The sequence below is a fragment of the Cavia porcellus genome, unplaced genomic scaffold (genome assembly GCF_034190915.1).
Source record: "Cavia porcellus strain 051 isolate PalLab524CR breed Dunkin Hartley unplaced genomic scaffold, mCavPor4.1 scaffold_21, whole genome shotgun sequence".
NCBI classification, from domain to species: Eukaryota; Metazoa; Chordata; class Mammalia; order Rodentia; family Caviidae; genus Cavia; species Cavia porcellus.
The window spans coordinates 27,380,887-27,452,335 of NW_026947504.1; the positions used below are offsets into that span (position 1 = coordinate 27,380,887).

General features: G+C 36.5%; 1 protein-coding gene and 1 pseudogene across 1 annotated transcript; one reads left to right on the top strand and one right to left on the bottom strand.

Annotated features, from left to right (window-relative positions):
• The first annotated feature begins 3,740 nt into the window (after positions 1-3,740).
• On the top strand, positions 3,741-59,473 carry LOC100722106 (vomeronasal type-2 receptor 116-like). Its single transcript, XM_023560411.2, has 7 exons — positions 3,741-3,817; positions 47,520-47,808; positions 48,197-49,003; positions 49,686-49,913; positions 50,256-50,379; positions 55,849-56,719; positions 59,359-59,473. Exons 1-7 carry the CDS (start codon positions 3,741-3,743, stop codon positions 59,471-59,473), a joined length of 2,511 nt encoding a protein of 836 aa, XP_023416179.1.
• Positions 59,474-71,272: 11,799 nt separating this feature from the next.
• LOC106025110 (vomeronasal type-2 receptor 116-like) overlaps positions 71,273-71,449 on the bottom strand; it is an 883-nt pseudogene continuing 706 nt past the window's right edge.

Genomic DNA, 71,449 nt, shown 5'->3' on the forward strand with positions numbered 1-71,449 from the left:
ATCTATTATAAAGTCCATCAGTTGGCTCCCTACTTTCATTGTGAGCATATACATTCTTTGGGAGACTTAAGGACTTGGATCTCAGTCTTGCCTACTCCTCATAGCCTGAAGTTCCTGAAAGTCTAATAATGTGAGGTCTGACTCCTCTTGAGGGTGGTAAACTTTAGCAGGTGGCTTCCTAGATTCATAATCTGCATCATTTCTGTCACCATTTTCTTGAGATTCATTTTTCAAGTTCCCATTGTTTTTACATCACACACACTGATCCCAGTATAACTGTGCTGGGTTGTGGGTCCCGGCCCTGTTTGAGCTCTGCCTTGTCCATGCCTAAACACTTGCCTTGTGATTTTTGCCATCTTTTTGTGAGTACTGCTGCCAGTAGGTGTGCTTTTCTCTTGAGCTTCCTATTGAGCTTGCCAGTGGATCTCCTAGTCACAATTTACATAGCTTTTTTGGCCACCTTCAAAATCTAGGCCACCTTCATGAAAGAAAAATCCTCTATGTGTTGCAGCTTTTGCCTACTGTCAGAATTTCTGAGCGTGTTCTAGAAATGCAGCATTTATCATCTGCTTGTTCTCAACAGTTTAAGTATTAAATGCACTATAGAGTCAAAGCACTGCAGATAGCCTCTCCTAAAACTGATTAGGACATTACTCAGTTCCCTGGAGCACCCCTGGAATCTTTCCCATATTACTGTTTTCCTTTCACCTTCTTTTATGCTTCGTAAGAGAACCACTTGGTACTTTAAGCATTGTAACTGTTCTCTATTTTGGGGTCCCTTTTGGGGTCTTCGAGTATTGTTTCTGATCAGATGTTCAACATTAAACATACCCATTTGTCATTAGTTTCTAACCAACAGAGGGCTTTTTGTGCCACCCTCTGGCCGTTAATGTTCAACAGCATCAAGAATAGTATAGTCTCACCAAACTGAGCTTTGAATATGAAAGATGAATTCCATTAAATCTATAAGAACACAGGGCTTCTTTGAGTAGGATGACAATAGTGTTTCTCATTCAGGAAAGCAGTGGTTGAGGATTGGCTGACAAAGCTATGCTGTCATTCTTGGATTTGGCTCTCCGAATCACAAGTGGGTTCATCTAGTGTCTCACAGGGATGTCTGAAAAGCCCACTTATGGCCCAAGCAAAGGTGGCTCATTTGATCATTTGGCTTATCTCATCTTCCCTCTGAGACAGAATCTCTGATTCTTTCTTCATAGGTGCTGTCAGATCCAGAAGCTATAGGGAGAAGGAATTTGAGCAGGGAGCTATTCAAAGAGGATAAAATTAAATTCTGTTTTAATATGTGCTAGAAACAAATCTCAGTCATCCCGTTCTCATTGTTTGAGAAACCAGTAATTTTGGGATTGCAGAAAACCCAAAATTAGTAGATAAAAATCAATGCAGAAATAATTTGTATTTCTGAACACTAAACTTTGGCCAACTTTCAACTAACTATTCAGATTTTTACTAACATGCTAATTCTATGGCTGATTATATTGCAATGCTGAAAGCTGGAGCTCTCCATTTTTATACTTTCGAGAGACTATGGCAATATCTCAGAAATTGTGAAATTCTCACCGTAAAGCAAAGGGGCAGTACTAGAACATACTTCTATATTTTGCACCATCAAAATTATTGAGAACAAGAGTACATGGGTAGACTTCAGTAACACTTGGATTCAGAGGTCTTTTTAAAACAGTAGAATTATTTCTGATTTTGTTATGGTCAAGTATATTTCATTTTGAGTTTACCAACTAAAGATCATGTTGCACATGAATACTAACCTGGAATGTAAACTATTTAAAATTTACCTGTCAACATCAACTTATGAATTGTGAAATATAACTATAGAAAACAGATGACGAGAATGAGAGAAGTGTCAAAATGGAAATATTTTCAACTTACATTTAATTTAAAACTTGAAAAATAATGTCACTAAATTTTAAGGAAATATTTGTCAATTTGAGAAATGGTAACTCATGTCAAGACTGTGTACACAAACTATGTATATAAATTAAAGATGTGATTTATATTTAAAGTAAATGAGTTTCAAAATTCAAAACATAAAAAAGAGTGAATTAAATTTCAATTTTAGTATTAAGTACATATTAAGATAGCATTGATTTTCTAGATTGAAAACAGTATGTGATTAAGATTTTCATTAAAGGCAAGTCTTTGAGTAACTATTTATTTGAACTGCATGATTTTCACTGAATTTCTGGGTGCATGCATGCACCCATGCACACACACACCCAGACACTCAGACATACACACACACACACACACACACACACACACACACACACACACACTCACGATATAAGCACAGCTGACATCACCAAGTAAGTTTTGACTTGTCTTACTGATGCCATGTTCACAATTTTGGGACCACACTATTGTTAGTAATTGAATTGTATCCTCTTATGTATAATGTTAATCTCCATAATTCTGAACAGCACTATAATTTAATGCTTCAGAATATTTGGGCAGCCTTAGGAAATGGATGATTTAACACTTTTAACAGCCAGATTAAAATTCATTTGAAGAGCCAGAGCACTGAAAGTGATTTGTGAACACACAATAAAATTATATGAAAAATTTTACTTCACAAACCAGTCATATGAGGATAATTCTAGTAAATGATGATACTAACAAAAGGTAACATATGTGACATCTATAAAAGTTAAAAGAGACATAAGAAGCAGAAAACAAAACATAAATAATTCAAATAACTACAAGGTATAGATATTGAGAATTTGTGTAGGTTGAAAAAATATGGATGTTAAATCAGGTTTAACAACTTGAAAAGCATATACTCATCTGTAATACCATTGCTGTTTGTAGTTTTAGGCAATAGCATTTGGCTGATTTGATGCAATTTTTATATTAAAAATGAAGATGTATTTTAAGGTTAAAAGACTTCATTTTCATTCAGATTTTGGAATGAATAGTGATGACTAAGTCTGAAATTTTAAGTATGCGGTAGAAACTAAATGTGGTTGGTATATTTACAATGTCTATTTCCCCTAATCTTTCTTCTGCTCTTTAAACCTGTCAAGGTGTTGCTCTCAGATCTTATGAGAAAAATTTAGCACTTAGGAAGAAATATGTAGCTCAGCAGCCCTGCACTGGAAGCAAGATGGAGAAGACCTCCATGGCCATCATAGCCTTCTCCCTGCTGTTGTGGTATGCAGGGAGGAAGGTGATCTACACACTGCAGAACACCAGCATGCTGAATGTGAGACTTGGCTTCATTTAATGTGGCCAGGAAAACCACCATGAAGCTGAGCAGGGCCATGGAGCCCAGGTATCCCAAGACACAGTAGAAAGCAGTGAGGGAGCCCTTATTACACATGATAATGTGGCCATGCTGAGATTGTGCATCTGTGTCAATGTAGGGTGGATATATCTCAGCCACACTCCACAGAAAGTGAGTTGGATCAGGGAGCAGATGGGGATGATGTAGTTTGGTGCCCCCAATAACCAGAAACTGCCTCATCCTTCTGCCTGGAGTAGTGAACTGAAAGACTAATACCACAGTAATGGTTTTGACCAAGACAGCAGAAACAGCCACAGTGAACACAAGTCTAAATTTGATTTTTCAAGGTTTCAGGTGGCTGTGTTCAGATGGCTAATGAAGAGAAAGGAGCAGAGGAAGCACAGGATGATGGAGATGTGCAGGGTATATATGAGAGCCATTGTTGGCCTTAACAATGGGACTGTCTTGGTGTTTCACAAAGATGGCCAAAATCACAGCTGTGAATAAAGAGAACCTGACAGCTATAAAGGTTAGAGCCATCCCTAGTGATGCTCAAAGGTTAGGAAATCCACAATCTTGGGGAGACAGCAATCTCTGTTTTCATTTGGGTACTCATGCTTTAGGCACTGTGTACACTGCTCTGTATCTGGGGAAAGAGCAAAAATTCAGTATTTCTTTTTCAGAAAGTGTTCATGTTTACCAAGTTGATGAAATTCACTACTTTTGCAATATCACTATGAATATATATTAATATATAGAATTGTGATATACCAGATTGTATTTCTACATGTATAACTCAGAAAAAATTCATCTAACTAAATGTCATATTAAATGCATTCAAGTGGCGTGTCCACCTGATTCATCAGAATGGGACAGGAGGCCAGGTCATCCTGGGACTCAGTGATGTCACTATGATTGTGAGCTCTTCTCCATCCTTCTCTTGACTCTCCTCCATCTTCTTCTGGGTAAGATTTGTATTGTTACAAAGTTTACTCAATATGATGTATTTCAAAATTTTCCCTCATTCCTCCTCAAATGGAGAAATGTGTAATCCTGATACAACTTGAGTTTTATGATTTCTCTATTGCTATCCAACTATCATCTCTAACCTGTCATCCTGTTTGATTGGACAAGTGTTTCCTATCTTATATTTTAACTTTTGTGTGGTGATTCTTGGGAATAATATTTTTACAGAGTTCAAACTTAAATGTTGTCACATGCATAATTTAAAACATAAGTTTATAATTATCTATAGAAGTTTCTATTTTTATTTTCTCTTTTATTTTCTCACTTTTCTTCTTACATTTGTAATTCCCTGTTATTTTTCATCAATTTTTCTATATGAATATTTAAAAAATGAAAGTATTTTCATTGTGAATGCAATTATATTACTGTTTTATAACTCTTTGGGGAAAAATTTGTATTTTAATACTATTATTTAAGAACAGTTTATTTTTAAAAGTCTGCAATATTAAAAGTTTAAAATCTCCAAAATTTAAAACTGAATGTAAGCTTTGTACTCCTTTGCATTGTATATGACATTTGATGTGACAGTCTCCACTCTAATTGATGAAAACATAACATTGTGTGCAGAATTCATGACATGGCACACGAAATAATGCAATGATTCTAAAATAGGTTTTCCACTATATCCATTCAAGTGAGTAACAAGTCCCAAAACTGAATGTTATTAGACAATGCAAACATATACTTTAAAAAAGAAAATTTTTATATACTTGAAATTTGTAATGAGAGTTTTGGATTTGAGACTTAACAGTATCAACAAGAAGCTTTGAGAATTACACATGCATTCTTGCATAGATCAACTTTTCCTGATTCACTGTATGATTTCAGGTCAACTCTCTCTCTCTCTCTCTCTCTCTCTCTCTCTCTCTCTGTCTGTCTCTCTCAGAGAATTGGATATAAAAACAGATGACAGTAGAAGTCAGTTCTTTAGTTGAGAATAATATATCAGCACTGCCAGACAAGAGTATGTATGTACCTGGTGACTGTGACTATAAAATGATTATATTGAAAGAACGAATCAGTAGATGAGTGGGAAGCAGTTCTTCACTCTGATCCCACTGACAATATGCTCAGCTTCCCATTGCTGAGCAGTTGTCAGAAGGAACAGTTATTATGGTGTCATTCTCTATTTTCTACCTGTCTGATTTGAAATGTGTGTCTCAGGGCAAAAAAACACTGGCAAAGCAGCAGACAGGTCTTGAGGAATTTTTCTGAACTCTGGCCCACAGCTCTTGCTACACACTGAATGAGGAATCTAAGAGGAAGAGAGAATCACTGGTTATGATTATGCACATTATGAGCAGATGAAATGTGATTATATATATTTTGAGATTAATAAGAGTGATATTTGACTTTTATTAAGAAATGATCAGGATGTGTATTCCCACCCAGTGCTATGTTCATATTACCTAGTTATCACATTTGGGATCATAATAATTATAGTTCTATTGTTTTTGAAACTATTTGTCAAGCATTTCCAGAGTCCATGATCACTTTATTTTGTTACAAGTGACATACTTGTGCCATTTTGCCTTCTGATTTACCCACTTCCCCCATGCCTTCAGAGGCACATTTTTATTCAGTAACAGTTAAAAGACCTTGTACTCCTGAGGGGAGTTTTACCAGGCCATTATACTTGGTTGGACATAAGCTTATGTTTTAGAAAATAGTGCAATGAGATGATATTTTGGCTAAACTCTGAGAGCAAGTAGTGAGAAAAACAGTGAACAAACCAACAAAATGGTGCCAATGCAGAAATACTGAAAGAAGACTGTGAATCTCCACTGAGTTTATTGCACTTCTGACTTTCATAATCAAGAGGACACCATGCTCTAATAATGAACAACACGGTCAATGTGCAAAGCATGATTGTTATATTAATCTTAAAAATTGCATGGTTGTGTCCACATATGGGAAGGTGAAACGATACCATGTCAGTGCCTTTGATTGCTAAGAACAACGAAGTTTGGAGGCCAAAGTTTCTTAACACTGACAAAGGACAATGTACTAATGTGTAGAAAACCTAAATCTTATGTTAATCTCTGATTTATTTAGTGTGAGTCAAAGCATAAAAAGACTCTTGCCATGTATAATTGAAAGACTGACTTATACAGAGGGACATGATTGGTACACATCTACCTATATTTTTATTGCTATCTGTATTTATCGTTCCACGAATAAACCAATCTAAGAATAAACCAATATATAATGGATTTTACAGAAAAGTTGTTTCTCTAGATGTTAGCTCAGAAGATGCATTACTGAGACAAGATGTGAAAGGTGAATTTAGTGCTTCATAGAAGGCATCACAGTCTGATTCTGGAACTGCTTTTTGCAAGTATATAATATGGAAATGGTGTCATACCTCTGTGAACCAAACAGGCCATTCTATCCTCTCTTCATTGATGACCAAGCCTTGATCATATGGGCTCTTAGAGACAAACTCTCCTATTTTAACTAGCACCCTAAGGCCAGCTGGAAAATTTAGTGTGTTCTGGATGGCTTACTGTGCCACCTGTTGTCTTTTCTCATCAAAGGATATGGAGTATCCAGCACTATTTGTAAATTCCATTTTCTTCAGGTGGGGATGAAGCTCCAAGAGAGGCATCAGTTTGGAAATGAACAGTGCATACAAATTAAATGTACTCTAAACAATTTTGTCAACACTCCACACTCACGTGTCATTGTTGATAGTCTGTTCTGTTTGGGTGGTCATGGTTCCATAGATATAAGTGGGAACTCTGGTCCTCATGCATGAGTGTGAGAGTAAAGAAGCACAATCATGGCCCAGCTGAGTGGGGGCGATTCTGTTTTGGCCCAGCCTGCTGCCTCTCCCACCCGGAGACCACACTACCACCGCTTTGGGCTGGAAGGAGAGGCCCAGGCCAGCAGAGGGGACTCAGGTCCACTCGTTGCCTTGTCTGGCCAAGGAGCACACCACAGCTGCTGGCCGGAAGGAGGGAGCTGGGCCGAGCTGCTGAAACCTGCTCTGACTTCGCCTGTGACCTTTTTACGATCTGGACAGCACCAGCACTACTGCCACTGCCTGGAGTAAGGAGCAGTCCTGTTGAGGAGGGTTGAGGCATACTTAGGCCATAAGGGAACCTTCTATAAGCCTGGGGAGTTTTGCCATCCAAGGAGCTGGATTGTTACAAAACATCCAATCCCTGGGAGATTATGAGATCCTTGCTCTAGGGGTTGGGTGCCCACTGGGCTTGCAGCCACACTATACTGGGCTTAATAGGATTTGGGAATGCCTGGACCACACCAGGTGCTCTTCTATCCCTCAGGGGAGCTTTGCTACCAGAAGGGGAAACTGTGAAAATTGAGGAGGCTTTAGGTCTACCTGAGAGGAGGCTGGCAAGCCTCTTTACTCCAGGGGTTCTGCTGCCCAAGGAGGGAGCTACTTCCAGAGGAGTCCCAAGAGCCCAGGACATAAGAGTCAATTTACAACATGACCAGGGGAAACTCTGGAACAACACTTGAAACACAGTAATATAGGAAAACGACAAAACGAAAGACCAAAATGCAATATCAAACATCCAGCCCATCCCAAGAAGGCTTAGGAGCCATGTACATAGAAGAAAATACATGCCATATACCTGAAATACCTGAAACAATAGTAACAGAAATAAAGAAGCAGCCCTGGGAAGCTTTAAAGGAATTCAAACTAGAAATAATCTCTCAGGTAAAAGAAGAAATGATAAAAGAAATGAAGGAGATGTGAACATATCTAAAGAAGACACAGCTAAATCATTGGAGGAACTAAACAAAAAGATAGAATCTCTGGATGAACAATATAAGAAACAAACAGAATATATAAAACAGATGCAAAGAGATATACAAGAAATCAAAAACTCCATTGAAAGTTGTAAAAACTGCCTGAATGAATACGAAAATAGATTTTCAGACCTCGAAGACAAAATTCCAGCCAGTGAACAGAAAAGCAAAGATCTTTTAAAAATAACAAGAAACCAAGAAATAACAATTCAACACCTGCAAGATGACGCAAAGAAAAACAACATAAGGTTGATAGGGATATATGAAAAAGAAGGAGACAATACAAAGGATGTCAATAGGATATTTAGAGAAGTAATTGCTGAAAACTTCGCAAACTTGAAATTGGAAACTGATATCAGGGTCAGTGAGGCATATAGAATTCCAAATAGCCATAACCAAAATAAAACTACACCCAGACATATAATAATCATCATTCCAGAAATCGAACAAAAGAATAGAATATTAAAAGCTGTAAGAGAGAAAAGATAGATCACCTATAAAAGAAAACCTATCAGAATCACAGTAGACTTCTCAACGCAAACAATAAGTGCAAGAAGAGCATGGAGTAAAGTATTTCAGACCGTAAAGGAAAATGATTGCCAGCCTAGACTGATGTACCCTGAAAAACTATCCTTCAAAATCAATGGAGAAATAAGATACTTCCACTACAAAGAACAGCTGAAGAAATTCATGATCACCAAGCCAATCCTTCAAAGAATACTAAAGGACAGTGTAGATACACTTAAGAAAAAACTACTTAACAAAGCAGACAATTAAATAGAACAGAAAGATAAAGATACAACAGCAGAAATATAACGTCACCAATAAACCAATATATAACAGTTATAACCACTAATGTAAACAGTTTCAAAGAAATAGACTGGCAGAATGGAACAAGAAACAAAATCCAACCATATGCTGTCTACAAGAAACCCATCTAACCCAAAAAGATACTCACAGACTGAAAGTCAAAGAATGGAAAACCATACTTCATGCAACAGGAACCCAAAAAATAGCGGGGATAGCTATTCTGTTTGCAGACAATGTGAACTTCAAACCAATAATGATCAGAAGAGATAAAGCAGGTAACTACATACTGGTTATGGGAAAACTTCAAGTGGAAGAGATAACTATTTTAAATACATATGCACCAAATTACAAAGCACCCAGTTATATAAAACAAGTAATATCAGAAATGAAAAACCAAATTAGCAGTAATACAATTATAACAGGAGATTTTAACACACCATTGACACCAATGGACAGATCAACCAGACAGAAAATGAGCAAAGAAATAAAAGAACTGAATCACATCTGTGAACAAGTGTAATTGATAGACATACACAGAGTATTCCACCCAACAACAACAGAATACACATTTTTCTCCACAGTTCATGGGTCATTCTCTAAAATAGACCTTATATTAACTCACAAAACATATTTAAAGAAATGCAAGAGAGTTGAAATCATCCGCTGCATGTTATCAGATCATAGCACTATGAAATTAGTAATTAATGATAAAAGATACTGCAAAGATCCCAAAAAAACATGGAAACTGAATAACACACGCTTGAGTAATCAGTGGGTCACAGAGGAAATTAAAGAAGAAATTAAACAATATCTACAAACAAATTAAAACATAAATACAACTTACAGGAATCTGTGGGATGCAATGAAAGCTGTCCTCAGAGGGAAATTTATTGCACTGAGTTCCCATACCAGGAAAACAGAACAAATACAAATAAATAACTTGTTGCTACACCTCAAATATCTAGAAAAAGAAGAGAAAGTCAAGCCAAAAGCCAAAAGAATAGAGGAAATAATAAAAATCAGAGCAGAAATCAATGCAATAGAGACTAGGAAAACAATACAAAGAATCAATGAATCAAAGAGTTGGTTCTTTGAAAGAATGAATAAAATTGATAAGCCCCTGGCCAACCTTATTACAAAAAGGGAAGAAAAAGCTCAAATTCATGCAATAAGGAATGAAAAAGGTGAAATCACTACAGACCCAATAGAAATACAGAAGATCATCAACATCTATATCAAAAACCTCTACTCTCAAAGGTTTGATAACACAGAAGAAATAGACAGATTTCTAGAAGCATATGAAGAACCAAAGCTAGGTCAAGAAGATGTAAAACTGCTGAATAAACCAATTTCGATTAATGAAATCGAAAATGCAATTAAGTCATTACCTACAAAGAAGAGCCCAGGCCCAAATGGATTCACTGCAGAATTCTACAAGAAATATAAAGAGGACCTAATGCCAATACTCCTCAAACTCTTCAATGAAATTGAAAGGGAAGCAATCCTTTCCAAGTCATTCCTGGAAGCAAATATTACTCTAGTAGCAAAACCTGAGAAAGACCCAAATGAAAAAGAGAAATACAGACCCATCTCCCTAATGAACACAGATGCAAAGATCCTCAATAAAATATTGGTAAATAGGATGCAGCAAGTCATCAAGAAGTTATACACCATGACCAAGTGGTGAATATCCCAGGTATGCAGGGATGGTTCAATATACGTAAATCAATAAATGTAACCCACCATATCAAATAGAGTCAAAAGTAAGAATCACATGATCATTTCTATAGATGCAGAAAAAGCTTTTTATAAGGTACAACATTCATTTATGATAAGAAGCTTGCAGAAAATTGGAATAGATGGTCTTTACCTCAACATAATAAAGGCCATCTATGACAAACTAACAGCCAATATCATACTAAATGGCCAAAAATTGAAGGCTTTTACTTTAAAATCAGGCACAAGACATGGATGTCCCCTGTCACTGCTCCTATTTAATATAGTACTGGAAATACTAGCAAGAGCAATTAGACATGAAAGAGAAATAAAAGGCATAAAGATAGGAAAAGAAGTTAAATTATCACTATTTGCAGATGATATGATACTCTACATAGAAGACCCCCAAAACTCCATTGAAAGACTCCTAGATATAATAAAAAAATTTCAGCAATGTGGCTGGATACAAAATCAATACTCAAAAATCAATAGCATTCTTATACACTAAAACAAAATCAGAGTGAGAAATAAGAGAAGCCACACCCTTCACACTAGCAACCAAGAAAATGAAATATTTAGGAATTACTCTTATTAAAGAAGTGAAAGACTTATACGGTAAAATTGTAATACACTGAAAAATGAAATTGAAGATGATCTCAGAAAATGGAAACACATCCCTTGCTCATGGATAGGAAGAATAAATATTGTGAAAATGGCCATTCTCCCAAAACTGTTATAGAGATTCAATGCCACCCTGATAAAAATACCATCAACATGCCTCATAGATCTCTAGAAATCAATCCTAAAATTCATCTGGAGTGAGAAGAGACCTAGGATAGCAAGGACAGTTCTAAGCAGCAAAGGCAAGGCAGGACGCATTACAATCCCTGACTTGAAGTTATACTACAAAGCAACAGTAGTAAAATCAACATGGTACTGGAATAAAAACAGAGCCGAAGACCAATGGAATAGATTAGAATATACAGCCACAACTACAAACACAGTCAACCACCTTATTTTTGATAAAGGGGCCAAACAGGTTCACTGGAAGAATGACAGTCTCTTTAATAAATGGTGTTGGAAAAACTGGCTCTCCATATGCCGAAAACTAAAACTAGACCCTTGCCTGTCACCATATACTAAAATAAAATCTAATGGAGCAAAGATCTAAATATTAAAAGAGAAACACTAAATCTATTGGAAGACAAATTGGGTAAAAACCTTGAAGACATAGGGGTAGGTAGAGAATTCATGAACAAGACTCAAACTGCATGGGAAGTACTTCCCAGGGTCAATACCTGGGATCACATCTTATTAAAAAGTTTCTGCACATCGAAAGAAATCTCTAACATAGTGAAAGGAAAACCCACAAACTGGGAAAAAATCTTAGTGAACTGCCCCTCAGACAAAGGACTTCTGTCTAAAACATACAAAGAATTTTAAAAAATCAGACCCCCAAAATTCAAAGATCCCATCCAAAAATGGGCATCGGAGATAAATAAACAATTTTCAGATGAAGAAATACAAACGGCAAATAAATATATGAAAAAATGTTCAGCATCACTAGTCATTATGGAAATGAAAATTAAAACCACACTGAGATTTCATCTCACTCCTGAAAGAATGGCCAAGATCAAGAAAACCACCAACAACAAATGCTGGAGAGGCTGTGGGGGAAAAGGAACTGTCCTGCACTGTTGGTGGGAGTGTAAACTGGTTGCAACCATTGTGGAGATCAGTCTGGAGATTACTCAGAAAGCTGGGACTGGAAGCACCATTTGACCCAGCTATTCCACTTCTAGGCATATTCCCAGAAAAACTGAAAGCATCATACCACAGTGATATATGTGCACCCATGTTTATACAGCACAGTTTGTAACAGACAGATCTTGGAAACAACCTAAGTATCCATCTACTGAGGAATGGATAAAAAGTTGTGGTATTTTTATACAATGGAGTACTACTCAGCTATAAAGAATGATCACATTGAGACATTTATAAATAAATGGACGCAGCTTGAGACCATACTCATAAGTGAAATAAATCAAACTCACATGTATAAATACCGAATAGTTTCCCTAGTGTAAGAAACGATAAGAATACATGAAAGTGCATGGTAATTATGATTCCCAGTCACACCGATTTGAAGCCATATAATGTTTTCACTCATTAATTGGAATGGTTTTAATTTGGGTTGTTTTATTTTATTGTCTGTGATACTACAATAACTATTTTGAAGAAAATAAGAGTGTAATAGGTAGCGCTGATTTAATATCATCCTGTTTTGAAGCCCCATCAAGTTGTTGTTCATTTGTTTCCCTTGGTTCTAACATGTTTTATCTCATTATATCTTAATGTATGTGATAGTATAAGCAAAATTTTTATAGACAAAGAGATAATATAGAAATTGATGTTCGGCTTCTGCTAGCTGGTTCTAAATACCCTGCAATAATTTCATTCTCTTGAACGGTTTCACACTGTCTTGAAAAGTTTGATGCTATGGTATATGAAGTTAGACTCAAATATTTCAAGGAAAAAGTCACTATGGTAACTACTATTAATGTAAAGCTATCTGGGGGTGAAACACAATGATGCTTAAATTTTTCGGTTCTGACCAATGTTGTTCTATTGTTATGTTCTTTTTTATCTCAATCTCCCCCCCCCACACTTTTTCTTTCCTTTTTCTTAAAATTAATTAATTTCTTAGTATCTTTTAACTAAGGGAAACCTAAATTAAAAATAGTGTGATAGATTATAGTAACTTTTTTGTTTCCCTATTAACCTGATTTGAACCCCTGTATTGTTCTCCACATCTTGTTCTGACTGATTTTATTATATTCTGTTTTGCTTAATAGTATCAAGTTTGAGGGTATAGGCAACCATTTGGAAAGCAACCAGTTATTCTGTGATGCCCGTTATTGTTTGACTATTATCTTCTTTGGAATCCTGTAAGCTCTCCAATGTGGGTTTTATTGGTCTTCTGTACAGTTTTGTTCAATTCTTTTATAACAGCTGATATAGGCTACTCTTTTTAGGATATCTTTTTTCTTTTCCTCTTCAGAGAAAAAGTTATAAAAACTGTGGGAGTAATGGAAACTAAAATGTGTGATTGTTAGCGTAAAAAAGAGAGGAAGGAAAGTGATCTAAAGGATATAACTGCAAGTATATTTAAATGTGTAGGATAGATTACCATATTGCTGAGTTTTTCTTGGATCATTGAACAGAACTGACTGCAATCTCACTGTATTAATCTCCACTTTGTATGGTTTAATTTTGTAATCTGGAGAGCTGTTTCTAAGATGACAATATGTGATCTATTAACTGGTGAATTCTTACTGTATATTTTTTCTCTTGAAATTCTGTATTACTTCTAGCCTTTTACTGTTTTGCTTCGTTTAGTTTTGTTTTTCTCTTTAAATAAAAAAAGAAACACAATCATAATATTCTAGAAGATTGCCTCCCAAGTGGCAGTCACCATGATCTTTTATCTAACCCAGATTCATAATTTGATTTTAGACATAGTGGATGCTAACTTCATACACTGATTAGGAATAAACATCAATATACTGGTTTAATGCATTCTGCTGATGGTACCATGAAGGTGAAGAAATTCCCAAGCTCATGAAAATATTCCCCTAACTGTGTGTACCTTTTTTATCTGACTTATACCTGCATGAAACTTAAGAAAATGTGCAACATGAATTATTTCTTTCTCTCATTTGAGACACTTTTTTTTTCATAAAGTGAGAGCATCCTGAAATAACCGGGCTTATTTTGGTATTATGCAGTCCAATATATATGGTTCATGACATTGTGATGTGGAAAATAACTAATCTCTGAATCTTTTAATAACTCTTGTTTAAGCTCTTCGATACATGAAGCACAAGCACTCTAAATGATCCACCATTTCCTTCAGGATTCATCGTGCCAAACACTAGATTTTCTTAGAGTCAAGGAATTAAGTTCAGTGTCGTACACAGATATAATTGCTGTTAGTGTAATGCATATTTTTCTTTTGAAGTACATTTATATAATGTTTCAAAAATCTAATTAATGTGCTTTCCAGTATACATAATAACAAGACTTTATAAACGTACCCCATGCTTTCATTCAGTTACATCGAGGTTAAAATTTAAACATATTTGTGCTTGACCAATAGCAAGCAATATATATGTATTCTTTTGCTTCATAACCTCATATTTAAAATGAAACCAAAGGTCTTGGCCATATGTTTGTTCCAAATAGTGAAAGACTATCAATGTCTATGGGCAATTTCCCAGCATCATTTTAAAATGTTTTGTAGAGATCTTTTCATTTTCATTCAAAGTTTCACACAGATGTCTTGGGTCACAAGTATACAACAATCAGAATGAAATAGGCGCTGTCTGATACAATCACTGTGTCCATGTTTTTCAGGTTTGGATATCTTGCAGGGAGTGGTATAGATCTCACCAGTTATTTGGCATTTTTTTGGCATGAGTTCTATTTAGATTCTTAGCATCACTTTATGCTACTTCTGTAAGTTATAATATCTAATTAAGTAGTTTGGAAACCCAACTCTCAGTTGCTGAGTTACACCCATGCAGCTAATAATCACATACACATCTATGTCCAGTGCAAAAGGGCCACTACTGCATTTGCCTAACTCTGTTGTTCTAGGGTTGCAAATGGGATCACTGTACATCATATTAAAATGCCTGCCGACGCCATCAGGTCATCAGTACCTGTTCTATTTCTGCAATATGTTTACCTGCCAGGGAATAAGCCCAGGCTGCTGTGCATCACTCCTCCTTTTTCCAAAAGTATTTTAGGCAGCCCATGAGCCACTGAATACACAACATTGTAGATGAAATAGCTGGAGTCAGACAAAGTCAGTAGGTTAATGTTTCCAGGTGTAAACTCTATGGAGGTATTTGGTGGGCAAACTCTGATTCCTCCACATTGTGAACTAGAAAGTGAGCAATCAAAAAAGTTGAGCCATAATTCACTGAAATAAAATTCTTCAGGTATGGGGAAGGGTTGGTTATGTGGAGGAAGTGTCTGAAACCAGGCACTTTCCACTAGTGAGGAGAAAATGAGAAGCTTCCATGAAAGGAGTGCAGCATATGGTCCAGCTCAGACACAACTATGTCCCAACTTGCAGTCATGATCCACACTTTTCCTGTTTTCAAAAGAATACTTCTGTAATCTCCACAGTGATGAGGCACCTGAGTTCCTCATACAGGATATACACATTTGCAGATGAAACTATGATCCTGCTCATGAAAGCAATGTCACTTGATGCATATAATATGTTAGTGTCAGGGAGCTTTTCTGTTGAGGCCACACAGATGCCTTTCTTCAGCATCTCTGCTTTCCAAAGATGGTCACCTACATGCAGCAATAATGAGATCATTGCATGGACCAGTGTGCTGTCCTTGGGGGCCATCTGATAGAGTGATGGGTACTGGTCTTTGTCACTGAGGCTGGGATCAAAAGGTCCATAGGTAATCTGGACAAACAAAGAAAAATACCATGATTCCGGAGATTACTGGAATTGTGGTTTGCAAACTTTGCAGAGTAGTGTTGGGCATCCTCTCCATGATGGGTCTACTGAGAGGACTACTAATTGGTAAAAAGCAATAGTAGTATAGAGTCCTCTCATTTCACATAGAGTGCTGTATTTCATTGTTGCATAACATTTAGGAATTATTACATATATGTGATATTCTATGAAATAATTGCTATAATCCACATGTATTTTTTTCACATCTGACATGTGATTCAAGAATTTGGCTAGAGCATTGAGATAAGGGTATCTGCTTCACACTATCCCTGTTGCCTTCAGCTGCAGAGATACCTGGCAGCAATCAATAGTGGATGGAATCTCTGAGGACAAACAAATCTTCAATGTGTTAATATATGAATATTTTCAAGTTATTATAGCACTAAACCTAGCTTGAATAATAAAAACAATTTTCCTGCGTAACAGCCTAAACAGTGTTTCAAGATAGTTCCCAATGCAACGCCCCTGTTCTTCAGTTATGCCCCCTAACTGATGTTTGCATTGTAAATTCATTCTGGAAACAACACACAATGCAGACAACAGGAAGTAAAAATTTCTTAGTTTTCCAACTGTGTGAATTTAAGGTAGGCCTGAGCCAAGTGATTGGCTGAATGTGAATAGTGTTGTAAGAGCTTCAGCTATTCCTTGGGATTCCTAAAACTTAAGCCCCTGGTGTTTTGTCAAAGAAATCAGATATCCTGGTGTTTCTAGCCCCACACTGGAGTGTTACTTCCCTCTAGAGGCTCCTGAGACTGTCATCTTTTATGATGGGCATATTATGCCATGGACATATGTCACAACACCAGTTGTGAGCTGCCAGCAAGCAGGAGTCAGTGTAAAGGAAGTTGAGGAATAAGGGCACTGACACAAGACATAAGTACAGATTAAGGCTCAAAGTAACTACTTCTTCACTGTATCCTTTTTTTGTGATCTCAGTTATGTGTAAACCCAAGGATATTTCTTTGTCACTTTTAACCATTTACAGAGTTTCTATGCTTAGTTTCTGTATTTACCTGTGACCAGAGATACTGCCATTGGGGGTCCTGGAAAACTTATTCCCAAAATTCATGGCCCACTTGACTGGGGGAATTTGTAGAGCTCCAAAAGTGTTCCAGTCTCAGCTGGAAATGCTGCTGCAGTTCTTGCAGTGATGGCAGCAAATTTGTTGTGTCTGGCAGTTATAATTTGGGAGATGCTTGTCTGTTCCACTCAGCCAAAGTAGAGCGCTCCACAAAGTGAAGTGGTCATTGGAAATGGCATTGGAGATGTGGAAATCCACACTGGGAAGCAACCAGCAGTCCTTTTTGATCTCTTCCATGGCAAAATAGAAAGTTAGGACATATTGGTAGTTCTTCCAAAACCAGCTGTTCAATTAGAAAGAGTATCAGTTCCAGGAAATTGTAACCAGGAAATGGTAGAACATAGTTCATTTTCTATCTTGTGCCAACAGAGAGATTTTGTGCCCCAAAAGACAAATATACTAGGAGCCTGTAAGATTATTGCCCATGTTGATACCTGTTACACTATGGGTGAAACGAGCAAATTACACAATATGAAATAATCTTGTCAGAAACTATCAGAAATCATATACACTCATCCATGGGATATATTCTGAGTAGACAAATCAATAGAGTTACAAATTAGACTAGTGCCTTCCAGGAATGGAAGGAGGAAAGGGGAAAATCTATGGATAATAGGTGGTAGTGAAAGTATATTGGCATTTAATGAGAAACATCATCAGGTTTGTCAGTGAGCATATATTTTGGCCTACTGATTTTTTTTCATTTATAGTGATAAAAGAAATGTGCATAGGTTATTTTAAAATATTGTACATTTAGGTGTCAGAAGTGCAGAAATTTAGTTACACTGAAAGCATCCAACGTTGGTTAAAAGAGTCTTGGCATACGTAGATAAAGTGACACTTTATAGGCCTGAAAAATATAACAGAAATGTCCATTAATCATAGGAAAGTATGACTAAACTATATCCCTGCTATCTAGAAGACTATTCACAGAATTAAGCTGAGAATCTGTGCTCATATTAGGACTTGCACAAGTATAGAAATAGATATTTTTACTGTTTTATAACCATGCTAAATTTGACTGGCTTTTTTTGCAAAAAATAAGAGTGCTCAGAAATGTCTCTGAGTAGATAGCAGAAAGCAGAGGGGAAAGTTGGGCTTCCACTTTTGTGAAATTGGATGGTAGCCTTTATTCTGGTCCAATTGACTCATGGACAAACGGGTTCCCTGAAGGCTATTGGGATTAAGATTCTCTCTTGTCTATCATCAATTCCTGCCTCCCCAAACTGTACCACATGAGAAAAATGAGTAGCTATCATCTAGCCATAGACTTCACATGAATGAAGTAATGGTCAGAAAATGATCCATTTCATGCTTTTTGTAAAGGTGGAGAAAGAGATAAAAGGAAGAGAAATTAAAATTTAAAGTGAAGAATAACAGACAGGAAGTTATCCTTACAGAGAAAGAAAACTAGAATGGTACACCACAAGTTGGCAGTCCAGTACCATTTATCTCTAGTGCATGATTTTTGTTGAAATGACAATTGTTCAATGATGAAAGAGAAACTGCTAGAGATGGAGGCATCCATGGAATTGAACTGCATACAACCTGACTTCCCTTAGGATATGAACATACTGATATGTGGAGCCTTCTTAAATTCCCGGGGCTCAGGATGCTGCAGGGACACTCACCCCAGGCTGCACAGTCTCCAGAATTGAGGGCTCAGGCAGGCCCATATCCCAGGAGCAGCACCTTCTTAAAGTACATTAGATTGTTGCATCATCAAATCATGTTCAGAGAACACAATAACCTGCCATTAAACACTTATTTAAAATAATTTCACAACTCAGTTATTACAACCACATGCCATAATGTTGATTAAGCTTCCAATTAATGAATTTCTATTTTTCTTTCAGCAGAGGTTATCAAAGAGGTTCATAGAGTAGAGATGTAAAAATCTCTGAATGATGTTTTAATTTTCTTTTAATAAAGTTAATATCAGAAGAATGACTATCTCATGTCTGCTAAGATTTAATTTTGGATCTTTTGTGGAACATGGTCAGCTATTGCTGTGGATCTCAACTGTGGCTGACTTCATTGTGAGACATATTTTAAGAGTGACCTTGTCCAAATTGGACATCTAGAGTGAGTCACTTGGGTTTCATATTAATGTCAGACCAGAGTTCAGTTTGTCAGATGCCTATGACTGTCACTATATGAGAAGTATCAGAAGGAGGTCATGAGGCAGCAGGTACTTCACTGATTTGAATGATCCCTTGCCTCATAATGAGCATGCATGAAATGGATTGGTCATAAAAGATGAGGAATTCTATCATCTGTGTTTTATGGAGACAAGAGAAGAAATACGACACATGGTGGAAGGATCAAGAAGCAAGAGAATCTCAGAAGTCATCAGTATGCCTTCCTGCCATGTCTTTATATTTTAAAAAATAATTCTCAAGGCATATCAATCCTAGAATCACAAGAATGTAACACGTCATCATAGAGAGTCATAACCATATTTAATACACACACATACAGCTTGGGACTTACCTACTGGATCTCATGTGACATTTTGGTGGGAATAGAGAGGACAAATGGGATATGTCTGGATCCTGGTTCATGTAGTAGAGGGGGAAAAAACCCACTGAGCATGAAATCTCTGCAGACACATGGCCTCAGGTATGTTAAGCACCATGAAATTTCCCTCCATGATACATGTAGTTTTCCAGTGTAGAAAGAGGAAAATGAGGAAGAACATGTTCAGCTCCACCAAAATGGAGAAAGAGATTTTTTCTTTTTTCTTTTTATTTTTTGATGTTTGAGTTGAGTGAATGGATCTGGATCCCATCTGCAGACTCAACCTTCTGTAATGAGAATCAATCTTTGTATAAGGCACTGAGAAATCCTAAAATTGTTAGATGCTTTCACAAAGAGTAATACTTGCAAAACTGGGTTGCTAGACAGCAGCACAGCTAAAGGCACATTGATGGAACAGTAATGTAGCCATGATGGCCATATGTCATCCTTGGTGACATTATGAGCAGAGCATTGCTGGCTCTCTTGTTTCAGTGCTTCATGTCATGTCATGCAGGATCTCTGGGGATCTCTCATGTCTGGAGTTCTGCACCTGCCACCCCACACCTTGGTGAAATAACACTTAATTTGTTTAGGGCTCCTTTTCTGGGCTTTGTTATCTCATCATGGTCCACTAAGGATTTGCACACCACATCCTGAGACAGTGGGCTGGTATTTTTGTTTCTGCAGGGAAACAGTCTGTCATAGCATATTCTGAGTAATGTGGCATACTTTGATAAATGGTTTTGAAATGGAAAAAATATCTGCTGGCCCAATCGTATACGATATCTTAAGAAGAAAGCTCACAAGTGAAATTCAGCACTGTCGAGCAGTTGTGTAGCTCCCAGGATCCACCTTACATGGTTTGGTTTAGGCTGTCTCCTGCCTGCACTGCACAGAAACAAATGGACTTCAGGATTTACCACACAATAGGCTTCATGACACAGAAAACCAGGTGCTCTGCCTCATCACAGAATTTTGTGGTTGTCTCTGAGCCTGATATTTTGTTCTCTGTCCACTTTGAATTCTCACATCATTAAATTGTTTACTGAGCCATACTAAGAAGAACTTTACTCGTCATTCAGAAAATAGGTCCTATATTCTTATTTTATTTAATTATTAATTAATTTGTTTATTTATATTGGTATTAGAAATAGAACTCCTGACCTTGCCCTTGCCAGCCAGATGCTGTGCCACTGAGCTGTATTCCCAGCTGCTTTCTTATTCTTGTGCTTCACCACTCTTTTTTTTTATTTAAGTAGAAAAGAAAAAAAAAACAGTGAAAGGGTACAAGCTATACAGATTTACAGAAGAAAAAAATGAACAGTAGGAAATCATTAGTTAATAGATTACATATTGCCATCTTAGAAATAATTGTTCAAGTCACAAAATTAAAGCTTGTAGAGTGGACATTCCAACAATGATACTGCAAACAGTTCTGTTCAATGATCCAATAAAATCTGTGATATCATTTTATATCTTATACACTTAAATATACATGCAGTTATATAGTTTAGAGCACTTTTCCTCTCTTTTGTACAATGACTATTACACATTTTGAGTTTCATTGCTCCCACGGTTCTTATTGCTTTTTTGGAAGAGAGTAAAACCAAATGAGACATAACAGAACAGAATCGGTCAAGTCAAAAGGGTGGACATAATAGATAATATAAAAACATAATACAAGGTGATCAACAATGGTTACCATAATGCCTCCCGCTATCTCTAATAGAATTGCCTATATCATTAGTTATAATACAATTGAACAAAACAGTAAAGAACAAAACCGACAAAACCAAAACATTGGAGACATTGTAGGTCTTCAAAAGTAGATAAAAGTCAACGAGAATGGGCGTTATAATGAATCTCATTATCTTCACAGCTGATGCCTAAACTTTTGAACCTGATACTATCCAGCAAAACAGAATAGGGGAACATCAGTCAAAAACAAGATGGTGAGAGTAATACAGGGCTTCAAATCGAGATAATAGAAACTCAAAGTGGGTTACTATATTATATCCTGCTATTTTTTCCCTTTAATTAAATGGATAAAAATAAAAAAGTAAATAATGGAGTGGAGATTGAGAAAAAAGAGGGCATAACAGCGAAACAGCGCAGATCAAAACATAGCCATTTAAGCAGAATAGTGTTTCACCATCAGATAATTCTGACCCAAAAGTAGTTACCATATTGACTCTTTCCTTGAAGTCCTTGAGTACAACTTCGTATACTGTAGCATTAAGTATATCAAAACAATGTAAAACCATTTAAGAGAATGACAGCATTACAGAGTATTTAGAATCGACTAACAGAAAATGAACAATGGTTTCTGTATAATCTCCTTGTCTTTTAAAGGTTTTTGCTTATACTATCGTACATAATAAAATCCAATAAGATACAACCTGTTTAGAACATTGGAGACAGAAGAACAAAAGCTAGATGAGACTTCAAAACAAGATGATACTAAATCAGTATTACCTATTAAGATGTCATTTTCTCCAAAATAGCTGTTCCTATCATCCAATCTTCTCTGTCTCATTTCTGTTGAACTCTTTGTCTGTCAGTAGCTGTCAGTTTGTCTTCTTCATTTTGTTCTCTGCTCCGTTCGTTGTGGCCTCCCCACCACTATTTCTGGGTTCTTTGTATTTTTCTTTTTTTAGAATATCGTGCAATACTTTCTGTAGGGTTGAATTGGTGGTTGCAAATTCCCCCAGTTCCTCTTTATCCTGGAAGCACCTTGTTTTTCCATCAATTTCCAGGGACAGTTGTGCAGGATATCTCAATCTTGGCTGGAGATTATTATCTTTCAAAGCTTGAATTATTTCCCCCCATGCTCTTTGTGATTTGATGGTTTGTGCAGAGAAATCTGCTGTAATTCTGATGGGTGTTCCCTTGTAAGTGGTCTGTTTCTTATCTCTTACAGCTTTTAATATTCTGTTCTTGTATTGAATTTCTGAAATTTTTATTATTATATGCCTGGGTGTTTCTCTGTTAGGGTTGTAGGTAGCTGGGGTCCTGTATGCCTCATACATCTGAGTATCTTTACCTTTTGCTAAATTAGGAAAATTCTCCTGGATTATTTCTGTGAGTAGCTTTTGTAGTTCACTTGTTTGTGTCCCTACTTCTTCTTTTATGTTCTTAATCCTTAAGTTATGGCTCCTCTTATCATCTTCTTGTCTTTGTATTATTGCTCTTTGTTTATTTGTTATTTTTAAGAAGTTTTTCATTTCATTCTCCCATATTACAAGTCTGCCCTCCAGTTCAGATAGTCTGTCCTTAGTTTCTTTCAAGCTGTTATGCCAGTCTTGGATAGACTTCTTAATTTCTTGATAGTCCCTTTGAACCTGCTTCACGTACTCTATGCTTTCTCTGTTTTCTCCATCAAACAATTCTCCCCTCTTTTTCTGTTCTTCCATTCCACCATCTGTTTTTTCCTGGGTGGTGCTTAGCATTTCTCTAACTATTCTGCAAACTTCTCACTTCAGGTCGTTGATAACTTCATTCCTGAATTGGTCTATGAGGCTCTCTATATGGCGCTTAATGTCTGTTGGTGCGGTGTCCGCTATTGCCTGTTTCTCAGAATTGGGGTCCGAGGAGCCTTTCTTGTTGCTTCCCTTCCCCATATTTTCTGTTCCTTATATATATGCAAGCTTACATAGGAGGTGGAGCTTCCCTACCTGTCAGCCACAGCCTGATCAAATTGCACTGGCTAGGTGTTCCCGCCCACCGCTGCGCACCAGGGAGTTACGGACTAGGCAGCCTACGCGGGAGTCAGTCGCCCCTCCGGGCCACTGTCAGGTTCTGGGATCTGGGTTAGGCCAGCCTACCAAGTCCGCCCGCAGTGTCAAGCAGGCCAGGCACTTTTCACCAATCCCGTCTGAGAGGGGAATGTGTGGCTGGAGTCGCCACCACGCCCTGCTCTTACAGGACTGCCCGAGCCCAGAAAGTCCTCCGCTGGAGTCAAACTGTGGTAGAGTGTCAGTTTTTCTCACTCACCTCGCCACAAGTCAGTGTACGCATCCTTGTCCATCCTGTTTTCGACTCCGTTCTCAGACTCCCGTTCCCAGAGCTTCTGCGCGTCTCTCCTTGCCGAGCCACTGTGGAGGCAGCCAGCTGCTGAGCAGCAGGAAACCCAAATCGCGGTTTCCAATGGCACGGGTCCAGCCTCCACACCGAGTCTTTTCTGTTCCTATTTTAGCACCAGGACTGCATTCCAAGTTGGTTACTCTCAGCCCAGTTCGTTCCTGAATCAGCAGAGCATATCTCTACCGGCTCATGTCTCCTTAGTCAGCATCATTCCTGACTTCTGAGCCGAGCCTTTCAGAGAGCCTCCGGTAGTTGCTGTTATCTGTCCACCATGTTCTCCCGGAAGTCCTTCACCACTCTTCATATAAACTTTTCTGATAGGTTTTCCTGTCTCCTTATTTATAATTCATTGTTGAGCAATGGGAAGTTGAATATATTCATGAAATTTAACAGGATGTTTTGTCATTTGTGTATGCTCTGGAATTATTATAGCAAACCATGCACACTATATAATATTTTGTGGTGAAAAGAGACCCAATACAACAGTTTGTTGTTCTCTATATGGAGAAGGCTGTACAACTGTTAAAGTTATTCCTCCTCTGTGAATGAAGCTTTGTGTTCTTTTTCCCAAACCTTCCCAAATACTTCCACTTCCCAGTTTACTCCCTCTTTCTATGAGTCTCCTTATTTAACCTTGGCATGAGAGAGATCCACAGTGTTTCCCCCCATGACATCCTTATTGCATCTGAAGTACACTGTAATTTTATCCATGTTGCTGAAAATGACAGAATTGTTCTCTTATAAAGGCACGGCATAATTTTATTGGAAATATATACACTTCCTTTTTGCCTTCACGTGTGAGTGGATGCTCAGCTTTATTTCATATCTTGCCCCTTCAATAATTCTGCAATGGAAATGGCAGTGCTAATATGTCCTGAAAACTCATCTGTATCCTGTGCATATACAGTAGTGGAATTACTCAATTAAATGGCAGTTGTAGTTTAGACTTTTGGACTGTAAACTATTTAATAGTATGCTAAATTACATTCATTGACATTAATATTATAAAAGCAAAGTCATTTTATTTGAAGGACATGGATACAATATAATACAATGTGCTTAAAACTAATTCTCAGCATGTTAAAAATGACATGCTTCCTCTCGTGTGATAAGCCAAAGATAAAACAAGTAAAAGTGAATACAAACACCAACTATTAGGAACAAAAAACTAAATGGCAGGCTTCTTGATGGAAAGGGGAATTTGGGGAAGAGGGAAATGGAAAGGAGGCAAAAGGGCGTTTGGGGGAGAGTGAGAGAGGAGGTAATGAGGAAGAAAACAATTAAATTACATTATAAAAGGGTAGCAATAGACTATCACAAACTTCTTTTTTGTGTCCTACAAATATGCACTAATAAATGCTTGAAATGTAGTAAAATTTTCTTGATATACAGTGACAAGGGACACTTGTGCAACTACTATTTTGTCAGTTTGAAGAGCCTTCAGCCTCCAAACTTTGTTGTACTTGAATCTCAATGCACTTACATGACTTAATGTCATCTACCCACACTTCGACATTCCCACAAAATTTTTCAGGAGATATATATAACAATCATTCTTTGTATGCTGGTTAGGTTGTTCATTATTAGAGTGAAGTGACTGCTTGGTTATGAAGTCCAGAATTGCAATAAATTTAATTAGTGATTCATGGTGTTCTTTCAGTATTTCTATGTTAGCATTATTTATTGGTTTGTTCATTGTTTTCTGTCAATGTTGATTCAAATTATAATGTCATTACATTCTGTGTTCAGAGTGAGATCAGGGGCTGAGACATAAGGGTGTCATCTCTTAAACAGAAAGGGAAGTGCACCTGGCATCATGAAGAAGCAAACACTATCCAGTCAACTGGTTTCAGTGTCAGCAAGAAGATCCTTGGTCATCAGTCTGGGGTCCTAAGTGAACTGTAGGAATTTTTTAGCATTCAGCATTGAGCCTCTAGATGACGAGGTTGCAGAGTCTGATGTCACCACAAAATCTGTCTTCAGCAAAATAAATTGAGAGATGCCACTGAAATCAAGTAAATACAATCAGGACCAACAGGCTGAGGTCTTCTTACACCTTAACTCAGTAATTTTCATTATTATTATTATTATTATTATTATTATTATTATTAACTTGAAAGAAGTAAAGGAAGCCAGTATTAGTCCCATGGACCTATAATTATAGGCTGGGCATATTGGCCACACTGGGTCTTAGAATTCAAGGCAAGAGGATCACAAGTTGAAGGACAGCATGGGAAACTTGTTGGCACTGTGTAGCCTGGGAGTCAGGTTCTATGGACCCTAGTCCAAACTGTGGTACCAGTAAGGATGCAAAAGAAGACATAGCAAGAGGATATTCCAAGAATTAATCTTCCTGGCTTTGATGGAGATTCTTGTAATTTGGTATTTTGAGGTTTCGGGTTTTTTGTGTCACCTGTGTGGGAGAATGATGCTTAATTCTTCTGCAAACCTGATAAAAACAGCAATGCCATCAGAATATCACTTTCCTCACCTGTGACATGGGAATAATCATCCAGAACCTTAGCCTTATTTTCTGTGTAGGGTGAGATTGACACTGGTTTCTCATGGAAGCTGTGGATGTCTTCATGAGGAGGTCATGTGCACTGTTAGCATGTGTGATTGGTGCAAGGGCTGTGTACAATCAAATGGCCTTTGTACAATCAGATGGGTAGAGAATCCCCCAGGTTGTCAGAGCCCAGGACACCCTAGATTCTTGTGAATCATTTCTTCTTCCTCAGTTCAGTCCTTCCTGTACCCAGCCTCTACTCAGAAAACATGCATGGAGAAGAAACGTCTTATCAGTGAGTTCCTAAGACTCAGGTTCAGGTGAACCTGAGCTGCCTTTGTCCAAATCATCATTCATTTACTAAATATTTCTTCGATCTTTGCAATGTCCCTATCTGTGCTCACCTGTGCACATTGAAGGAGGTTAGATTCCAGGATCTCCCAGTCTGAGAAGGGGAAGAATCACTGCATAAAATTACACTGGACCTTCAGAGCCAGAAAATAAATAAGAGGCGAGCACTTAAAACTGAGCTCCTAGACCAAGAGGAGGAGGAGAGGAGCACTGAGCACTCCTGCATATTCTTCCACCTGTCAGCCTGTGCCCCTTGTTGTCCATGATGAGGTACCCTTGAGGGAGCCACGCTTGCAATGGTTCAGGATCTGATGACCTTTCAGGTTGTGGTCACGGACTTCACTCAGGAGGAATGGGCATTGGTGGACCCATCCCAAGGTCACTGTACAGGGAGATGATGCTGGAGAACTAGAGGAAACCGGTCTTGCGCAGTGAGCTTGGCACCATGCTGTATTTTCTTAAACATGTCTCAGGTGGCCTTTTATTCTTTTGTTTTCACTGAGATAAAAATCCACAGAACTTAAACTCATTTTAGGGAGTAATTTAGTATATTCACAGTGTTATGGAACCATCCATACTATCTAATTTTAGAACATTTCTTCCCCCTAAAAGAAATTCCAACCCCATTCATCAGTTGATTCACATTCTCTTTCTTACCTCCTCACACCACTTGGTCTCCTGGCAACCACTTAGTCCAATTTCCATGTATCTGTGTATTCTGGATATCACATAGAAAGGGAGTCATAAAATATGCAGACTTCTGTCTAACTTCCTTTGTTTAGCATGTTTTCAGAGTCATCCATGTTTTGACAGGTATTTAAGTTTCCTTAATTTTAATGGCTAAGTATTATTCCATTGTGAGTATATGCCACTTTTTGTGTATCCTGCCATCAGTGGGTGTATTTTGGATTTCTTTCACTTCAGACTACTGAGAACAGCATGGTGTTGGTTTGTCATAGATCACCTTTATTAAACTGAGGTAAAGACCTTCTACTCAAATTTTCTGTAGGGTGTTTATTATGAGTGGATAATCTATTGAGACGGTCATGTGATTTTTATCATTGGTTCTGTTGACATGGTGAATTTTAGTTGTTGATTTGTGTATATTAAACCATTCCTGCATTCTTCAGATGAATCATACTTAATCATGGTCAATAATCTTCTTGATGGCTTGCTGTATTCTTTTGCCAGAATCGTATTAAGAACATTTACATTTATGTTCATTAAGAGATGGCCCAAATTTCACTTTTTTAGTTGGGTCCTTCTTTGATTTTGGTATCTGTATAATTTTTACTTATAGGATTGACTTTAGGAGTATTGTTTCCTGTCAATATCACTAAAATGTTTGAGAAGTAGTTGTATTAGGTCTTCTCTAAATTTCTTTTAGAATTCAGCAATGAATCTTTCATGACCTGTGATTTTCTTTGTTGGCAAAGTTTTAATTACATTTTGAAATTCTTTGACTGATATTTATTTAGTGTACTTAAAGCATTTGATTCATTTCTGGCAATTCTTATGTATCTGGCAACCCATATTATGTCTTCTGTCCTTCTCATCATTTCTTATGCTTAAAATTTGTAAACTGAAAAACTACTTCTAAGATAAAAATATGCAATATTAACATGCAATATATAGATAAATGTTCAAACAATGAAAGTACAAGCTGTTCTTTTGGGTGAAATTACAGGTATTAATACTATTATTATCTATCTTGTATATATATATATATATATATATATATATATACATATTCACATATATATGTACACCTATGTACATATACTATCTCTCTTTCCTTCTTTTTCTCCTTTCACCTATTCTAGTTGTTCTTTCCTTTGAGCACTTTCTTTCCCTTTCATTTTCCCAATGTCTATTATACATTTTGGATCTTATTACTTTTTCAGTGTGTTTTACACTAGCAAGACAATAGGATATTTACAAATGTGAGTGTGATTTATTTAATTTTGAGTATGGTCTCAAGTTGCATCTGTCTACCTATAAAGTCAAGTTTGCCCTCCTTTATAGCTGAGTAATACTCCATTGTATAAAAATACCACATCTTTTTTTATCCCTTCCTCAGTTGATATGCATTTGTGTTGTTTCTAAGATTCAGCTGTTACAAATTGTGCTGCTGTAGTTATGGGTGCACATGTATTGAGGCAGCATGGAGTTTTCAGTTCTTCTGGGAAAATACACAGATGGGGAATGGTTGGACTGAAAGAGACCTCCAATGCTAGATTTTGAGAAATCTCCACACTGAGTTCCACAGTGGTTGTTCCAGTCTACACTGTTACCAACAGTAGAGAAGGGTTCTTTTTTCTTCAAAGCCCTGCTAACATTTGATAATGGTTGATTTCTTGATGGCAGTCATTTTTTCTAGATTGAAAGTAAATCTCAGTGTTGACTTAATTTGCATTTCTTCAAAGAATAGTGATGAACATTTTTTTCATGTACTTATGTGTCACTTGTATTTCTTTTCTTTCTTTCTTTGTACCAGAGATTGAACTATGACCCTGTGCTTGCCACACAGGAACTTATGCAGCTGAGCTAAATCCCTGGCCCAGATATTTGTATTTCTTCATCTGAGAAGTGCATGCTTATCTCAGAGGCCCACTTCTAGATTGGGGGTTTGAATTTGAGGGTGTGATATTTTTCAGTTCTTTATATATTGTAGATATATGTCATTTGTTTGAGGGACATTTGGCTAAAAATCTTTCTCATTCTGTGGATTGTCTTTTTACTCAGTTGGTGATTTCTGCTGAAGTGCAAAAATTTTTTAATATGATGAGATCCCAGTTGTTTATTGTTTGAAATATTCCACATGTGGTTTGTATTTTGTTCAGGAACTCTTTGTCTAACCCTATATCATTGAGATTTCTATCTACCTTGTCTTCCAGCAGATTTAGTGTTTCTATTTTAATATTTAGATCTTTGAACCATTTTGACTTTAGTTTAGTGCATAGTCATAGACATGGGTCTAGTTTTAGTCTTTGGTATGTAGAGTCAGTTTTTTCCAGCACCATTTATTAAAGAACTTATCTTTTTTCCAGTAAACATATTTGGTCCCTCTATCAAAAATAAGGTGACTGAGAGTTTTGGTAGTTGTGTCTGCATCTTCTAATCTGTTGCATTGGAAGTGCATGCTGATTGTAATACAGTAGAATGGTAGTGTTACTTCCAGTCAAGGGTTGTGATGCCTCCTCTTTGTCTTTGTTGTCGTTGCCCTTCTAGGGATCTTCTGAATTTTAGGAATGTTTTCTCTATATCTATGAGGTATGTTAATGGTATTTGATCTGGATTGCATTAAATATTTATAGCAGTTTTGGGAGAATGGTCATTTTCACTATGTTGGATTTTCCTATTCAAAGACAATGGATATCTTTCCATTTTCTGATATCTTCTTCAATCTCCATCTTTAGAGTGCTATATGTTTCAATGTGCAGATATCTTACATCCTTTGTTAGATTTATTGCTATGTACTTCATTTTTGTTTAGATAATATTGTGAAAGGTATTATTTCTGTAATTTTTCTTATTGAGTTTGGTGTTTGTGTACAGAATTGCTGTTGAACTTTGAGTGCTTGCTTTATAATGTCTATACTGCTAAACTTGCTTATTAATGCTAATAGTCTTTTGATGCAGTTTGTGGGGTCTCCTATAGAGAATATCATGTCATCAGCAAATAATAATTTAAGTTCTCCATTTTCTATTCTTATGCCTTTTATTTCTCTCCTCCTTAATTGCTCTTGTTAATGTTTCAAGAACTATATTAAATAAGAGTGTTGATAATGAACATCCTTGTCTTGATTCTGGTTTTAGAGTGAAAGGTTTCAGTTTTTGTCCATTTAGTAGGATGTTGGCTGTTGGCTTGTCATAGATGTCCTTTATCAGATTTAGGTAGTTATCATTGATTCTGGATTTCTATAGGGCTTTTATCATGAAAAACTGTTGGACTTTATCAAAAGCTTTTCCTGCATCCACTGAGATGAACATGTAATTTTTGTCTTTGACTCTTGTAAATGTGGTGTATTATATTTATTGATTTATGTATGCTGAACCATTCCTGCATTCCTGGGATGAGTCCTTCTTGGTCATTATGCATAATCTTCTTGATGATTTACTACATTCTGTTTGCTAATACTGTATTGAAGAGTTTTACACTAATGGTCATTAGGGAGATGAGCCTACAGTTCTCCTTTTTTGGTTAGCTCTTTCTCTGGTTTTAGTTTCAGAGTAATACTTGCCTCTAGGAATGAATTAGGGAGAATTGCTTCCCTTTCAATGTCATTAAAGAATTAGAGAAGGTAGTAGCATTAAATGTTCTATAAATTTCTTGTAGAAATTGGTAATGACTCCACCAGGACCTGGGCTTTTCTGTGTTGGTAAGTTTTTAAATATGATTTAAAATTCTCTAACTTATATTGCTTTATTCAAATTTTTATATCTTCATTTAGATTTAGTAGCTCATACATTTCTAGGAATCTGTCCATGTCCCCTGTGATTTCTGTATATACGGGTAAAGATTTTCAAAATAGGTGTTGATTACCTTCTAAATTTTAACAGGATATGTAGTAATTTCACACTTTTCATTCTTAATTGCAAAACTGTGAGTTTTTTCTTTCCTTTCCTTGATAAGATTGGCTAGATGTAGTTGGGTGCTTCTTTATTTGGTGCATTTATGTTTATGATTCCTATCTCTTCCTCTTAAATTTTTCTCTTAACAAGTATGTAGTGACCAGCCATGCTCAGTGACCTCCAAATGGCTAGCAGTTTCCTGCATTCTGTCTTGAGAGCCAAAAGTGTGGAAGGGAATTCCCAGCCCATGGAGGAAGCTTTGGAACATAGCTTTTGGGTGGTAATACTCCCTTGCAGTCTAGCATATCACTGGACAATGTATGAGAGTTTACCAGGAGACTAACTGGGTCATGCCCAATGACCTTCAAGTGGTTAGCTGTTGGCTACATTCCACCCTAGGAGCTGAAAGTGCACAAGGTGATTCCCAGTGCATGGGAAAGCTTTGGAACATTGCACAAAACCCATGAATATAGGAAAATGACAAATTGAAGGAGCAAAATGCGATCTCAAACATCCAGCCCATTCCAAGCAAGCCTAGGAGATATGGACATAGAAGAAAACGTAAGCCATACATGAAATAACAACCAAGTAAAGAAAAACTCCAGGAAGCTATAAAAGAACTGAGATCATAAATAATCTCCCAGGTAAAAGAAGAAATGACAAAGTTAATGAAAGAAATATTGAAAACATCTAGAGAAGACATAGTTAAAAAATTAAAGGAACAATACAAACAGATGAAAACCTTGAATGAACAGTACAAGAAACAAACAGAATACATAAGCCAGATTCAAAAGAATATACAGGGAATCAAAAATTCCATCAAAAGTTGGCAAAACTGCATCAACTAAAATGAAGATAGAATCAAAGACAAAAATGAAGCCAGTGAATAGGAAAAGAAATATCTTTTAAATACAACAATGAATCAGGAAATAACAATTCAACAATGCAAAATGATGGAAAGAAAACATGTAAGATTGATAGGTATAAACAAAAAATAAGATGACAATGTGAATGATATTAGAGGCCCTTTAAAGAATTAATAACTGAAAATTTCATCAGAATGTAAACTGACATACAAATCTGTGAAACATTTAGAACTCCAAATAGCCAGAACCTAAATAAAACTACACTCACACACATAATAAGCAATATCCAAGAAATACAACATAAGAATAGAATATTAAAAGCTGCTAGAGAGAAGAGACAGATCACATATAAAGTAAATCCCATCAGAATCACAGCAGACTTCTCAACACAAACAATGAAGTCAAGAAGAACATGGAGTGAAGCATTTCAGATCCTAAAAGAAAGTGGCTTCCAATTCAGAATGATGTACCTTACAAAACTGTCCTTCAAAATGGAATGGAGAAATAAGGTACTTCCACAACAAAGAACAGCTGAAAAACTTGATGACCACCAAACTATCCAGCAAAGAATACTGAAAGACGTTTGTCTTAGTTATTTTTTACTGGTTGCTGAGACAAAATACCTGATGCCCAAATTTAGGAAAGGAAAGGTTTATTTCTGACAGCTTTTGGAGGTTCTAGTCCATACTCAGTTGGCTCCAAGGCAGGGTGGCAGGGCAGGGCTGCAGTTCATGGCAGCTGCAAACAGCATGGCAGAAACCCTCAAGAGAGAGACACACTTTCTTCCTACTATTACATTGTATACTGGCTCCATCCCAATGTGGGTGTAGCACTGACACCATCAATCCAAGTTCTTGACAATGAACCAATCACAAATGCACAATGCAAATGCATGAGATCTGGGGACCACTGACATAAACCATGACATTCCACCCCTGGCTCCCAGGACGCATGTGCAACTTTTATACAAAAGATATTTACTCTATCTCCAAAAGTTGCCGAAGTTCTAATAGTTTCAATATTGCTGGGAAGTCCAGTTCCCAAGTCTCCCCCAAATTGTATGCCAAACTCTTAACTGTGATCCACTGTACAAATGAAACAAGGTTAAACAGTTCTGAAATGTAAAGGCACAAGATAAACATTACTATTCCAAAGGTTACAAACAGAGGACTATAAAGCACTGGAAACAAAGCAAGTCCAACATCCAGCAGGGTGAATATTAAGTCCTAGGGTTCCATCATCAGCATTTGAATCAATCTGGTTGCAAGCCCCAAAAGGCTTAGATGATTCCAACCCCATAGCATCTCCAGGGATTTCAGCTCTTGAAGCTTCTCTCTTAAACCCTCTTTGCTCACTTTTTGCATCTTTCCTTGGATGATCCACATTCCTGGCTTTTCCAAACTTCTTGGGTTTCCACTGCACCTGTGGCTTCACCTTTAAATCTTTACAATTGCCCTCCCAGAAGCAACTCTTTGGCCTCCCAGACTCTTTGCAATTGAGGGGGAATCCATCTTACTCTCAGATTTTGTGCATTTTCCTTGCACTTAATATCAGCCCCATGTGGATGCCAACAAGGTTTGTTGCCAGATGGAGCAGTAGCCAGGCTTTTGTCTGTCTTGGCTGTAGGGGTTGATTGCCTGGATTGCTGGGCTCTGTGAACCTGATTGTGTAGAAAAGCTTCTCTATGTTGCTGCCATTCTGGAACCTCATGTGGCCACTGTTGCCATTCTGGAGCATTGTGCTCTGCAGCTTTCCCCTCTGAACAAATTATTTCACTTTTGCAGTTTTGAGCCTGCAAAGGGTGGTGACCCACTGCTTCCTCCAATGCCCCCTGGTCATCTTTCTTATCTCTCTTTTCTTCTCAGCAATCAAAGTATCAGCTCTATCTTTATAATCCACAGCTTTACTGGAGTTCTCCTTCTGGCAAAACCCACAGCATTGTAAATTATGCTGCTAGGCTCCTTGCTCTTGATTTGCAACATAAAGCTGGCTAAAAGCCCCCAACATTATCCATGCCACAGTGGCAACATTCCACTGCCTCAAAATTTCCTTTGGAAGATTAAACAGTCCATTGCCCTTAATCTCAGTCTCAGGCAAAGTCTCTGGGCATAAGCAAAATGCAGACAAACTTTCTGCCAAGCCATGACACATATCATAGGGAGTCCAACAACCAATGCAGTCCTTTCCAGCAAAAACCTCCCAAGCCTGGTCTTTAACATAACACTTTCTATCAGCCTTCTGGTCTCCTGAGCTCTGACCAGAATCTCCTCTACAGAGCATCCTAAGCTGCTCCAGCTCTATGCATCCAGGTGACATATCCAAACCTTTCCAAAGTCCACATACAAGCAATTTCCAAAGCTTCTTGAAAAACATGGTCAGGTGTAGTCACAGCAAAAGACTCCACTCTTGGTACCAAATTCTGTCTTAGTTAATTTTTACTGGTCGCTGAGACAAAATACCTGATGCCTAAAGTTGGGAAAAGAAAGATTTATTTCTTATAGTTTTTGGAGGTTTTAGTCCGTACTCAATTGGCTCCAAGGCAGGGTGGCATGGCAGGGCTGCAGTTCATGGCAGCTGCAAACAGCAGGGCAGAAACCTGCAAGAGAGAGAGACACACACACCTTCTTCCTGCCATTAAATTGTATACTGGATCAACCCTATGTGGGTGCAGCACTGACACCATCAATTTAAGCTCTAGAATATGAACCAATCACAAATGCATAATACAAAGGCATGAGGCCTGGGGGTCATTGACGTAAACCATGAAAATATTCTAGATAGACATAGAAAAAAACCACTAAGCAAGGCAAACAATTAAACAGACTGGAAAGATAAAGAATCAACAGCAGAAAAAAAGCATGTCAAAGATAGACCAATATATACCTGTTATAACCATTAATATAAATGGGCTCAATTCACAATTAAAAGAAAAACACTGGCAGAGTGGATCAAGGAACAACATCCAACCATATGCTGTCTACAAGTAACCCATCTAACACAAAAGGAAACTCATAGACTGAAAGTCAAAGGATGGAAAACAATACTTCATGCAACAGGATCCCACCAAAGAGAATCAGGGGTGGCTATTCTGTTTGCAGACAATGTGCACTTCAAACCAAGAATGATCCAAAGAGATAAAGAAGGTCACTACATACTAGTTAGGGGAAAACTTCAAGAGGAATAGATAACAATATTAAATATAAATGCACCAAATTTGGGAGCACCCAGCTATATGAAACAGAAATAAAAAACCAAATTATCAGTAACACAATTATAACAGGAGACCTTAACATGCCACTGACACAAAGGGACAGATCAACTAGACAGAAAATCATCAAAGAAATAACACCTGAATCACACCTGTGAACAAATGGACTTGATGGACGTATACAGAGTGTTTCACCCAACAACATCAGAATATATGGTCTTCTCAGTATTACATGGGACATTCTCTAAAACAGACCATATACTAGCCCACAGAACATGCTTAAGTAGATGCAAAATAACCGAAATTATCCCATGCATGTTATTAGATCATAGCACAGTGAAATGAGTAATTAATCACAAAAAAACTATAAAAAGTCCACCAACACATGGAAATTGTGTAATACACTCCTGAACAATCAGTGGATCACTGAGGAAATTAAGGAAAAAATTAATCATTATCTACAAGAAAATGCAAATACAAATACTCCCTACCAGAACCCATGGGATACAAAGAAAGTAGTCAGAGGAAAATTTATTGCAGTGAATTCCCATGTCAGGAAAACAGAATGAACACAAATGAACAACCTGATGCTACACCTCAAACAGAAGAGAAAATCAAGCCCAAAGTCAAGAGAAAGGAAGAAATTATACAGAGCAGAATAATGCAATAAAGATTAAGAAAATGATACAAAGAATCAATGAATCAAAGAGTTGGTTCTTTCAAGGGATAAATATAATTGATAAGCCCATAGTCAGAGTTATTTTAAAAAAGGAAAGAAAAGCTCAAACTCATTCCATAAGGAAAGAAAATATGAGATCCCTACAGACCCTCTGGAAATATAGAAGATCATCAATACCTATTTTTAAAATGTCTGCTCTCATAAGTTCGATAACACAGAAGAAATGCACAGATTCCTAGAAACATGTCAATTAACAAAGCTAAATCAAGAAGATGTAAAACTGATGAATAACACAATTTCAATTAATAAAATTGAAAATGTAACTAAATCCTTACCAACAAAGTAAAGCTCAAGTCCAGATGGATTCACTGCAGAATTCTACAAAAATTCAAAAGACTTAATGCTACCACTTTTCAACCTCTTCAATGAAATGGAAAGGGAAGAAATTCTACCTAACTCATTCCTGGAAGCAAATATTACTCTAATACCAAAACCTGAGAAAGACCCAACCAAAAAAGAGAACTACAGACCAATCTCCCTAATGAACATTGAGGCAAAAATTCTTAATAAAATATTGGCAAACAGAATTCAGCAAATCATCAAGAAGATTATATACCATGACCAATTGGTATTCATCCCAGGAACACAGGAACAATTCAACATATGCAAATCAATAAATGTAACCTACTATATCAATAGAGTCAAAAACAAGAATCACATGATTATTTCTATAGATGCAGAAAAAGCTTTTGATAAGGTCCAAAACTTATTCATCATAAGAAGCTTACAGAAAATTGGATAGATGGTCTTTACCTCAATATGATTAAGGCCATCTATGACAAACCAACAGCCAACATCATATTAAATGGACAAAAATTAAAGACTTTACTCTAAAATCAGGAACAAGACAAGCATGTCCTTTATCATTACTACTCAATAGTTCAGGAAATACTACCCAGAGTAGACAAGAGAGAGAAATAAAAGGAGTTAGGGGAGGAAAACAAGTTAAACTATCATTATTTGCACGACATGATACTCTACATAGAAGACCTTCAAAACTCCATTGAAAGAATTCTAGGTAAAATACATTCAGTAATGTAGCTGGATACAATTTCAACACTCAAAAATCAATAGCATTCCTATACACTGACAACAAAATCACTGAGAGAGAAATATGGGAAGCCACACTCTTCACAATAGCATGCAAAAAAGTGAAATACTTAGGAATCAGTCAAGCAAAATAAAAGATCTATTCATTGATAATTATAACACCCTGAAAAGGACATCGATGAGGACCTCAGAAAATGGAAACATATCACTTGTTCATGGATAGGAAGAAAAACATTGTGAAAATTGTCATTCTCTCAAAATTTTTATACAGATTTATCGCAATCCCAATCAAAATACCACTAGCACACCTCACAGATCTGGAGAAATCACTCCTAAAATTCATCTGGAACCAGCAAAATTCTAGAATAGCAAAGATAATTCTAACCAACATGGGCAAGGCAGGGGGCATCAGAATCCCTAACTTGAACTTGTACTACAAGACTACTGTATTAAAATCAGCATGGTACTGGGATAAAAACAGAACTGAAGATCAATGGAAGAGGTTAGAAGATAAAAACACCTTACCTTTGATAAAGGGGCCAAACACACTCACTGCAAGAAAGATAAGAAAGATAGCATATTTAATAAGTGGTGCTGGCAAAATTGACTTTCCATACGCCAAAAACTAAAACTGAATTCATGTCTATCACCATGTACTAAACTAAAGTCTAAATGGATCAAAGATCAAAATATTAAAACAGAAACACTAAATTTGTTGGAAGACAAAGTAGATAGGAATCTTGAAGACATATGGGTAATGAAATAATTCATGAATTAAAGAATTAAAATGCATGGAAAATACTTTCTAGAATCAATAACTGGAATCACATCATATTAAAGAGTTTTTGTGTATCAAAAGAAATCTCCAGTATAGTGAAAATAAAACCCAAAAATTGGGAAAAAATCTTAGTCAACTGTCCCTCAGACAGAGGACTTCTGTCTAGACCTTATAAAGAATTTTAAATAACGAAACCCCCAAAATTCCAAGACCCAGTTGAAAAATGGGCATCTGAGATGACTACTCAGTTCTCAGATGAAGAAATACAAATGGCAAGTAAATACATGAAAAGATGTTCAGCATCATTAGTCATTAGAGAAATTCAAAGAAAAGCCACGCTGAGATTTCATCTCACTCCAGAGAGAACGGCCAGGATAAAGAAAACTACCAACAACAGATGCTGGAGAGGCTGCAGGGAAAAGGAACTCTTCTGTTGGTGGGAGTGCAGATTGGTGAAACCACTTTGGAGATCAGTCTGGAAGTTTCTCAAAATCTGACTTTGGAAGTCTCATTTAACCCAGCTATCCCACTTATGGGAATATTTCCAGAAAAACTGAAAGTATCGTATAGCAGTGATATATATACATCCATGGTTATAGCAGCACAATTTGTAATAGCCAGATCTTGGGAACAACCTAAATGGCCATCAGCTGAGGAACGGATAAAAAAAGATGTGATATTTTTATACAGTGAAGTACTACTCAAATATAAAGAATAATCACAATGAAATATTTTTAAAAAATGGATGCAACTTGAGAATATACTCATAAATGAAATAAATCAAACTCACCTGTGTAAATACCATATAGTCCCCCTAGTTTAAAAAATGGTAAGAGTACATAAAATACAAAATCCTCAATAAACACAGGAAAAGGATAAGAATCTGCTCAAAGGGGAAAAATAATATCTCAGAGAAAAGAGGAAGAAATAAAAACAAAGAGAAAAGAAAAAGTATCTAAAATTATATAACACACTTATGATAGCTAAGATGATTTTTCTAAAGATGCTATAAGTTCTTGGAACAAAACAGTTAACATTCAAAGGATTGCAAATATCATGCACGTTAGTGTCTGGTGATCTGAGGAACCCTTGCACAGCATTATGTAGAAAAACAGCCCTAGTTATGCTTGTACGATCTTGTTTTGAAGGCCTATATTATCAGTGTTTTGGACTCTTGCTATTGTTATTTATTTGTCTTTTTTGTTTTGTGTTTTTGCAGTTATTTGTTTTGTTGTTCCCTTTAATACAGAAAAGATAGGCGTACATGTAGAGACTTATACATGCATAGAACTTCTCCTAAACAGTTTATGAGATTTCATTATATAATGCGTGATGAAATGAACAGCTACTTTAATAAAAAGAGACATTATAGTACCCATTGCTGATTCCGTATCATCATGCTGTGAAATAGAGTAAAGCTGTTATTCTTTGTTCAGAGAGATTTTAGTCTGTTTTCTATTGTTTAATCTCAACATACATAAAGGTATGGACAGCGATTTTGAAGACAATTAGAAATATTATGGCAGCCATTGTTGATTTTCCTATTGTCTGGATTTGAAAGCCTATGCATTTATCACTCTGTTCTGATCAGTTTAATACTATTTTGTTTTGTATGAATTCATTGTGTGTGAAGATATGGACAACTATTTAAAAGAAAACTAGAGACATGCTAGCCAGTGATGATCTCCTGTTGTCTTGCTTTGAAATTTGTGTTACTTATATGGTTTTCTTCTGATCTGTTTTGTTCTGTTTTGTTCTGTTTAGTTTTTCCTGTTTTAAAATAAAATTTTAAAAATCAAGTATGTAGTGACCTTCTTTGTCTCTTTTGATCATATTTGGTTTGAAGTTCATATTTTGTGCAAACAGAACACCTACCCCTTCTATTTTCTTGATTGCTGTTGCATGGAGTATTGTTTTTCATACTTTGAGTTTCAGTTTCTGAGTTTCTTTTTGAGTTAAATGTATTTCTTGAATACAGAATATTGGTGGAGCCTTTTCTTTGAACCATTCTGCAAATCTATTTCTTTTAATTGATGAATTGAGGCCATTTACATTAATGGTTATAACTGATGTGTACTGACTTAACTTTCTCGTTTATTTTCCAGACGATAGTTTCATGCTTTTCTTCCTTTTTCAGTTGTTTGGCCTAACTGGTGAGTTTTTTTTAGCTGTTGTTTTGGGAATTGTGGTCATTTTTATCTTGTGTAGTATGCCTTTTAGTAGTCTTTCTAGAGTTGGTTTGGTGGGCATAAATCTCTTCAGTTGTTCTTAGTCATGGAAATATCTTATTTCTCCATCAATTTTGAAAGAAAGTTTGAAAGGTACATCAATCTGGATAGAAAGGTTTTTTTTTTTTCTTTTAGGCTTGAAACACTTCACCCCAAGTGTGTATTCACTTGAAGATTTGGGTTGAGTTTAAATTAGAAAACACACCAACAATTTTCAGAACAGAGTAACTTTTAAAACTTGTATTTTAACCAATTGGAAATTTTTGAAGACATGTACAGATAGAACTAGACTCAGCAAAGATAAGCAGACAGAAAATTCCTGAAAAATCTAATATCAAGCAATTAAATTGAGACAGTATTAAAGAATATGCCAAATGAAAAATAAACTGATTGATTCACTGCTGAATTTAACAAATACATCAAGTGTGATGTATCTACTATCCTCCTCAAGCTGTTCCAAGAAATTTGAAGTGGTGCAAATATTCCATAGTATTTAACGTTATCCTGCATCATATTGATTCCAAAATTAGATAAAAATTAAACTAAAAAAGAAATTCACATATCTGTCTTCTTAATTAATATAAACATAAATTCATTAGCATGCCATTAGTATGTAGAATCCTGCACATTATCAAATGATCATGTATCATGACTCATACATTCAATCTGAGGTGAAAGTAAGGTTAGACATACACAGATCAATAGACATAATATGTCACATAGAGAGATACATGGTCAAAATCTATGTAATTAGCTCAATAGATGTAGAAAAGGCCTTTGACACAATCCAACACATTTTCATAATAAGAATCCAGAAGGTAATAGGCATAGAAGGATCATTCTTGAATTTACTAAAATTTACTTATGAGAAAACATCATTTTACATTGTATTAAACAGAGAAAAACTAAAAGCATTTTAACTCTAATCTAAACTCATCAACAGACCTAGGATAACCACTGTCAGCATTTTTCTTTAACATAGTATTCAATATGTTAGTCATAGCAATCAGGCAAGAAAAAGAATTAAAATGTATACATACAAAAATAGAATTCAACATAATTATTTTCAAATAACATACCTGATATAGAAGATCCAAAGAATTCCTCCAATAAACTCCTAATTAACAGCAACATTGGCAGTGCAGCAGGATGTTATATCAACATAAAATGAATAATATTTGTACATCAATAAGGAACTCAGAGAGAAAGAAATTTAAAAATGATGCAATTCACAGTCACCTAAAGACAAATGAAATATTGACAAATTAACCTAACAAAGACAGTGAAATTTTTCTACAAAAGAAACTGCAATAGTCTGAAAAATGAGATTGAAGTGAACATCAGAACATGGAAATATGCTTTTGCTGATGGGTAGGCAGAACAATAAAGTTAAAATAATCATATTCTCAAAGATTTTGTACAGATTTAATGCAAGCCAGTCAAAATATCAATAGCACGTATCACAGACAAGGATAAATCGACTCTAAAACTTACATGGAACTAGAGGAGACCTAGTCTATTAAAAAAAAAAAAGTCTTATCAACAAGAGCAACAAGGGTGGGCGTGATACCTGAATTTAAGCTATGATGCAAAAAGGAGTGATAAAGTTGGTTGATACTACAACAGAAACAGATGCATGGATCAGTGGAGTAGAACAGAGGACCAAGGCATTCCAGACACAACTAGCTGATCTTTTACACGGGGCAAAAGCATAGAGTAGAGTTAAAATAATCTATTTAATACATGGTGCTGGGAAAACCAGATATGTTTATGAAAGATTGAAATTTGGCCTATATGTCTCACCAAGTAGTAAACTAGTCAGAATACATCAAAACTCTAAATGATAAAGCAGAAATATTCAACCTACTGGAAGGTAACTAGGCAAAACACTCAAAGTCATAGTTGTAGGAAAAAATTTATTTTTCTTCTATTTGGGAGATTTTAATCATTAATTAAGTTTATTGGTATTGTTTACATATATATAATAATCACATTCATCATACTAAATTTGTAGCTGGACATGCTATGTCTTGATTTTTATTTTTCCTCTGCTGAAAGTGTAAATAAGGAAACAAATGTATAAATGATATCATGAAATAGGAAACAAATTTTCAAGTGGGAAGGGGCACTAGTGAGGGGATGGAGAGAAAGGAAGGAAGGGAAAATTAAAAACATGAGAAAAGGACAGGTTTTCTTAAACAGAAACACAATTGCAGAACAAATAATATTAAGAATCAGAAATGCGAATCCTTTGAGTTGAAAAGTTCCTTCACAACAGAGAAATCATTTCATACATGAAGACACCTCCTATAAAATGGGAAAGCATTTTTGCCAGCAATTTATCTGAGAACAATTATGTGGAATATGTAAAAAATAATTAGATCACCTAAAATGAAAGATCCTATAAAGAAAAGGGCATGTGAAATGAGCAGACACTTCTGAAAGCAAAAAAGGATAAATGGCCAACAAGTATGTGAAAAAATATGCAACATTTCTGGCCATTAGAAAATGCAAATTAAGACAATGCTAAGATTCCATCTTACTCTAGAAAGAATGACAGTCATGGAGAAGTCAGAAAATAAATGCTCATGCAGTTGTGATGTAAAAGGGACTCTCCTACATTGTTGCTGGGTATGTAAAGGAGTAAAACCATGAAGGAAATCAGCATGAAGGTCTTTTAGAGAAGGAAGGGGGAGGTGACAGGGAACAGGATTAGAAAAAGAGGCAAGCTCTGTTACGTACTTGATAACTCCCCAAGATGACTTTAAGCTGCGTGTACTGCAAATGTGTGTTAATAAAACTAAAATAAAAGTTGTAATTTATTTTATCTGTACTGATCACGATTTGGGGGTTTGGTTTCCTGAATTGAGGATAATTATTGGCATTCCACAAATGGAGAAATATTCATGTGAGTTTGTGCAATGACTTTTATGCAGATAAGCATGTGCCACTTAGGGAGTGATGGATGCAATAAACCTGGGTATATGACACTGTCTGATACTCTGGATTGCATGATACACAGATGTTTTTGGCTCTGTACTTCTGCCACCTCATGCCTTTTCAGTGAACACCTAGCCTTGAATTTCTACTGTAATCCATAGATAACATCCTAGATGGCTTATTGACACAGGCTGAGAAGCAAATCTGTCAGAATGGGTGTCCTCTGAGGGGTTAGTAGCAGTGAACTTGGATGAGTCATGGTGCCTCAAGGTGGACAGATGGATGCTCAAATATAATTTCCAACTTGTGTTTTTCACCTGATCACCAGACCTCAGATGCGGAACCCAGGAGGCAAATGGTGGCAAATTCTTCCTGGTTCCTCTGGGAGGTTTTCTGAAAAGAGTCAGGGGCATAAGGGTGTGCCCAATTCTGATTTAAAACAAACGCACATGATGTATGTGTTTATGTGTCTGCAATAGTAAGGCTTCTCCTCATGTAGACAGGACTTTTCTGTCACTCTCTAAGATGCTGCTGTTGGTCATTGTGTTCTTTCTCCTGCAGTACCCTCCCTTAGTGTGTAGTTTTGAAAGCGAACCCTGCCTATATGGGAGGAGTACCAGTGTGTACAAAGAAGGAGATATGATGATTGGGGGACTCTTCTACCTTTTTATTTATATACACTATGGTGAATTTTTTCAACTGAAGCCTCTGAAGGACTCCTTTATAGCACTGTAAGTGTCTTTCTCATGTATTTATTTTCTTTTTTGTCAGGGAAGATAAACTCTAAGCATTTGTGGGTGATTACAATCATATTCATTCTATTGCTCCTCTGTTTTCCCCACTCATGGATGTAAAGTACTGTCCAGGAATAATTTTGAAATTCTTTGCAATCTATCTCATCTTTTGAAACTGGAAAAATAAGTTCTTAATGTCCTTAGCCTTCTCTTTTCAGTGTTAGAAGTTCATCACTCTCTGCCTTATTGTGCTGTCCATGCTGCTTGCCTCAGCCGAGCTGCCACTGCACAGCACATTGATTCATATTCTTAAGAATCAGGGTCTGAGACATTATGTTGAATCCAGTGCCAAGCAGCTGTCTGACTGAGAGTGCAACTGAAATTCTTAATATAGTCGGAGTCATACTGCAGTGGTGGTACTAATGAAAGCATAACATCTTCTGTGGAATTTTTCTGAGTTGTTAATTAGTTTTCAAAAATGGTGATAAGATAAAATTAATAGGACACTTTTCATTACAAAATAGTTTCAGATAATAAGTGGAGAAGAAATTGTAGAAAAATTACATCTTTACAAATTTCAATGTGATGTTGGTTTGCATTGCTCAAATGGTATTGGACAATCAACAAGCATATGCTTTGACATAATAACTCCACAGATTACACATTTTTTTACAAATGGAAAAAACCTTACATTGGAGAATTCTAAAATAATAAGGATTAGAAGGTGTGCAAATTTAATATCACTTAGAAAGAAATGAAATGATAATATTTTCTCATAATGTGATAAGAATGGAAAATATACAACATTCTTTGTGGATTTTTCCTGTCCAATAATAATTAATGTGAACTATTAAGACAGAGTGTGATGTACATTAGTTGATCTCTTTAAAGATTTACATACAAGACAAACAAGCAAAAACAACTATTTTAGATCAAATAAAATTGGAGGTATAATCTACCAAGCATAGTAAGTGACTTTCAAATGAATAAAAGATTTAAAAATCAATTCTTAATTTTTTTTGGATAACAAACATATTCTGTATGCAATACTGGGCCTTCTTATTTTCTTTAGTATTGAATTAAATATCTTGCATGACTACAGAGCACCCACTGTGATTCATAAGCCTCCTGCTAGAGGAGACTTGTACTGCAGATACTCAGTTACTTTCTCATAATGTGCATATCATGGATTTCTGCAGTGTGCCCTGCATAATCCTGAAAACGAGGCAAGAATAAGGAATAGTTAGTGTGTGAGGTTTTCAGCCTCCATATTATTTCTTCTTCACATGCACACATGGGCACGCTCTCTTCTCAGACACTTGACATCAGTCCTGCAGCCAAATATACAGGTAATTACTGGATTTTATACAGAATCAGAGGACTGTAACAGATTCATTGTGTCCCTGTGTGGGACGGGATGCTACTGACACAATGACTGACTGGGTTTTATCAAATGGTGAAGCTGTATGTCCTCCTGTAATTGCAAGCAATGATGGCAGGGGAGGAAATATGGATCTTTCACTTTCACAGGTGGCATCTGTATCTTTCTCATATTTATCATCATGTCCCAATGCCAGATGATACTTTGGTTGCTGGACACTTTTCCCCATAATGTTATGGCTTTTGACACAAGGTCTTTTTATATTACCTGAGTGTAATATCCCCTCTACTCAGTCTCTGGAGCAACTTGCAGTACAGGCAGGTCATATTTTACATGCGAGTGTGCTTTCAAATTCTATTATCTGTTTTCCTTGCTGACGTGACATTCCATGGGCTTTAATTCTGCTATATGCTGTGGAATTTTTTTTTCAGACAGTGAAAGTGTGGCAGGAGTATGGAGTGGGTGGATCAAAGAACCCTACTGTCAAGTCGTTGAAACCTTTTAAAAAATAACCATTGCATTTTTTGAGACTAGTATTTTATTTAATAAGGACACAACTTTTCATGTTCGGGCTGACTTACATACCCACTGGGAAGAAGTACTAAGGGAAACATGAGACAATTTTTAGTTTTACTAAAACCATAAACATTTTGAAAACAAATTTTGAAAGAAAAGTACATATATTTTCCTCTGCATATCTATAATGTATTGCAAAAATAAGTTTAATATTTTACAGGAGGAGATGGTCTGTGTATCCAGAAATGCCATGGCTCTAATAACTAAAATAGTCAAAATCATATATTAGGCCTTTCTGAACCCATGTATATGTACTACATTTGGAGTTGGATGTACTGTTTCCATGGTGTTGTAAACCATGTTTCTTGCACATCATATTTTGACATTTATATCATGTTTCAAGATAATTTATGTACATTCATTATATGTCCTGTAAAATCGATAAAATTCACCTTTTCACACAATTTGTAACTTCCTAAATTTCTAAGTGGATTCTTCTCTCATGTCTTTAAAATAAGGAAGTTTATAGATAAATTTTTGATAGCTATTAGGATGCAGTATGGAAATATACATATGCACATTGTCTGATTAAAGCAAGTGAATGCTGAGAAGTAAATTGACTGGGCTCAAACCTATGTATATTTTAAAAACTTTACTTTTAGTATCAAATGATGAACTGCAAATATAATGTACATTTTTTCAGATGGTGCAGGCAAATATTATTTCCTTAATATTTACTTTTAGCAACTGCCCAAATGGATCTTTGTAAAACACATGATGTTGCTTTATTGATGTTATGTTTTAATAATTCAATTGATTATTTTTCATGTATTTTCTTAAAATATTGAATTTTATAGCTTCTTCTGTCATATATATATATATATATATATATATATATATATATATATATGTCTTGCCTTTGCACTACTTCAACCATTACCATGTCAGTTTTCCCAGCATAATTTATTGAATATGCTATCTTTCTTCTAATGAAGAGATTTAATCCATGTCAAAGATAACATGGGTAAGTGTACCTAGGGTTGTTTCTGTATGTTCTCTTCTGTTTCATTGAACTACAAGTCAGGTTTTGCCAATAACACGCTGTTTTTAATCACATACATTTTTAGTATAATGTAAGTCTAGGACTGGAATACCTCCTGAATTGACTTTGTTGCTCAGGTGCATTACTTTGCTGAGGCAGAGGGTTAGGTAACATAATTTCAGACTTTTGTTGGACCATATTCACCCCCAATCAAATTTCTTATTGTTTCACAGATGTTTCCTTCAATATCATTTTCCCCCTTTCTGTTGTTATTTCTATTTCTATGTGTATCACTGATAGAATATGAACTGTTAACTATAAAATCTAACACAGCATCGGAACTTATTCTCCCAAAGATGGAATTAATTTCCTGGTTGTATAACCATAGTTAGGATATCACCAGAGTTTTTCCTGCTATATAAAAATAGACATCATCAACATAGTGATTAAAACAATAACTATAGATGTCAAAGTTTTGGCTCACAAAATGCAAAATCATAAGCTTTTTAGCTTACCAGTTGGCCAATGTATACTCCTATAGCAGAAAGATGAAACAATTGTCCTGAAATTAAGACAGTTACTTCATTTATTAGAAATCCTTCCTCTGGTTCTCATCTAGCCCTAAGTACATTCCCATAACAAGACCACTAATACTGTCACATTTATGCCTCGGTTTGTAAAACATGAATTTAAGGGAGGAAGTTGAACATTCAATTCGTAAATGCTATGGTACTGGTTTGCAGTAGATTAAGTTTTTACAATAAAGACCTCTATACCTCTATGCAGGCACACGCCTAACAGCTACCAGAACGTTCTAGCCTTCCTATTTGCCATTGAACAAATCAACAAGAATCCTCATCTTTTACCCAACATATCTCTGGGATACGAGTTCCATAACTTCCCTTACAGCCACTGGAAGATGCTGGAGAGTTCCCTCATTTTTCACACAGGACAGAGTGACATCCCTAATTACTCCTGTAGGAGAAAAAACAAGTCTGTAGCAGTGCTAACAGGAACATCATGGGCAGCTTCTGCTCAAGTTGGAACTCTGCTAGAGCTCTACAAATTTCCACAGGTGAGGATTAGTAAGATTAGGAAAAATAAAACCAAGTCTTGGATGGGGACATTCTGAGATGATTAAATAGGGTGGAAGAAGGATCCTGGTTAAAATGCATCTTAACCACTGTGAAATTTCAATTTATAAGTTCAGAGAGACTTAGTGATTTGCTCAGAAGCTTTTTTGTCTACAGAAAAACGGGGAGAAAGAAGCAAAAATTCTTCCTAAAAATTTGTGCTTCATAGTTGATGTCTAGAAAGCTTCAGTGAAGTGAGATGAAAAGAAAGACTGGATGAATAGTATCTCCTTCAATGCCGTCCTGCCGTTATATAGTATTCTCCAGGTTTGAGCTCATGCTTTGTCAACACTTTCCATTTATATTCCTTCCAATTTTCTTTCCTTTTAGGTAACATTTGGGTCTTTTGATCCTGTGCTAGGAGACAATGGACAGTTTCCTTCTATCTATCAGGCAGCCCCTAAGGACACATCTCTGGTCCTTGCCATGGTTTCCTTATTGCTTCATTTCAGATGGACATGGGTAGAACTGGTCATTATGGAAGGTCATAAAGGACTTCAGTTCCTCTCAGATGTGACAGGGGAGATGGACAGAAACAAAATCTGTGTAGCATTTGTGAAAATGGTCTCAACTCATCTTGTATCATATATGGCAGCTGCAAAGGAACACATTATTTTGACCAAGGAAACATCACAAGTGAATGTGGTGATCATTTACTATGACACTGATTTCCTAAATGATGTGAACCATTACATAGAGCAGAACTTATTAACAGAAAAAGTCTGGGTGACAAACTCACAGTGGCATGCTGGCATGACTGGGAAAAGTTTCATCCTCAATTCATTCCATGGGACTCTCATTTTTTCTAACCATCGTGAAGAAATTTCTGATTTCAAAATGTTTGTGCAAGAAGTTAACCCTTCTAAATACCCAGATGACTTTTACCTCACTAGATTTTGGTTCAACAATTTCCACTGCTCATTCTCTGATGCCGACTGTTCCCTGAAGGACTGCTCACCCAATGCCTCACTGGTGCAGTTGCCTGCAAGTCATTTTGACACAACTATGACCGATTGGAGCCACAATGTACACAATGCTGTGTATGCGGTGGCCCATGCCCTCCATGAGATGCTTCTTCAACAAGCTCAAATGTCATTGATGGAAAACAAGAAAGTGACAGTGTTTTCCCCATGGCAGGTAAATTACTTTTTTAAATGGCATGCAATGTAATCTAGGTGTGTGAGAAGTTTAGAAGACATCCAAAAGTACAAATGATTCCATACTAGGTCATTGTTAAGGAAGTAAATCTTGAGCTTTGTAGGAGTGTTCACTTAACAAGAAAGCACTGTCATCCAAAAAATCAATAGAAGACCAGATCATTGCTTTTCTCTTAAGCACGAATGTGTCCACTCAGATAATATATTTATTATACAAAACTAAATATTTTTCATAAGCTACTTAGTATAAAAGAACTCTTTGTATTATTGAATTTATGTAGTGTTAAACTCTATATTAAATATATAATCTTGAATTTTTCACTTCATGCTGCAGGGTTATTTGCTTCTGAAATCTTCATTTTGCAACTACAAGCTGTGGGAACATGAGAGTTAAAAATAATAAAATATCTTAGACTATTTTCTAACTTGCATGAAAATTTTATTTAAGTTAGTTTGGATACAATTTTTCTCCTGAGATTTATCGATTTTTTAGGAAAAATGAGATATTTTGCTTCAATGATACTTCATTTATTCTACTTTATTAAATGCCAGTGACCATGTTGCATTATGTAATAAAAATTAAAAATAATTAGAAGGTTTCCCTAGTTCATTTGTGTCTTAGTCATGAAGTCCTGTTCAGCAGAGGATGATGTCTCTTTTAGCTCAACCCAATTTTGAAGAACATTCAGTTTAAGAATCCTGCTGGAGACCAAGTGAATTTGAATGACAGAAGCAAAGTGGATGTACAGTATGACATTCTAAATTTTTGGAATTTTCCAGAAGGCCTTAGACTTAAGGTCAAATTGGGAACATTTACCCCACATGTGCCACAAGGCCAACGACTGTCTTTATCTGATGATATGATTGAGTGGGCCACAGGAATTACAGAGGTACATTCAATATAACTATAAAGCACTTCAGTAACAATAAATAACCAAAATATTGCTGTGGATTTTGTATACCAAATTTTATGTAATGGGAAACAATGGCATTTAAATATCTCAATTTCAATTTTATCAATTTTCTCATTGATTATTAGCTTTCCAATGAGTTGGAAAGGAGCATATTTGTTTAATTATATTTTTTAAATGTTTATAAATTTTATGATGTTAAATATGGCACTCATGCATTCATACGTGTAATATTATTTATGTATACAAATTGTTTTTCTTTCCAGTTCTAAAAGATTGATACATTTTTAAGAACTCAGCAACTTGTATTTTTTTCCTTAGATGCCCCGCTCTGTGTGCAGTGAGAGTTGTCAACATGGATTCAGGAAAACCTCTCAGGAAGGAAAACCTGCCTGTTGTTTTGATTGCACCCCTTGCCCAGAGAATGAGATCACCAATGACACTGGTAAGAGTGTGTCTTAGGGAGACATTCTTCATGTTCATTTCATATTTACCCCAGAAAATAGAAAAAGGACTTCCAAAGGATAGTGATGATAAAATTCCTTCTTCTGGCAGGTGGAAATTTATTTGTGCAACTCAGCACATCCTCTGTCCCTTCCTTTGTATGTACTCATAGACTCATTTTTTTCCTTTTTTTGTACTTCTTTTTTCTTCTGACATTGGTAAGGGTAGGGCCAACTGGTTCCCTCATGCTTAACCATATTTCCATATCTTTTGTTATTATTGTGATTTTTTTGGAGACAGATCGTGCAACTTTTCACCAGTCTGTCTCAAATTACTGTGTAGCTGAAATTACAGGCACACGAAATACTCTGAAAATATTCTGAGTTGCTTTTATAGACCTAATGAAAATAGTATTTTTACGTGAGAATGCTTCTCCCACCCTACCACCTGAGTTCCATCTCCAATAAAGCTTAACACTAGTATTGTTAAACAACAGCTATGCACATGATTGAAACCTCATTAAATTGGAGATGAAGATCCAGAATATTCTTACTTTTCAGGATCTAGCACTGAACTTGGTAGAAAGCAGGTGCTCAGAGAGACTGTGCTTTACTTGAGATAGAGATAGATGTTTAGTGTGATACATACCTGGAGTACACTATGACATCAGTTACTAGCATGTTATCTCTGCTGTACCATAAGTCACGCGTCAGTAGAGGAAATAACATAATCCTGAATCACAGTTTGTGCCACAGAGTTGCTGAATATTATGCATTCAGTCTAAGAGATTTAATGAGTGATGGGATCTATGTTTTTAGGAGAATGTCAGAGGCATTTTCACAGAGGGATCCCGCCCCCGCCTCCTGCCTCATTTGTGTGGCTTTGGTCTATCTCTCTTTGTGTTGTTTGCTTCCCTGGGATGAACAGCTGACTATGACCTTTAGCCCAATGACTATGTACTGAAAATCGGACCACAAGAAATTCTCTTGTTCTATGTTCTCCATGTAAGGTGTTTTGTAGCAGAGATGAGAAATTGACTCATTCATTTTTATACCAAGAAGAAGTAAGGTGACATAAATTCTTGTTTAGAATTAGCAGAAGTGTCTCAAATGACTGATTCCCACTTGTATGTTATTCAAAAGGCTAAAAATGAAATTCTGTGTCCTTAAAACACAGATAACATTAGGGTGAGAATAGAGACAGTGTACAGAAAAGTTACCAAATCGCACAACTAAAGAATTTTGAATGACTTTGGAAACAGTTGACATGACGAAAAACCATGACATGGTAGACTCACCTTTATAGATGATATTTTCTAATACATTTTAACAGCTGACATGAGATTTTATTTTGCAATCTATTTAGTATGCTTTCAAATTTGGTTTGAAGTATTTCAAGACTGATCATGTCACTTATTTTAACTTGTATATGTATTCTCTATGGCGTTTCAGAGTGTGATACAATTCCATTAAGTTGTTTACACTTCTGGTTTCTGAATAACAATTTTCAAAAATTTAATTTCTCATACAATAATTTAAGATACAAATTAACAAGCACCTGTATTTGAGTGACTTATCAAATATGAAAGCTGAAGCAAAAAAATTTATGACAATTGCATATATCATATTATACTTATGTGCTGCTATGAATATTCAGTTATTAAAAAACAAATTCTGCATTGGAAATATTTTAAAAAATTAGGTAATAAACAGAAAATTGAAACAAAAAATGCAAGTTGAGAAACAAAGTAAAAGAAATTCTTAAGAAATTAAAACACAAAAAACTCAAGAGAACCAAAGTTGATTATGGTAAAAAAAAATTGACAATAATGAATATATTAGAAGAAGCTGACAAAGACACATTTCAATAACAATAGTATCATAATGAAAAATTTTGTTATTTCTTCAGATCTGTGGAAATTTTCCTTATGAACATGTAGTGTATAGTTCACTGTTCTACACCAATCTATTTGAATGTTTACGTGAAACTCAACAACAATAGCTAGACAGCTGTAAGAAAAAATAAAACAAATTGACCAAACCCTACTAACAAATATGGATTCTTAGTTTCATATTTTCCCTAAATATTTATATGGATTAAGTATTAAAAGAAGTTCTCTCTAACCTACTCCCAGCTATATCATCCATAGTATATGCATGAAGGAATTGGTCAGCATTCTACTCACATACTTTCGTGTGTATGTTTATTGGACACAATGCATAGCAGCCAATATACTGAGTATCCCTAAGATGCCATTAGAAAGTGAATAAAGACATTCATTGTATATGAATCAATGTAATCATTCATAAAATAAATGCAATTATGACATTTTCAGAACAATAACAAAATTGGAGATAATCATAAAAAATGAAATAAGCCAGATTCATAACAATAGCTAGACAGCTGTAAGAAAAAATAAAACAAATTGACCAAACCCTACTAACAAATATGGATTCTTAGTTTCATATTTTCCCTAAATATTTATATGGATTAAGTATTAAAAGAAGTTCTCTCTAACCTACTCCCAGCTATATCATCCATAGTATATGCATGAAGGAATTGGTCAGCATTCTACTCACATACTTTCGTGTGTATGTTTATTGGACACAATGCATAGCAGCCAATATACTGAGTATCCCTAAGATGCCATTAGAAAGTGAATAAAGACATTCATTGTATATGAATCAATGTAATCATTCATAAAATAAATGCAATTATGACATTTTCAGAACAATAACAAAATTGGAGATAATCATAAAAAATGAAATAAGCCAGATTCATAACAATAGCTAGACAGCTGTAAGAAAAAATAAAACAAATTGACCAAACCCTACTAACAAATATGGATTCTTAGTTTCATATTTTCCCTAAATATTTATATGGATTAAGTATTAAAAGAAGTTCTCTCTAACCTACTCCCAGCTATATCATCCATAGTATATGCATGAAGGAATTGGTCAGCATTCTACTCACATACTTTCGTGTGTATGTTTATTGGACACAATGCATAGCAGCCAATATACTGAGTATCCCTAAGATGCCATTAGAAAGTGAATAAAGACATTTATTGTATATGAATCAATGTAATCATTCATAAAATAAATGCAATTATGACATTTTCAGAACAATAACAAAATTGGAGATAATCATAAAAAATGAAATAAGCCAGATTCATGCAGTGAAGTATCACAAATCCTCCATGATATATGGGATCAACAAGGATGATATAAAGTGGAAGGGAGACTGTTACTAGAGAAGGGGAAGGGACTAGGTGGGAGGGGTATAAGGGAAGGAAGGGGGGGAAACATATTTATATAGAAAATATTACAATGAAACTTATTAGTTCATAAAATTAATAGGTACTAATAAAATACAATAAAAATAAATGTTGTCAGGATTCAAAACTGAAAAAGATATACCAGTGGCGAAATTTCAATGCTTAAAGCATCATGCCAATGCTGATTTACTAAAACTCATTCAGAAAAATGAAAAAGTAACACTATCAGTTAAGTTCAGAGGACATACCTAGGATAAAACATAGGAGTTCTACAGACTACTACCATCATAAAGAAGGAAAAACTTAACTCATTTGGGAGAAAATTGATGTACCTTGAGGCCATCATGTAAAGTTAAGTATATCTCACCCATGAGTGGAAACATTGCATAGTATATCTCATTTGAAAAACTCAACATGTAAAAATATAATGAAAAGTAACAAAGAGGAAAAAGGAAAGGGAGATAAAGTTACTGTAATACAGAATGGACAGTTTATTAAAAAATATTGACTTAGTATAATTATCTTATAAGTTTTATATGTCTTTTGTCCTATGAGTCTTGTGTTAATCTGTATATATAGCAATAAAATGTACAAGGATTTATAAGAAAAATAAATGAATTAGAAGCTGGCACAATAAATGACAATAGAGAAAGAGAAAAAGAATTATGATGTGTTGTGTACATGTACCAATTCCCTGCAATGAATGGACTCATTATGTACTGAAAACATGAACACATTAGTATTTTTTAAAAAGAGAGAGAGAGGCTACACTATGTTACTGCCAGCAAACAATGTCATCACAAGAAGCTAAGTTTACATATCACTTTCCTTTGGAAATGAAATTGACACATTCTATTCTAAATTCACACATATTTTAAATAGGGAATCCATGGCCAAATTCAGTCTATTAAATATAATTTAGTATTGTATGTCTTTAAAAATTAGAAATGCTATCAGTGAATGAAGGAAATATAATAACATTGAAATCCTTTCCATGAATGATAAATAAGAAAAAGCAACATTTATTAAGTTAAGGGTAGGAAGAAACTTCATACATTCTACAAATGACGTTTATACAACCCTAAAGTAAACTACACATTTTGGAGTTAAATTCTGAAAGCAAGTGTCACAGTAGAATACTCCTTATGACTCCTACCAGATATGCTACATGTCCCTGTTGGTACAAAACACTCAGAAAAACATATAAAACCAATCAAGTATGGGAAAGAAGAATATATCCAGGATAAATTTATACAGTATTTGTTTGTAAATGTAAAGCACACAGAAATTAATAATTGAATCCGTGGTTGTGGGACATAAATTGAAAAGTAATCTATTGCTGTACATGAGTCATTACCCTTCCCAAGATGATATTACACAAATTCACACTTATGAAATCTTAAAGCATTAGTGATATACTTATAACATTTATAGGTATTCTGAAAGTACAGCATACTCTCCTGTATGAGTCCAAAGAATTTCAAGTAATAAAGCTGAAATAATTGAAGAAAGCATGTTCCTGGATAGAAGTGGTCAACAATGGGAGGATTTATCATTTTACAATTTGCCCTATATAAAACTATGTAATTGTTACACAAACTGCAATGTGATGTTTCAAGAAAGCTTCAGACTTTCATGGAGTGGAGGAAATATCCTACTGGGCAGTGTGCAAATCTCAGATTATTTGGGTTTGTCAAGTGGTTATTCATGGAACAAATCTGTAAAGCAGGAATTTACAGAGATTAGTTACAGATAGGTACATAATTTATTTTTCTATGAAAATATAGAACTGTAAAGGGGAACAATGCTTGAGAAACACTGTAAATATAACATTTCTTTGCTCATTGTCTAGAAAATTAAATGAGAACCTGGGCCTGTTGATGCAGACCTAGAATACAGGCACTCCAGGAGGGTGACACAAAAGGGTTACAAACTTGAGGGCAGCTTGGACAACACTGTGATTAAGATTATTTCAAAATATAAAAACTTTTGAAGGGAGAGTTGATGTAACTCAGTTCATTTTTTCATTCAAGATTCTTGTCTAGAAATAGAAAAAAAGTTCTTTTAAATGAAAAGAAACAGAATCAAAAGAACACAATTTTTCTTAGGAAGACCTATGAAATTCTATGAACAGTTGGGTGAATGGTGAAAACTAATAAACTTCAGCTAATGACAATTTGAATTTCTCAGCAGATATGGAGCACTGTGTGAAGTGCCCTGATGACAAGTATGCCACAATACAGAAAGACCACTGCCTCCAAAAGTCTGTGACTTTCCTGGCTCATGAAGACCTCATAGGGAAGATGCTGGCTGGCACAGCCCTGAGTCTTACTGTTCTCACAGGTGCTGTCCTTGGTCTTTTTGTAAAGCATCAAGACACTCCTATTGTCAAGGCTAATAACAGAGCTCTCAGCTACACCTTGCTCATTTCCCTCACCTTCTGTTTCCTCTGCTCGTTACTGTTCATTGGCCGTCCCAACTCAGCCACCTGCATCCTGCAGCAGATCACTTTTGCAGTTGTTTTCACTGTGGTGGTTTCCACTGTCTTGGCCAAAACCATTACTGTGGTGCTGGCCTTTAAGATCACTGCTACAGGCAGAAGCATGAGGCAGTTGCTGATATCCAGGGCACCAAACTACATCATCCCCATCTGCACCCTGGTCCAACTCACTCTATGTGGAGTGTGGATGGGGACAAACCCACCATACATTGACAAAGATGCACACTCTGAACATGGTCACATCATCATCCTGTGCAACAAGGGTTCCCTCACAGCCTTCTACTGTGTCCTGGGATACCTGGGCTCCCTGGCCCTGCTCAGCTTCACTGTGGCATTCCTGGCCAGGAACCTGCCTGACACCTTCAATGAAGCCAAGTTCCTAACGTTCAGCATGCTCATGTTCTGCAGTATGTGGCTCACCTTCCTCCCCGTGTACCACAGCAGCAAGGGGAAGGTGATGGTGGCCATGGAGGTCTTCTCCATCTTGGTCTCTGGAGCAGGGCTTCTGGGCTGCATCTTTGTCCCTAAGTGCTACATTATTTTGTTAAGACCAGAAAGAAATTCTCTGCATCACTTCAGAGATAAAACACATTCCAGTAAATAAGAAACCTTCCTAGTTAAAAAAAATATCATTTGTAAAGCACAGTGCTTCCAGGAAAAATCTCCAACAGTTTTATGAGTTAGTTATTAGATTAAAACATGGGTTTACATCAGTAAACAAATTACTTTTACTTTTTCCTATAATACTCTTAATCTTAACAACTATAAAAGTCATCTTTTGAGTTTGCATATTAGTCTGGAAATTTCTTATTCTACAATTTAAATAAATCTTTTTGTGTTTGCCTATTTTACTTAATTTTACCTTGTGTTCCACTTGTCTTTTTCAATCATTTTTATTATGATCAGTTTTTTCCATATCATTGAATTTCACAATTTTTCAATGTATCCTATGTTTTTTTCTCTTTAAGACATGTGTCCTTTAAATATGCTGATTAAACTTTATTTTGATATTTGGTTTTCATTTCCTTTCTAACAAATCCCTTTTAGCATTTGGGATACGAAAGGCTCTTGCATTTCAAATGACAATGAACTGATTTTTTGTGTTAAATTCAGCAAAATTCCGGAGTGAATTTATAGCAGTACTTGTTGAGATCTTTCTATTTATCTTCTTTAAATTTCATTTTCTAATGTAAGACTTGTGTCGACATGTCTTTCTCTTGGTTCTTATTTATTATTATTCACAATCTATTTTTAGTGATATTTACACCTGAGTTGGTTTTAGAACTTATCATTAATGCAGAAAGGATTTTGCCTAAAGTATTTTAATGCACTCAATGTTTTTTAAAGAAGGAGATACTTGTTGAATCACATAATCAAAAGTTTTGCTCCATACTTGTGTTTTCGAGTCTGTTTTTTATGCATACGATTTGTTATTCTTCATTTGTCCTCTATCTCTCGTTTCTCTGAGATTTTCATTACACTGCCTACATGGTGTTTTGTTAAAAGATGATATGATGCTTCCTGTGAATTCTGAAGAATGTTCAACAATTCATTGTAAACGTATTTCTTACCTAGTAATAATTTTTCACCACTTTAGAAAGTAAATTTAGAAAGTTTATTAATACTTAACATTGATTACCAAATATAATAACTTAATTGTACACATTTTGCTGTGTTCAGAATGTTTTTTTTTAACACAGTATTTTGCATGTTTGAATTTAATGTTTCCATATATTGTTAGTGAATTGATGAATAGTATTTGTTAATAGTTCCATTCTTATTGCAGTTTTTAATTTTCATACACACTCAAAATAACTTCTGAAATGGAAGGAGGAACTAGATGAAATCATTGAATCATTTCGTGATTCCTTGTAGTTTTAAGAGAACGTTGCTTTCAGGATTGCTAGCTGAAATTTTATCTTCAAGACATCAAAGTCTATCTTCAGTATCTTTCAAGCAGTTTTACCAGATTTTGTCTGACTTTTTAATTTCCTGGATATCTCTTTGAATCTGTTTCATGCATTATAAACCTTTCCTATATTGTTCATTCAAGGATTATATGATTTTCCTATGTTTCTATTTTTAATCTATGTCTTCTTTAAGGTATGCTCAGTAACTATTTCATTATGTTTAATTTCTTTTTTTACCTAACACATTATTTCTGACCTCATTACATTTATAGCCTCATGAAATTATTTCTTTACTTCACTTGCTATCCTTTTGGATATTTCATTAATGTGACTTCTATTTTCTTTGATAACTATATCCCCCAGAGTTGGTCTGTGTGAGTTAGAGGTCTGAGAGTGCCTTTTGCTCCTTTATACTTAAATTCTCCTAGGTTCATCCCAAAAAGCTAGTTGTGGTGTCCCAGGCACTTTCCAAGTTTGTTGCTGTTCTGCTGTGTAGGGGAATGGGATAGGATTCTCATCCTATCCCATCTCAGGGAACTGGATTTCTCTGAACATAAGTTCCACAGGAGTTATCAAAGTGTGGGACAGGCTTTTCCAGACACATACAGCTAGACTGAGGCTTCCCAAATGGCCAGGGATGTGTGATGACAGGGTTGTTCCTTCTATCAGTCTTTATGTCTACACTGGGACTCCCCTGATGGTAGAAACACACAAGAGTTGTATCTCTGGTTGCTAGCTGCACAAAGGAATCAAGCATCTCCAGTGGCAACTTGCAGGCACTGGGAATATCTGGCTGCATCTCCTTGCCCTTATTGGCTGTATTCATGAAGCAAGCCTTCCACTGGTGGTGGCTAGTGTGCAAGGGTGGGTCTGATTGTATATCCCTGCCTGTGCAGGGTGACTGTAGGAAGCAAGTCTTCACACAAGAATGAATCTGGTTGTCTGTCTTTGGCCATGCTGGCTGTCTTCAGGAAGTAAGCCTTCTTATGATTGCCACAGGATCAGAGGGTTGTATATGGCTGTGTCTCCATGTGCACTGGCAGCCCATAAGAAGCCTGTTTAATGGTCTTCATCTGCCACATCTCGAACTTCCTGCCACAGTTCATCATTTTCTTGAGGAGACAGAGTGGAAGTAAGAATAAGATACAGATCACTGTAGGTTAAATCATAGAATTAAATTAAAAAGTAAATGCTGATGTATTTATAAGGGTCAGCAGTGAAACCCACACAGTAGGACATATGAGAAAGTTCAGCAATAAAGAAATCATCATACATATGGAATAAGCCTTCAGTGCCAGCCACATTGGAAAGGGGAAGCAGTGGGTGTGGGGAATGCCAGGACAAAGGAGGTTGGGAAGGTGGTGACAGAAGGGAGGGAATCACAGGAAGGCAGTGGGAAGGAGGATGAAGAATACAGTACAGGGAGGAGTGAGAAGATGGCAGAGGGTGGAAGGAGGAAGAAGATGAGGGAGAGGCAGAGAAATGACAAGATGGCTGCAGATGAGAGGGGCAACAAGACGGTGGCAGATAAGGAGAAGAATAAGGCAGAGATAAGGAGGGGTAACAAGATGGTGGAGGGCGGGTGGTACCAGTACTGCTATAGTGTGCTGGAGGAGAAAATGGTGATAGTGGAGTAGAGATCAAAGGAGGATGTGGGGAGAAAAACAGAGGAAAAGATAGAGAAGATGGAGGTGGTACAGACTGTGACAAAAGAGAATGGGAAGATTCTTGTGGGTGGCAGAGTGAGAATGGAATGTAAATCATCTATAGGGTCAGTGAGGTTTTTGGGTGTATGGGATTTGGCAATGTGGAGTGAGCCAAGAGCACCTGGATTACCTCACATGTCTGGGTAAGACAGGGACATTCCTAGGGAACAAAAAAGGCATGAATGTAAGGAATCTCTGACCATTTGTCATCATGGTAGCAGAAGTCACTAATTCATGAAGGGTAGCAAAATTAAAGGTATCTGTCTCTGGCCAGTAGTCATTATCAAGATTTTAAAGTGGCCAAGCTGTCTACAAATAAAATAATTTTCTTCATTTTGAAGTCTCCCAGAGACATAGTATACCCAAGGACAAGATGGCACTAGATTTGATAACATGCAACTTTCCTCTTCAGGAAGGGAAAAAGACTGGAGTGATCAGCTGTTGTTCTGTTTATGCAGAGATAAGAATGCCTGAAGATCGCAAACAACACTACAAGCCAGTGCCAAAGAACCAGGATCTAGTAGGTAAAATAGGCAACTTCTCATCTCCAGTAATTTGAAGCAGAGGGACAGACTTAAGACACAAAAATCCAGCTATGACTGGAAGACATCTCTGAGAAACAGTCACTTCCTAAGAGTTCCCAAAACTATCCTTAAAGATACCTACCATAAACAGTTTACAAGCATCAATGCAGGAGCCAAACTAAAATAAAAAATCTAGAAAATGAGAAATCACAGCAACCATATGCAAGTCCAGATACGCAGCTCCTCAAAGGCAAGCAAGAGGGCAGTGAGGTGGAGAGATTCAGAACCTACCTGCCTTCATTCGCTGAAGTGTTATCAGTGGAAGTAACAAAACAGATGAATAAGGCTCTAGAAAAAATGCAAATCAAAAATAATTTCTTAAATAACTTCAGATGATGGGCATAATAAAGTGAAAGTACACATAAAAATGTAGAGGAGCTCAGGAAAATGATGGAAACCATGAATGCCCAATACAAGAAAGAATTTACAAAAAAAATTCAAATAGATATCAAGGAGATTAAAAATTCCATTGACAGGATACACAGCAGAATGAGCCAACACGAGGACAGAATATCAGATTCAAAATAATTTTTATTTGTGAAAATGAAATTATAAGTTTGTTTAAAATAGAAAGCGATCATGAAAAGTTAATCTATCAGCTGCTATACTATGCAAAACAATGACATAGTCAATAAAAAAGTAATGAAAAAACATAAAAAACCTATTTACCAAAGTAAGGGCAGAAAACATCCCAAACATGAAACAACTGGCATACAGATAAATGACATATATGACTTCAATTATACATAATCAAAACAAATTTACCCCAGGCCAGGCATGGTAGCGTACACCTATGATCCCAACACTGTGATTTTAAAGCTAAGCTAGGCTGCATAGTAAGATTAAGGCCAGTTTATGCTACAAAGAACTTTGTCTCACAAAAATAAAACAAGCAAATAAAATCTACCCAAAAGGCACATAATAGTGAAGATTCCAGAAATTTGACTGAACAGAACATTTAAAAGTGCTAAGAGAAAAACAAACCATTTAAACAGGAAGACCATCAGAAACACAATAGACTTCTCAATACAAATCCTTAAGTCAAGCAGCTTGAAGTGAAGTAGTTCAGGTCCAGAAAGAAAACAATCTCCAACACTGATTGATATACCCTGAAAAACTATCTTTAAAACTTGATGCAGAAATAAGATAGTTCTATGAAAAAAGAACTGAAGAAACTCATAACTACCAAAACAGCTCTACAAAACATTCTGAAAAATATTTTAGAAAGAGACAAGGAAGACAACAACTCCAAGAACACTAAAGATAAGAACCCAGAGAAAAGGCAATCAATTAAAGAGAAGGAAAAAGACAGGGAAACAATAACAAGAAATAATATAACAAGGATAAGTCAAATCTTATCAATTAAAACTATCAATGTAAATGGCCTCAATTCATCATTCAAAAGAAGCAGACTGGAAGAATGGATTTTAAAAATTCAACAATATGCTGCATACAAGAAACACATTTAACCAAATGCAGTCATTGCAATTCAAGAATGGAAAACAATATTTCATGCAACAGGAACCCAGAAAAAAAGCATGAGTAGCTATTCTGTATTCAGATAAAGTGAAGTTCAAGCCAAGACTGATCAAAAGAGACAAAGAAAGTCATTATATATTTACTAAAGGAACACTACAAGATGGAAAGATCATAAAAATGAATGAACCAAATACCAGTGCACACAACTATAGTAAAAAATACTGAGAGACATGAAAATTCTCATTTTAACAGGAGACCTCAATGTCTCACTGACAAAAGTAGACACATTAACTGCTAAACAAGAAATCAACAAAGAAGTATCAGAACTGAACCAAATGTCCTTATTAGATAGCTACAGTGTATCCTCCCCACAACATCAGAGTACATATTCTTCTCAGATGTGCACACAGTTATCCAAAAATAAATCACATACTAACACATACAACATGCTAAAGTAAAGGCAAAGGAATTGAACTTATTTCATGTATATTATCAGACAACAGGATTCAAAGTGCAATACCCATATATGATAAAAACCCAAAAGAAAATTGGAATAGGTGGTCTTTGTCTAAATCTGATAAGAGCTATCTATGACAAACCAACAGCCAACATCATGCTAAATGGACAAAAGGTGAAAGCTTTCATTCTAGAATCAGGAAGGAGACAAGGATGTTCACTATCATCACTACCATTCAATATAGTTCTGATGACACTATCCAGAGCAATTAGCTAAGATCAAAATATAAAAGGAATAAGGACAGGAGGAAGAAATAATTTGTTCATGGCACAATACTCTATGTATGTGACACTAAAATGTCCATGAAAGCACACCTAGATTTAATAACTAAACTGAGCAGCATACCTGGATATTAAATTCATAGCATCCCTGTACACAAATAACAAACTCAGAGAATTAGAGAAACAACAACTTTCTCAGTAAAATCCCCCAAAAAAGAATACTTAGGAAGTAACCCAATGAAGCAATAAAAGAATTTGCATTAAAAACTATAGAACGTGGAAATAGAAAATCAGAGAGGATATCAGAAAATGGAACTCTATTCCTTGTTCTGGGGTAGGAATAACCAATACAGTGAAAATGTTACATACTCCCAAAATTGTTATACAGGTTCCACACAATCCTGATGAAAATACCAACAGCATACCTCACATAAGTAGAGAAAACTTTTCTAAAATTCATTTGGAAGCAGAAGAGACCTGGAATAGCAAAAGCAATACTAAGCAACAAAAGCAAGACAGGGGCATCACAATCCCTTACTTGAAATTATACTGCAGAGCTATTGTGACAAAAACAGCATGGCACTTTGAAATAAATGAAACAAAAGAACAACAACAATAAAAAGACCCTAGGTCAGTGGAACAGACTAAAGGATGCAAAAACAACTCTTAACATACTCAGCCACCTTGTCTTTTACAAAAGGTTCAAACATCATCATTGAAAGAAAACTTCCTAAATAAATAGTTGAGGAAAAGTTAGCTTCCCACATACCAAAGACTAAAACTAGACTCACATATCTCACCATTCATTAAACTGAAATTGAATGAATCAAATATATAATAAAGGGAAACACTAAACCTCCTGTAAGAGAGAAAATGTCAAACTCTTGAAGATATAGGTGTAGACAAAGGCTTTATGAAAAGAAACTAAACCACACAGGAAATATCTCCCCAAAAATAACAACTGGAATGCCATCATACTAAAAAGCGTTTGCACAGCAAAAGAAATCATCAAAAAAGTGAATAGACAACCACAAAGTAGGAAAATATTTTTGCCATCTGTTCTTCACATAAAAAAACAGTATTTAGAATACACAAAGAACTCAATAAAATCAGACCCTCCAAATTTAAAGATCAAAGCTAAAAATGTACATCTGAAATGAATACTTATCTTACAAAGAAACATAAACAGCAAATCAATAAATTAAAAATCTATTTAACATCACTGGTCATTCAAGATAGAAATTAAAACAACACTGAGATTCTGTCTCACTCCAGGAAGAAATCAATCAAGTACAAATGCTGCAGGGGCTCTGGAGAAAATTCAGTCCTTATTCCCTGTTGGTGGGAGTGAAGACTGGTGCAACCACTGGGGAAATCAATGTGGAAATTCCACAAAAAAGTAAACGTCCACACTTCTTGGTATCTTGAGAAAACAAAAGTATCATATCACAGTGACATATGCACATTCATGTTTATGCAAGCAGTTTACAAATAGATAAATCGAGATTAGAGAAGATGGCGGCTTGCTAGGTTGCTAGGTGGAGAACTTCTCAGGAAAAATAGCTCAAAAGCTAGAATTTGACAACACTGAGAGGGCTGGAGGAGCAGAGAGGGACTTTCATGAACCCAGGAGGAAACTGAAGTGAAAACAAAAATAGGAAGAGGAAGGAAAAACGCAAGTGGAGGGCTGGAGCCCAATATGTTCACTGAGACCAGTCCACACTGTACTGTGAGTGCCGTGGAGTTGGGTGACTCAAGGTTGTGTTGAAGCCATGGCCACTGATAACGGGAATTATTGAGTCCCAGGCCCTTGGTGGGAGGATGAGGTGCAGCATGGAGTGGAGCCAAGGTGGAGCACTACATTGATTCCAGGTGAGTGCTGGAGATTGGGTCCTATGGCTGGTCTTGCTGGCTGGAGGACATCTTGGAGTGGGGCAGAGCCTGGTGCTGCTGAGGCATCAGTCAGCCACCCCTGACCCAGAGAGGATTGGTGGGACTGCTTGGGCTGAGCCACACTCCTGTTAGGACCCAATAGTCAAGGACAAAACTGTCCTGACCCTGTGATGTCCACAAAGCACAGCCTAAGTTGCTGAAGGCACTTGTGGGTTGACTGGCTCAGACGCTAGAGGCTAGCCTGAATCATCCCTGAATGCACCGCAGATAACAGAAAATGGGAGAGAGCAGCAAAACTCCAGGAAGCACGCTTCAGAAAAACCATAAGCAATACAGAGAGGGCCAGGGACCTCCACAACACAACTGCCTGAAAGAAACCAGAAACATGACAAGAGATAGAAATTAAAAAAAAACCCCCCAGAAACTGACCCTGGGAAAATAAGCTCTGGAGAGGCAAATACAGAAGAGAATCTGTGCAGCAATCATGCAATATTAGCCACAACATCAGTGGACGTAAAGAAATACCTTCATGACCTCATAGATGAATATAAAAGTTAAATTCTAATCCAAGTGAGGCAAGATATAAAAAGATTAACTAAAGAAATGCTAAGCCATGCCCAAGAAAACACAGATGGAAGAATGGAGGAACCCAGAAAAGGAAGAGAATCTTTGATGAAGAATATAAACAAAATCTAGAATACATGAAATAGATCCAAAGAGATTACCAGGAAACTAAAAAATCCATTGAAAGCAGGCAAAATCCTTGACAGAACCTAAAGTTAGCCTTTTGAAACTTAAAGAGAGAGTTACAATGTGTGATCGTGAAAGAAACAATCTCTTAAAAATAAGGAACCAAGAAGAAACAATTCAAAGGCTAGAAGACAACAAGAAGATCTATAACTTAAGAATAAAAAACATGAGTGAAGAAGCAGAAGTAACCCCAAATGAATTACAAAGACTATTCACAGAAATAATTAAGGAAATCTTCCCAAGCATATGAAAAAGAAATGATATCCAGATAAATGAAGCATATAGAACACTAGCCACCTACAACCAAAACAGATCTACACCCAGACATATATTAATCAAGATCCCAGAAATCCACCACAAGAACAGAATATTAAAAGCAGCCAGAGAAAAGAAGCAGATCACCTACAAAGGAAAAACCATCAAAATAATGACAGACTTATCAACACACTCAAATCAAGAAGAGCCTGGGGGGAAATAGTCGAAACCCTGAAAAAAAAATAACCTCCAATCCAGATTGATGTACCCCTAAAACTCTCTCTCTCAGAATTAATGGAGAAATAAGGTGTTTCCAAGACAAGGAGGGACTGTGGGAGTTCATGGCCTACCAATCCAACCCTACACAAAATACTGAAGGATATTCTAGAGAGAGAGAGAGAGAGAAAATAACAGGATTCCAGCAACAGTGGCAGAGGCCTCAGGCAATGGGGCAGACAGTGGAATGAAGGAGTAAATTGGACAAATTATAGCAGAAAAATAGAATAACAGACATGAGGCAGAGAAGGTAGGCTATAATCTTTAATATAGAAAGCCTTGATTCACTAACAAAAAGAAACACAGGCAAAGTAGATTAGGAGGTAGGATGCATCGAGATGCTCTGAATAGGTAATATACTCAACCTGAAAAAGAGTTAATAAACTGAAAGTCAAAGATGAGAAAATGATGCTATACATGAAAGGAAACCAGAGAGAAATAGGGACAGCTCATCCTGCAGCTGCAGATAGACTGGAAAGTTATGACACTTTTGGGCAGTGTAGAACTACACAGCTGGAAGGAAGGAAAACCTTGTGGCTTTAGTAAGTAAACGAGTACAGCTCAAGATCAAGCTCAGGGGTAAAAAGGTCAGCAACACTCAGATAGATAACGGGTTGATCCCCTAATCTAAAAACTAAAGGAGCTAGTGGGACCCAAAATATGCAAAGCATCCTGAGAAGGGGAAAGGTGAGAAATTAACTAAAAAAGGAATCAGAGGACATTGCGTATCAGGATTTGAAAGTCACAGTAGTCTTATCGCTCTGTTTAGTTTGATTTTATTTTGTTCCAGTCTGTCTACCCATATTAGATTTGAGGGCACAGACAGCTATCCAAAAAATAGCAGTTTATACCATGGTAACTATCCTTAATTTCCTATTAACTTAAACTGAAACCCTGCATTACTTACATTGTCTTACTATGACTGATATTATTTGAAGCTGGTTTGTTAAACCACTGTTTTGCCTTGGCTGCTTTTATTTGAATTTGGTATGCTTGATAGTATCAAGTCTAAGAGATGACAAGATGTAAAACATATCCACTCCATTTGATTACTAACTGCTTTTGAAGTCCTACAATGTTTGCAAAGTTGTGTTTTTATTAAAATACCTATGTAATGCTATTTTCAATTATATCATGTCTGATGATGTAGACAATTCTCTTGAAAATAACAAAAGAAAGAATAGTAACTACTGTAGATCACCTAATATTGTGGTCTTATGTGTTTTTCATTTTATGTTTTTCTAGGAATTTGTCATTGTATAGCAGTCTATTATATGTGTTTTTCATTTCATGTGTTTATAGGAATATGTTTTGTTTTGTCTTGCTTTCTGTTGTTCCTCCCTCTAATATAGAAAGGATAGAAATACATATTAAGACTCATGCATGTGTAGAACCAATAAACAGTTTATGAGAACTGATCTTATGACACATGATGAAATGAACAAATACTTTGAAGAAAAAAGACACTACAGTACCCAGTGCTGATCTGTGAAACCCAGCAATACTAGTATTCAAATAGTGCATGTTTTATCTGGCATGAGAAAGTGAAAGTGTAAATAAGGACTGAAGTAGGAGATATTGCCAAGTAGGAACAAAATGATTAAATGAGAAGAGCTGGAGTGGTGGGAAAGAAAAGAAAAAGGGAGAATACAATTAGAAATGGAAACCAGGATTCCATAAATAAGGAGAAGAGCAGCTGAAGGGAAGGGAGGGAAGGGCGAAAAATAAAACTACATCATATAAAGGCAAAAATTGCACTTGACGAATAGTATCACTATACATATCTAACATGTGACAAACAATTAATTAATTTAAAAAAACAGAATAGTTCCTGGCTGGCGTAGTGGCTCAGCCGTACAGCATTTGCCTACAGAAATGCTTGGGTTTATGCTAAAGTACTGGGGAGGAAGGGGAGACAGAAAAAAATTCCTCAAAGTCACAACTAGGAAGAGGAAAAGCAGTGCTTCAAAAAAGGTACATATTCCTCTGCTGGAATCAAGTTTTCATGGTGGCAAGAGATCTTCCTGAAGAACAAGAGATATTTACTGACCTGATACACCATGAAAAATTAACTGAGACTTGGAGAAAAGGAGGATGTTCTTGGCAGGATGCACTTCTTGCAGGTTGAGACATATAAGCCTGTTCAGTCTTCCAGCAGCTCCAGAAGCCTCACCAGTAACAAAATACCATGGATCATTATTCTGATATCCAGTCAGATGTCAGATGGAGCCCCAATCTGACTTCCTTAGCCTACTATTATTTTCTGATCATCCAGATCTTTTAGTCTGCACACAGCCTCTTCACTCACCTTTGGCAGGTAAAAGTTCTCTTCTTCTTTCTTAGTTCCCAATCCCTGGAAAGACTGATCAGCACTGCCTACTCCCTCTTGCTAAAAGCAGCCTGCTGTTCAGTCTACATACCGTTGGCTAGCCACTGAGCCTGACCTGGTCATCCTGTGCCTCCTAATCTCTGGTTTCCCTGACTGGAAATGATGTGCCAATATTCAGGCCTCGGCTCACTCCCCATCCCCAATTTGGCCACTTGATGGAGTCCAACACATTGCAGCACATGCATACCACATGCATGGGCACATGAACACATGATGCTTTGAACTAGACTTTCATCACATCACCTGGTACTTAATTTCTTTGTAGCTCTTAGCATTAACTGAACCTATTTTATTTACAGATTTTCCCCACGGGGAGAACAAAAACTACATAAAAGGAAGAATCTTCTCCTGTCTTGCTCTTCTCAGCTTCCAGATCTCTGGATAGGGGATTCAGCTTCACAAGGGCATTAAATAGATTTCTGATAGCCATGTAAGTAGCCTAGACATAAGGGGGCATAGTCAGAGGCTTCTGCTCTTCACAGGTGTGGGTAGAGTGATGTCCTGACTTGAATATCCAACCCAAGTACCAGTGCTTCATGGCAACAACCTCGTGTGCTTTGTATTTCCATCAGCTTTTTCATAGGTAAAGAAGAAGAGACTCGGAAAAGTGACTTAATCAAGTTCACACAGCACATGGCTGAATCCAGGAACTGAAAGGTCTCTGCCACTCCCCACGCTCTTGAGCATCATATTTCCTGATTCTTCCTTTCTGCACAGTAAGGAAGGCAAAAAAAAAAAAAAGGACTAAGTTATCCAACGTTAGAATAACAGCATAAAACAGTGCAGAACATAAATAATCATTTCCCTTCCCCGTGAGCCTAACTAGGGATTTCATTATTCCAGAAGCAGCACAAGTCAACCACAGTTTAACTGCAGGGGAGATCAAATCCTTCAGCAACAGATTCACTCAGTACTGCTGAGGACATTGCCTGCCATCTCCTCAGACCGCTTCAGGGGATCCATGGGCACTAACAAGATCTCCCACCCACGTTTTCCGTGGAACTCCGTGTCACAACTGTGACGCACATGCTCCAGAGTGCGATCATTAAACACCTTAGGAAATCGCTGGGCACACATTCCCCAATTTAAGGGCAGAGGCCCAGGAACTGTCCTCCTGTCCTCAAGATGCCAAACAGCCTGCCAGTTCTCAGATACCCCACCCTCCTGGGCCCACGCGTTCCCCGTTGTTCTATCGCCTGTCCATCACGAGGCCCCCGGGCCACATCCAACACTCCAGCCCTTTGGCTGCACCAGCCTCAGCCCTTTCTTCAGCCCCTAGCCACCACCTACCTATCCAGGGCCTGGCCTTCCTTGACCCCATTCTATGCCTTCTCAGCTCCCACACCACTCAGCACTTTGCTCCCCTTCCTCCCTCAGGGCAGCACCACTTCGCAGTTTCTTGGTCCCAGAGAGCTCCTGGGACTTCAGCCTGAATAGAAATCCTGTGTCTCCTCAGCCTGTTCTCCGCAGCACAACCCTGTGGCGAAGCGTCTCACCACTGGGCCTGAGCACTTGGAATGTAGCTACTGGGAAGAAGAAGGCATGCTTTTCTTTGCTCTGTGCCTCTGCGCTTGCGCAGTGTTGTGCAGCCTTGATTTTTTAGTGCACAGAATCTCAGAGTTGTGCTGACCCTAAGAAGCTGTGGTCAGGATCTCTGATCAGAGCTGTGCTCCTGGAACCCTCTGAGCAGTGCAAGGGTGTTTGATAGATCTGCCCAGTTCACTGAACATGGGAGTATGATTAAGCAGTCATTTGACTTCATCAAGTTACAAACAAAAGTGAAGATTGATTTGGCTATACTGAGTGCTTTATGTGTTTGCCCAGTTTTCTGGGAGTGGCTACTTGAATGGTTGTTGTCACTGCTAAAACTACTGTCCTTGTGTACCTGCAGTTTAAGTTTTTTGCCTCAAATTCTTCACTGTTTTTCTCTGGTCCCAGGTCTGGTACCCTGCCTGCATGGTGGTAACTAGGGAAAATCCTGGGTGGCCACCTGACTTAGCCTCTTTCTTTTCCTGAAATGTCCCTGATGCTTGGTGTTTATCATGTCTTTCACAGACGTTGCCTTCCTTAAAAAGAAATTTTATTATCATATCTGGTATAGTTAACTATATTTCTCTTCCAGTGGGGGTATATATGTATTCTTGTTTTTACAGAAAAACATCTTAGGAAACCAAAATAGATTGTCCTAAGAATGTACCAGTCTCAATCGATGGTAACTGGGCAAAGGTGGATTTCAGCCACCATGGTAAAACAGAGTTTGTGTTTCACTACAGGACTGTGTCAGCCTGAATGGGAATATTATTTCAGTTACTGGAAGTGGTACACAGCTTCCATGAATTGGTGATAGCAGGGAAACCTGACTCACTTCTCCAGTTGGAAGGCCTGGGACATTCAGCCAGCAGTGGACTAGCCTTTTCCTTTCCTTATCCTGCTCCTCCTTGCAGCCTAATGGACTGTAATAGTTTGCTGTAGTGTCCTCCTTGGCTATCAAGTCTCATTTTCTATCGCAACATAAGTGCAGCCCAACAGCATGGTGCCTTTCTCCACTGATTTGTATATATAAAATTTGTATAAAACAAAAACTAGATATATAGATATGTGATTTACATTAACAAAAAATTATTGAACAATCGTACATGGAAAATTATACAAGTATGCAAGAGGAATAACTACTACACACTAATAATCTCAACCTTGAGTTAACATCCAAATTTAACACCTTGCCATCATTAATTAAAGAGTATTTCTTATAACAGATAACAGTTTCAGTTATGCTAAAAGACTAACATGAGAGAAATCATTAAATGCTTTAGGGGACTCAAGAATATGGGTCTATAAAGAAAACTACTAAAACTGCTAACAGTGTTGAAAAATTCTCTTTTGGAAAACAAAAAAGGACTCTAATCAAAATTGAACACAAATAATAAGATTGGTTGTAGAATCAATGGACCAAAACTATAGAAAAAGTCTGTTGAAAAATGTAACGGTTCCTGACAGGTACAAGACTATTAAAGAAAGAAGTAATACTGCCTTATGGATTATAATAAATCACAAACTATATCAAATACTAGACAAGAAAATTCAGCAGAATTGCCTGAGACATTATATATGTTTTAGTAAAAGAGCATATTTTTAATTTAAGAAAGACTTTTTCTGCTAAAATTTGTTTTACATTTGAACTCAGGCAGACAATTTTTCTCTGGATTTAACAAAACAATGTAACACTTGGGGGCAATGATGCAGCTCAGCAGCCCTGCACTGGAGGCCAAGATGGAGAAGACTTCTATGGCCACCATCACCTTCCTCTTGCAGCT

What these genes read in the sequence shown, in the direction of transcription:
- LOC100722106 (XM_023560411.2), top strand. Translation starts at nt 3,741, where the DNA reads ATGGCCAAAATCACAGCTGTGAATAAAGAGAACCTGACAGCTATAAAG. An exon ending in ATCCCTAGTGATGCTCAAAG is followed by an intron (nt 3,818 to 47,519) that starts GTTAGGAAATCC and finishes ACCTCTATGCAG; the next exon opens with GCACACGCCTAACAGCTACC. An exon ending in TTAAGACCAGAAAGAAATTC is followed by an intron (nt 56,720 to 59,358) that starts TCTGCATCACTT and finishes TAAGCCTTCAGT; the next exon opens with GCCAGCCACATTGGAAAGGG.